The following is a 70,081-nucleotide window of genomic DNA, read 5'->3' on the forward strand; positions in this document are numbered from 1 at the left end:
TATCTCTTGTCTTTTTGAGGCAAATGTGAATATTGCAATTGGCCAGCTTGATTAGCATTTAATGGCCTTTCACCTTCAAAGCCTGGTTGCTTCCTGCCTGGGGGGGAATCCTTTGTTGGGTGGTGTTAGCTGGTCCTGATTGTTTCCTGTCTAGAATTCCCCTCATAACCTATGAGGATGCCTGCCATAGATGTGAGTGAAACATCAGGAGAGAATGTTTCTGGAACATGGCCATACAGCCTGGAAAACTCACAGGAATCCAGAGTGCATCATATTGATGTTTCTACACCTCTTCCTACCCATGATCTCTGGTGCAAGAAGGATTTGGGACTGGGATCCTGTTTCTGATTCTCACACTGGATATTGTTGGCAGGAGGGAGGTGGAATGTCACTATTATGTGCCCCAATTGGCAGGAAAATAGACCTCTTTTGCACACAGCAGCTGCGGGCCAAGAAACAGCTTAGTATGCCTAACTAAGTTAAGTATGCCTAACTAAACAGTTTACCTACTATCTTGACCAGGATTTTTAAATACCATGTTGTAAAGAGGAGGTTAAACTGCTGCCACCAATTGTGAAGGTGCTAGTGGTAAAACACCCACTGCCACCTAATCTATGAGGGAAGCCAGGCAACGATCTATATCAACCTAGGAGCTATCTTATAAAGGGACTGTGAATTACAGAAGGCTTTGTTTCAGTGATAGCGTAGCGTTTACTTTCCTGGCTTGACTTTACTATTGCAGGCTGTTCAGCTTAGAAGAAACTGTATCAGGCAAGGCTTGAGGAAGACAGTAACAAGTTTATTTTAACAGCAGTATAATAAGTTTAACTGTTTCTTCACAAGAGGCACAAATCTTGATGGTTACAATAGTAATGTTTCATGAGTAATCTCAGGCACAGACTTCAAGAAGTTTCTTTAAGCAGATGTAACCCTTCTGGACAACTGCCCTAATATAACAAATAAGCTAAAAGGCTTATTTTAACAGAATTCCCTATAGCACACTGGCTACAGACACATTCCCTGAATCTCCACCCAGAGACCCAGTCCTCTCAGCAGCTCACTGGCATACTGACTAATTCCCTGTTTCTCCCACTAGAGAAATCAGTCCCTTCCTGTAGCTCACCGGCTTACAACTGGCTTTTTAAAACAGCTGCCTCCTGAAGAGGCAGTTGGCTCCGCCCCTGTTGCTATGGCAACTCAGCTAACGCCAAGCCACCATCCCCCACAAAACATAATCTCCCATACTTACCATCCCTAAACCACTGTCCAAACTACACATAACCACAGAAATAAAACTTACACATCGTCACACATGTGTCCTAGTGCTTCTTAGGGCCCTTCCACACAGCCATATAACCCAGAATATCAAGGTAGATACCACAATATCTGCTTTGAACTGGGTTATATGAGTCCACACTGCCATATAATTCAGTTCAACGTGGATCTTATACAGCTGTGTGGAAGGGGCCTTAGTCATTTTGATCCTAGGATAGAGTTACCATATGAAATAAGTGACAAGATTCTTGTCTCATTTGTTAGTATGTAGAAGACAGAATTTCAGCAGGTCTTCGATGAGCAATACCTGCTGAATGTCCCTATTCAATTTTACTGTTAGCGGGACAGGAGCTATGTCCTGTCACCCAGCAACCCCATGCCAGGATGCAGACTATAATAAACACTAGAACACCGCTGGGCAACTATAGCAGATCTGGAGGACAATTTGCTTCCCTAGGACTGCGCAAATAGTCAAAAATGCCAAAAGGTATTAAAACGAAACAAATCTAGAAGTGACCACAAGTCAACTTTTGACTTTGAAAAAACATATCATTTTATGCTAAACTCTGCAGAGAGGCTCTCCAATCTCTTTGAAAGAGTCAACTGTACTTGATCTTATCCAAAAGAGTCAACTGCACTTGTGTCTTTGTATACTTTTACTTTTGATATGGTCAGAGGACTAATGGATAAACAAATCTAACCATCTACCTACCTACCAGAGTCATTTGACCCTTTGAGGAACCATAAATTCAGAAGCACGGGAGTACCTTGAGGGGTACATATGGCTCCAAAGTTGCACCTCATTCCCCTGTGTCTCTAATGCAAATCTGCATGATGCTGAGAAATATAAGAGATTAGTGCCTTATGTCCTTTACAACCCTTATAAAACAGGGACCAGATTTTCCCATCATTCCTCATCATTAGCCATACAAACTATTTCTAATGGGAGTTGTCACCCAACAAAATCCAGAAGAGCACCAAATCTCTACCACTGCCCAAAGTAAACGAACCCAAGGCTGGATCATCTCACTCCCTTGCTTTGGGTCTTTCTGCTGCAGGTTTCTTTGGACTGATGGCTCACCAGTGGGTTTTGATACAAGTGGCTTCCTTGTCTGACAAGGACAGCACAACCTCTTCATCTTCCGGGAGCTGGACCACAGCCTCATCCAGCTATGCTGATGAAGAAGAAGAGGAAGAAGAGGAAGAAGAAGAGGAAGAGGAGGAAGAGGAGAGAGAAGGAGCAGAAAACGAAATACTGCCTGACAATCCTAAACTAATTTCTATCAGGCCTTCTACAGCTAGGCTCTCTTTGGTTGCATAATGAGGATTTACAGTTATCCATGGGTGCTATGAGATTCTAGATCACTGAACTGTATGCATAGGTGGAGATGAGTGAGAGGATCTGTGTGTGAACATGTGTGTGAAAGATGTTGAGTGGGTGGAGCAATTCTCAGAGTGACTCAATTGTCCTTTATTGACAACATTAAAGAATGATTCATGATATCTAATTTCTTGTTTCCATTGCTTTTTTTATTTCTTTCTAAAGCATGAATTTTCAATTATTTTAACCAACCCTCCATTCGTTGGTTCCCCCCCCCCCCCTCAATACTCAAAATAATCAATACTGTCGATTGTTGTAATTGTGCTTGTTGCTAACTGCTGTTTAGTAGACTTTGGCTTGTGGCAACCTATGAATGAGAGACTTCCCAGTCAACCTTTCAACAGTTCAGATCTTGAAGTCTCAGAGCCAGCCATGACTTTCTTGATGGAGTCTATCCATCTGGAATGCAATCCTCTTCTTTTCCAGCTGCCCTATGAAACATTATTGTCTTTTCTAGTGAGTTGGGTCTTCTCATAATATGAACAGCGTACAACAGTCTGTGTCTAGTCATCTTGCTTTCTAGGAAAGAGTTCAGATTTGATTTGTTCGAGGACTTGTTTAAGCTAAAAAATTTCCCGTTTCTAAAGACCATGGATACCAAGGGTCACCTGGTGACTTCCACTAATGTCTAATGTTTCGCATCAGAAATCGGAATCTCACCAATTAGAACAATTATAAACTTTTAAATTAAAAATTATTTTATTGATGTTGTTATAATATAAGAAAGGAGTTAGTAAAGAGAGGTCTAGAAGGTGAAACAGATGATATTTGCTTTCTTAGTGAGTAGATCTGGATAGACTGAAGGTCATCTTCCCTATCCCTGCCCTCTCTTATTTTTATTTTTCCCTCCCCCCCCTTTTTTTTTTAAAGAGAAGGATGTATAAAAAGGAAGTGTGCAGATAAAAGCAATGTTACATGGAAATGGAGTGTGTATAAATATGAGCACCAATGGAAACTATGTGTAAGCAAAATATTGTAAAGCTGAAACAATAAAAAAGCCCTAAATAGTTCTGGCTCAACTTACCTATCTGAACGCATCTTCCCTTTTGAACCATCAAAGACCTGAAGATAATCTGGGGGGAGGTGGCTGCTCTTGTTACCACCTTCGTCATGAGTACATTTGGTGGGTACGACTGACAGGGCGTTCTCGATGGTGGCCCCTCAGTTATGGAACACCCTGCCTATAGATATTAGATTGGCCCTTTCCCTTTTAACATTCCAGAAAAAAGTCAAGACATGGCTTTTTGAGTAAGCATTTGCAAATGCAGAGTAACTTACATAGGACAACGGAATGACTAGACCGGACAACAGTTTTAACAAGGAGACACTATGTATTTATATTTTATTGATCTGGATTAGTTTTTATCACATGTAATGTTTTAATTGTATTTATGATATTGTAAGCATAGAATTTTATCTTGTAAACTGCTTGAGTTGCCTGCGGGCTGAGAAAGGCAGTATACAAATACAGTAAATAAATAAATAAATAAATAAAATTAAAACTGTATATAAAAAAAGAAATGCTTGGGCTGTTTGCCCTTGAAGAGAGTGCCCCTAAGATCAAAGGGTAGTTATTTTTCCAATCAAATTCAAAGTATCCATCTGCATAAGTGATATGCAAAAAGGGTAATATTTTAGATCTGGCCCAATTGTGCCATGTTCCCCCCTCCCTTGGAAATTTGCACTTTCTGAGCAGAAATGTTATTTTCTACACATAAAGTGTGACCTTCTGCAGAGAAAGGCTTCCTTTTCAGAAAATATATCATGTTAGAATACTCTAGAAAATATATCACATTATAAGGAGCAGTTTGATTAAATTATCTCTTCTTTCCTATGATAATGAAATTAACCCGTTTTTAACCTTTGTACTAAGATAAGAAATCTGTTGAACATGTTTGCCCTGGCTTAAAACTCTGCCCTAGAACTACTTAATGCCACAGAAGTAAGTCACTGAAGTTGCAGGAGAACAGTTGTTGTTTCCTCTGGGCTGCCATATTGTACTCAAAACCCCTAAATGATTCCGGCCCAGTTTACTTGTCCAAACATATCTCCCTCTATGATCACCTTGGGGTCTACGATCATCAGGGGAGGTCCTGCTCTCGATCCCACCATGCTTGCAAGTGCGACTGGTGGAGATGAGAGACGGCCTTCTCGGTAGTGGCCACCCATCTGTGGAATGCATTCCCCAGTGAAATCAGGTCAACTCCATCTCTCCTATCTTTCAGAAAAAACACAAGTCTTGGCTCTGGGACCAAGCAGTCAGGCATCTGGCTGAGCAATAACAGTAATGACTTGTGAGAATTGTCAATGAAGAGACCTCGGACTGGAGCTCTGGACTATGATTTGGATTTGTGGACTCAGACTCAGTTGTGTTAATATTTTAAGAGCCATTATTTTTAATGTATTTAAATGTATTTTTTACTGTTGTTGGCGTGTTCATGTTAATTGCTGTGCTGCAATTGTTCTTTGTCAGCATCTAATGGTTGCCAATTAATTGTAACCCACCCTGAGTCCCCCTTCAGGGGTTGAGAAGGATGGGAGATAAATGTTTTAAATAAATAAATAAATAAAATATGACCAACCTGGTTATGCCTTCCCCTAGCCTCCAAACATCTGTGGAGTCATAATCCATATTGAGAGTGCCTTCCAAATGGAGTAGGTCTGGACACCTGTGTGAGCAGAGTGATTTACCCAACCATGAAGATACATGATCTCAGCCACCAGCACTATTCCTTATATCTCCCCATGAACACATCCCATTTTGCTTGGACAACTCTGTTTCTCTACTACCTGAAAGTATATGAGTATATCCCCTTTCCCTTCTCAAACTTGTGTGTGCATGTCATCGTGTCTGTGTACGGAATCTGGTGCCAGATTGTTGAGAGAAATAAAACACACCCACACCAGACCACAGAGGGAACCAAATGTATACTGTTTTGTCAGATGATGTATCCAAGGGAGAGAAGGGTGTGGAAGGCTGTCAGCATGCATTTTATTGAGATTAGCTGTATTTCCTGCATGCCATCCCTATTATTTGAAGAACATTGTAAAGAACTACCAGCTGAATTTATCCTTCTTCTCCTCCCTTCCCTCACTGCTACTTTTCTTCATTCAGAGTGCTGTTTTCTTGTTATATTTTTCATTGGTTAAAGTTTACTGATCAGTTGGCAAGCTCATGCAATAGAATAAAAGGGGAGACCAAAGATCAAGGCAGTGGATGGAAGTGCATGAGACTGGCTGGCAAACACATTCTGAGGTGAGTAGAGACTTTTGGAGGGCCATCAAGAAAAGAGGGTCTGTGTTTTTTAGTAATAAGATTTTCAGGTGCCTGTGGTCCATTGAATACCAAAGGTATCTTCTTTCACTCAAAAATGCCTTCAGTGTTCAAGGAGTTCCCTGGAACATCTAACTTGAAACAAATGCCTTAGAAGCTGGCTTATTAGCTTTAAATATATTTAAAGCTTTTGATAGTGTATCTTGGCCTGCTTTAAAAATGATATTGGAGAAATTTGGATTTGGAGAAAGATATAGAAGTTTAATTGGCAAACTGTATTCAAAAATTGTGGTTCAATAATGGTGAATGATAGCCTAACAGAAAAAAATAAGTATTACCCAATGTATGAGATAGGGATGCCTCCTTTCCTCAATTTTGTTTGCAGTAATATTGGAAATATTAGCTAACATAATTATAGAAGATATTCACATAAAAGGAATAGGAATTAAGGAAAATTGAAGGATAAATTTATTCACAGGTGATATTCTTTTAATGGTTGAAAACCCAATACAACAGTGGGGAAAACTGAAGCTTAAGTTAGTTGCCAAAGTTAACTAGAAATTGGAACAAGTCAGAAATGTTATTATTCAACTATCAGGAAGAAGAGGGTTACAAGCTGGATAGATGCGGGGAATGCGGTGGATGTAGCGTTCCTGGATTTCAGTAAGGCCTTCGACAAGGTCCCCCATGACCTTTTGGCAAACTAACTAGTCCAATGTGGGCTAGGCAAAACTATGGTGAGGTGGATCAGTAATTGGTTAAATGGACGAACCCAGAGGGTGCTCACCAATGCTTTCTCTTCATCCTGGAAAGAAGTGACAAGTGGAGTGCCGCAGGGTTCCGTCCTGGGCCCGGTCCTGTTCAACATCTTTATTAATGACTTAGATGAAGGGCTAGAAGGCATGATCATCAAGTTTTCAGATGACACCAAATTGGGAGGGATAGCCAGAGGACAGGAGCAGGATTCAAAACGATCTTGACAGATTAGAGAGATGGGCCAAAACTAACAAAATGAAGTTCAACAGTGACAAATGTAAGATACTCCACTTTGGCAGGAAAAACAAAATGCAAAGATACAGAATGGGGGACAATACCTGGCTCGAGAGCAGTACGTGTGAAAAAGATCTTGGAGTCCTCATGGACAACAAGTTAAACATGAGCCAACAATGTGATGCGGCAGCAAAAAAAGCCAATGGGATTTTGGCCTGCATCAATAGGAGCAGAGTGTCTAGATCTAGGGAAGTAATGCTACCCCTCTATTCTGCTTTGGTTAGACCACACCTGGAATATTGTGTCCAATATTTTGGGCACCACAATTCAAGAGAGATATTGACAAGCTGGAATGTGTCCAGAGGAGGGCGACTAAAATGACCAAAGGTCTGGAGAGCAAGCCCTATGAGGAGCGGCTTAAGGAGCTGGGCATGTTTAGCCTGAAGAAGAGAAGGCTGAGAGGAGATATGATAGCCATGTATAAATATGTGAAAGGAAACCACAGGGAGGAGGGAGCAAGCTTGTTTTCTGCTTCCCTGGAGACTAGGACACGAAACAGTGGCTTCAAACTACAAGAAAGGAGATTCCATCTGAACAAGAGGAAGAACTTCCTGACTGTGAGAGCCATTCAGCAGTGGAACTCTCTGCCCCGGAGTGTGGTGGAGGCTCCTTCTTTGGAAGCTTTTAAACAGAGGCTGGATGGCCATCTGTCAGGGGTGATTTGAATGCAATATTCCTGCTTGGACTGGATGGGGGATTTGACTGGATGGCCCATGAGGTCTCCTCCAACTCTTTGATTCTATGATTCTATAAGAGGGAAAAAAATAAAGCAGGAGGGAAAATTTGTAGGAATAAACATACTAAAGAATTAGAGAATTTAAGAGATAAATGATTTTACTAAACTAAGAAAGAAAATGAATATAAAACTGTTAGAACATGCTGAACTTAAGCTATCATGGTTTGGTTGGATAGGATTGATTAAAGGCTCCTCCCTAAACTACAAAACCCAGAATTCTGCAGGACGCAAAAACCTGATTTGAAGTGGATTTTTTCTCTAGTGTGATAGGGTCCTATGCTTGGAATTATCTGTTCCTGAATAAAACATATATATATATTTAAAAAAGGAAATATCCTGAATGCCACATCACAATGTCTCTCTCTCTCTCTCTCCCTCTCTCCCTCTCTCTCTCTCTCTCTCTCATATTCTCTCCATCCCTTCCCCTTTCTCAGCATGTCTGAATCAGATATAACATATTTCACTCATAAGGGGATCTTGTTCACCCCTGTGGGAACTTCAGTGGAAATATTGAATTATGTGGAAAATGAATTCCAGTTGTTCGATGATGATATTGTGACTGTCACATATCCAAAGTCAGGTCAGTAATATAGTTGAGCATTTTTGTACTTTATATTTACCGTTTATAGGGGCCTTTTTATAGGATAATGAATGTTGTTTTTATTGGAAATTACAACCTTCTTCAAGCCTCCTCTAGTAATTTGTTAATCTGTGATTCTGTTTGCTTACTGTTTTGTATGTATGTTCTGGTATGTAGCTTCTTTTGCTTGATATTTGTAAGAAAGATGCCCTGTGCCATCTGCATGGAGAAATTATCTCAAACATGTCAGAAACTGGACTAATAAGCTATGTACCTATGCTATGCTTAACGAAGTTGCAAGTAGACAAAATATATTATTTTACTAAAGCCGTCTTCATTTTTGTCTCTTGAGTGCATGATATAAAACTAGTTATTTTATGGGAGAGTAGATATATTTTAGACACTGAAAAATACTTCTAAAACTCTGTTATTGTTGTGCATTGGCATATTCTCTGTTTTCCTACAGATCAGAGACAATAGGTTCAGTCTAACAATTGAAGACATTGCCTTGCTTATTACATTTGGTTGTATACCATATGAGAAGATTCTACTCAAATGGATTTTTGGCTCTTCTCTGAAAGATCAAACTTTTCCAAAAGGCTATGATCTACAAATGGTTATGAATGCTGTACAACTGGAGTGTTATTTTTTTTTCAGGTTATTTTTTTACTCATGGAGATACTAAAATGAACCTATCATTGGGTTCTCTTGGCAATAATTGTTCAGAGGGAGGCTATTAGAGAGAAAACATAACTTGCCATCAGTGGGTTTTGAGGTTAAGTGGGGTTTAAACCTTGGCCTCCCAGAGCCCTAGTCCAACATTTAATCCACTACACCAGTGGTTCTCAACCTTCCTAATGCCATGACCCCTTAATACAGTCCCTAATGTTGTGGTGACCCCCAACCATAACACTGTTTTTGTTGCTACTTCATAACAGTAATTTTACTACTGTTAGAAATCCTAATGTAAATATCAGATATGCAAGATGTATTTTCATTCACTGGACCAAACTGGACACAAATACCCAATGCACCCACATGTAAATGCTAGTGGGGTTGGGGGAGGATTTGGCGTTTGGGATTTATAGTTCACCTATAATCAAAGAGCATTCTGAACTCCACCAGCGACGGATTTGTACCTAATTTGCCACACAGAACTCCCATGACCAACGGAAAACACTGGAAGGGTTTGGTGGGTATTGACCTTGAGTTTGGGAGTTATAGTTCACCTATATCCAGAGAGCACTGTGGACTCACGCAATGGTGGATCTCGACCAAACTTGGCACAAATACTCAATATGCGCAAATGTGAACACTGGTAGAGCCTGGGGAAAATAGACCTTGACTTTTGGGAGTTGTAGTTGCTGGGATTTATAGTTCATTACAATCAAAGAACATTCTGAACTCCACCAACGATAGAATTGGCTCAAACTTCCCACATGGAATCCCCATGACCATCAGAAAATACTGTGTTTTCTGATGGTCTTTGACACCCCTTCGTGACCCCCTCAGGGGTTCCGACCCCCAGGTTGAGAAACACTGCACTACACTATGCTGGCTTTCTTTTCCCACATAATATATCCTGCCACAAAATGATTTCCATGTAGTGAATTTGTGCTTGTGGAGCATTCCACAAGTGCGATAGGAATGACTGTATATACTCAAGTATAAGCCTAGTTTTTCAGCCCTTTTTTAGGTTGAAAAAGTCCTCCTCAGCTTATAATTGAGTCAAGGTTATTTATTATTTTACTCTGTTGTTGTTGTTGTTGCTGCTGCTGTTGTTGTTGTTGTTGTTATATGTATTATTTTACTCTACTTATTCTTACTCTTATTATTACATTTACCATTTTGCTCTATTACTATTATATTATTACATTTACCATTTTGCTCTATTATTGTTATCATTACATTTATTATTTTATGCTATTATCACAGTTATTATTACATTTCCATTATTTTATTTTACTCTATTATTATTATTATTATTATTATTATATTTATTATCCTGAATGCATGGAATCTATTTGTTTTAGTTGACAGATTCCATGTCTATGATCTCTCAGTTATTAAGGAAAGACTAGGTTTTGTCAAATCTTCTGTAGAATAAAATACTGCTTTAAAAATTGAGAACAAAGACCAGCTAGTCCAAGACTCTTCTTGAATCTTAAAAATAACCAAGAAGTCAAGCAGAAGTTGACAAGTAATTCATTAACTAACCATAGTCAAACAGATCTGCAAAATAAGTAGTTATAAATAAAAAGTTTCATTCTAATTAATTATGTGAAAATTGAAGGTAAGTAAGGTTGTTTGGAATTAAGTAGAACGCATTGGGTAAGACGCGCATAGCTTTTGACCACTGGACTCCCCTCAGGTACCAATTGGATGTTGGAGATCTTGGGTTTGATCCAACATGGTGGGGATCCATCATGGGTTCGCAGTACCCCAGTATGGGATCGATGCCCGTGGATTGAGGTCCATGAGTGCCACCAAAAAGCCTTGAAATACCTTCCACCCAGGCTTCTCACTTCTCACCTGCCATTCCAGCTGTTCCCTAAATCTTTTATTCACTCCAAGGCCAAGGTAAGAAAAAAAACCCATCAATGTTCCTTTTGTCTCAAAGCACAAAAAAGAAGTGTCAAATGCTGTACTCACACTGTCTGTTTAAAGTTAGATGATATACTAAACCACAAAGAATCACAAAGGGAACTCCAGAATGATGTTTTGATCATGGTTCTGGTTCAAGGAGATCATGAAGTAGTCAAAAGAAACAACAACAAAAAAGCAGCACAAATTAAACATATTTTATACTTCACAAAATTGAATCACATATCATTCCATGCACCAAATGAACACTGGACATACCTCCTTCCTTAAATGTAACCTTTCTGTTCCTTACAGATTATCTATGTCTTGCGTAACCCTAAAGATGTGCTAGTTTCAAGCTACCACTTTTCCAAGTTCTTTAAAGTATTCGAGGATCCTGGGGCTACAGAAGAATTCTTGGAAAAATTCCTGAGAGGGAATGGTGAGAAAAGAGATAAGCAGGCTGTTTCCATCAGCATCAGTTGCAGTCAAATTCATAACGAGAGGCAGAAGTCAACCCCTGAGGTGCAAGATCCATGGCAGTGACTTTTGTCTGACTCTCATTTTGTCTTTGAACAAATGTAGAATCGACAATTATCAGAATACAACCTTTTCCATTCCTGCTTTTAATGCTCCCCAAAAGTTGCCAGGGGCTCCCGGTAGCGCAGTGGGTTAAAACGCTGAGCTGCTAAACTTGTTGACCGAAAAGTTGCTGGCTCGAATCCAGGGAGCAGACTGATCTCCTGCTGTTAGCCCCAGCTTCTGCCAACCTAGCAGTTTGAAAACATTCAAATGTGAGTAGATCAATAGGTACTGCTCTGGCAGGAAGGTAACGGCACTCCGTGTAGTCATGCTGACCACATTACCTTGGAAGTGTCTATGGACAACACCGACTCTTCAGTTTAGAATAGGAGATGAGCACCAACCCCCAAATGTGGGCATTTCTGGACCTTTACCTACCTTTTAATTTAATGACCCCCCTGGTGACACAGCGAGTTAAACTGTTGGGCTGCTGAACTTTCTGACCAAAAGGTAAGTGGTTCGAATCCAGGGAGCAGAGTGGGCTCCTGGTGTTAGCCCCAGCTTCTGCCAACCAATAATCATCATCATCATCATCATCTTTATTTATACGCTGCCACCATCTCCCCAAGGGGACTTGGGGCCACTTACATGAGGCCAAGCTCAACTATTACAACAATTTAAATATAAAATGTAAAAAAAAATACAACAATGAAATATAATGTATTGTCGAAGGCTTTCATGGCTGGAATCACTCAGTTCTTGTGGGGTTTTTTCGGGATATATGGCCATGTTCTAGAGGCATTTCTCCTGACGCCTGCATCTATGGCAAGCATCCTCAGAGGTGAGGTCTGCTGGAACTGGGGAAAAAGGGATTTATATATATCTGTGGAATGACCAGGGTGAGACAAAGGGCTTTTGTAAGTTGGGCTAGGTGTGAATCTTTCAACTGACCACCTTGATTAGCATACAATGGGCTGACTGTGCCTGGAGCAAACTCTTCTTGAAAGGTGATTAGATGTCCCTGCCTGTTTTTCTCTCTGCTGTTTTTGCTGTTGTAATTTTAGATTTTTTTTAATACTGGTAGCCAGATTTTGTTCATTTTCATGGTTTCTTCCTTTCTGTTGAAATTGTCCACATGTCTGTGTAGTCTGACATGGTGGTTGTGAGAGTGGTCCAGCATTTTTGTGTTCTCAGATAAAATGCTGTGTCCAGGTTGGTTCATCAGGTGCTCTGCTATGGCTGATTTCTCTGGTTGGAGTAGTCTGCAGTGCCTTTCATGTTCCTGGATTCTTGTTTGGGCGCTGCGTTTGGTGGTCCCTATGTAGACTTGTCCACAGCTGCATGGTATATGGTAGACTCCTGCAGAGGTGAGAGGATCCCTCTTGTCCTTTGTTGAACGTAGCATTTGTTGGATTTTCTTGGTGGGTTTGTAGATTGTTTGTATGTTGTGTTTCCTCATCAGCTTCCCTATGCGGTCAGTGGTTCCCTTGATGTATGGCAGGAACACTGGGTGGATCTGGGTGGATCCCGCTCTGGCGGGAAGGTAACGGCACTCCATGCAGTCATGCCAACCACATGACCTTGGAGGTGTCTACAAACAATGCCCGCTCTTTGGCTTAGAAATGGAGATGAGTACCAACCCTCAGAGTTGGACACAACTGGACTTAATGTCAGGGGAAACCCCTAATCTTTTACCTAAAAGTTGCCAAAGTTGCAAACTACTTTGAATACATTTGTGCTCTGCTTTCGATTGGACACTAAAATGGCTTGCAACATTGGCAGTCAGCAGCATATGGTTTCAAAAAGGTAAGATAAAGGAGAAGTTGGGTCTCCAGACAATTTAGAGAAGTCATCTCCACCCTTCAAAGTGCCACAATTTTAAAGAGCCCACAACCCTGACAAGATCAAACATTTTTCTTCTATAAGCAATACCCTCTAATTCTCTCAAGGTTTCCCTCCTCTTTGTAGAGAAAGGGAGTGAAGGGCACTACGAGGCCTGGAAAATTTAGAAGGGCCCCTGGTGTCTGGCAACTTTGGCCTTCTCCAAGCCAACTGTCAATGGGATGAAACTGAATGGTGTTGGGATGCCATCAAGAGATCACCAAAAGATAGCCTATACTTTTAAGGAGAATGGAGAAAAGAAGCCATTGCTGTTATATCTAAGCAGATGTGGCAGCAACTCATCTTCCTTTTGGTTAGGATAAGGATTTGTGTGTGTGTGTGTGTGTGGATAGGTTTGTGGAGAGCCCTCAAGGGAAACAATCAGTGGCCAAGACTCTTCTACTTGGCAAGCAAGAAGAGGTCCTCAGGCTATTGGTTCTCTTCCATTGCACTAGTTGCATAAAGAAATTATAGAATTCCTTTTCCATCCGAGCACTATAATACCTTTTCAAATATTTGCATTCCACCTTCTTTTTACTATCCAGTTGCATATGGTTCCTGGTTTGACCATGTGAGAGGCTGGATGGAGTTGAAAGACAGACCGAACTTCTTCTTGTTCACCTATGAAGACCTACAAAAGGTATGATATGGCCTCTGTGTGTATCAACTCTACTCCTTCCTCCTTTCCTTCAAAAAGGTATTAAAAACACATCTATGCAATTTAGCTTACAGAGAGGAGGACAATGTACAGGGTTAGTCAAAATGCATAGGCCAATAAGCCATTCAATTGAATGGCTTATTGGCCTATGCATTTTGACTAACCCTGTACATCTATTTGCACCTCACTGAGTTGCTAGCAGCCACCCTGGTAACCTGCTGTTTTCAATCACACCCACAACAATTTTAGCCTAATTTTAGAGATTTTAAATGATATTTTAAGGATTTAATATGTTAGTACTTACGTTATGTCTTGTTCATTTATGTTGGTTAATTATTGAGTAGTTCTTGATTTGTTTATTGATTGCTTATATATTATTGTTGGCATTGAATGTTTGCTATTGTGTACTTTGTTGTGAGCCAGGACTGTAGCCGCGGGGAGGGGGTTAGGGGCTCAACCCCCCCCCCAAATTTTCCGGTTAAAACAAACTGGTTTACTCATGAATTTTAACTGGTTAACCAAATCCCCATGCTAAGTCTATGAGATGCAAAAAATTAAGAGTTCCTCCAGAACTGAAAGCACTATCTCAAGCAAATATTGACAATTTATTCACACTGTCATTACTTGCAGCAATAGCTGATGTAGCAAAGCAACCAAGTTGGGGGGGGGGGGGGTGTTGAATGCTCTCATTAAGGAGGCCAGACTTGGTGGAGGTGGTTGACAGGGGCAGAGCTGCAGGCTATTGAAGGCTGCTCTGCCCCCTGCTGTGTTCTTTGATTCAGCATGACCCTAACCCCCCCCCCCATTTTTTTAAAAAAAAATTTCAACCCTCTCTGAAATTTTCAACCTTCCCCAAAAAATTTTCTGGCTGCGGCCCTGTTGTGAGCCACCCTGAGTCCCTTCGGGGAGATAGGGCGGGCTATAAATAAAGTTTCATTTCAGTTTCATTTCATTTTTAGAAATACAGTACATCATTTTGTGACATAGTAATTCAATTTTATTAGTAAAATGGAGGTGAAACCAACCTCTTAAAAGAGAGATATATATATTATATATGTATATATTATATATTATTGTTGGCATTGAATGTTTGCTATTGTGAATTTTGTTGTGAGCCAGGCCTGTGTATGTACATATACACATGCACACATGCATACAAAATGGTGCTCCATGTAGTCATGCTGACCACATGACCTTGGAGGTGTCTACGGACAACGCCGGCTCTTCGGCTTAGAAGTGGAGATGAGCACCAACCCCCAGAGTCGGACACAACTGGACTGTCAGGGGAAAACTTTTACCTTTACCTTACATACAATACTGCAATTTGTAGAGACACAACATAACTCATGAAAACTTTTCATTTATATATTTAAATATATATGATTTATTTTTTATTTAACACGGACTCATTATGTTCATGCAACACACCTACACACTGCAGCTGACGCACTACTGTGTTGTGACACATATTTTGGAATGTTTTGCTCTAAAGCATCAACATCTTTTGACTTTCAAGAATTCAACCAATGTAAAATATCTCTGAGCATATGTAACCTTCCCTCATTTCACTTCTGAGAATCCAATTTAAGGGCTCCTGTAATTAAGTACAGGCAGTCCCCAAGTTACAAACATCTGAATTACAAATGACTCCTGGTTACAAATGGAGGTGATACAATAGGAGAGAAATATATCTCTTGGAATAGAAGTTCACTCCCGGAAGACTTATGGGGCAAAGGTGTCTCCACTGAAACTTAATCACCAATTCGTGTTTCTACAACAAGCCAATTTTTTTCAAAATCCAATTATCACAGGAACTGAAAGTGAACAGGGACACAGACAGCAAAACAAACAACACAGGGATGTTAACCCTTCCCTATGCTATCCAAAACTTGCAGATGTGTGTGTGTCAAACCCCTGGTGGCACAGTGGGTTAAACCGCTGAGCTGCTAAACTTGTTGACCAAAAGGTCACAGGTTCAAATCCAGGGAGCGGTGTGAGCTCCCGCTGTCAGCTACAGCTTCTGCCAACCTAGTAATTTGAAAGCATGCAAATGTGAGTAGATCACATTTGCAGGAAGATAATGGCGCGCTATGCAGTTATGCTGGCCACGTGACCTTGGAGGTGTCTACGGACAACGCCGACTCTTCAGCTTAGAAATGGGATGAGCACAAACCCCCAGAGTCAGACACGACTGGACTCAATGTCAGAGGAAAACCTTTACCTTTACTGTGTATTTGTGTGTGTGTGTGTATGAAGTTACACTCAAGAAAAGTACTGTAAAAACCGGGGTACTAGACGACTTTCTAAACCAAGAAAGTCATCTCAAAAATGGGGGGTCGTCTTAAACGCCGGGTATACCAACATAACAGTGTGTTGGAACGCCATTTGCCACTCCATCAATTGAATCTGCCTTCCTTGCATCCCAGGCAGCACCTCGCCGCCGTTGTAGCCCTCGTTGTTCCCTTGCCTCTCTTGGCGGCGCAGCCTGAGGAGAAGGGAGGGGGCAAGGAGGAGGAGTGCTGGGAATCGAAGCCGGAGGGGTGGGGGGGAGAGGCGGGGGGGAGGCATTCTGGGGAGTCTTTCCTCCCCTCAAAAGGAACAGAGTTCAAAAAGGGACTCCCCAAACTGGGAAACTAACCTCATAGCGGGTCTCCTTCAAGGAGACCGGCAAAAGCGCCTGTGGAGCTTTCCCCCAGAAGAGGTTCCTTGAGGGAGGGAACGAGGCTTGAACAGCCTCGCTAAGCCAATCGCCTTCATTTTTTTTTAAAAAAAAGAAGCAGAACAGGGGGAATTATAAGAAACCACAGCAAAAGAAGGAGAAAGAAAACTGAGAAGAGAGCTTGCAGCAGAAAGGGACGAAAATTAAAGGAATTTAAAGGAACCGAGGAGGAGAGAACTAGAGAGAAAGCAATCCAAGAAGGTCTGTAAAGCACAGATAGTGCTTACTGGAAAGAGAGACAAAGAGTGACAGGAGAGAAAGAAGCAGTAAACCACGGAAGGAATACAAATGCAAAAAAGGAGTTGGGCTTCCTGTGTGTGCCCTGCTTATTGTGTGGCTCCTTTAAGAGAAAAGGGACGCTCCAACCCAGGAAGGAGCTGAAGGAGGCAAACGCAGGCAAAAGGGGAGGAGTCCTGACTCCAGAGGAGGCGGGGAAGTGAAGGAATGCGGAAGAAGGGCAGTCCAAAGCCAAAAAGGATATGGAGGAAGGGAAGGAGACAGAATAGGGAGGCAGTAAGGGCAGAAGTAAGAGGTGGAGAGATAAGCTCTGGAGAGAACTGATGAATTGAAGAAAGGAGAAAAAAGGAAAGAAGGAAGGGAGAAGAGAAAGGGTCTAGAGTCTGAGAGCGATATTGAAGAATAAACATAATAAAAAGAACAATAAAATAATAAACAGCAAGAAATAAAGAAAAATAACAAAATGAGTAAAAAGAATATACAGATGCCCAAAAAAGGAGAGAGGGAGTGAGGAGAAGGAAAGACAATAAAGGAAATCAGCTGCGGAATTTAATTAATGAGACTGCCATGGTCCATCACATACAAAAAGAAGAATCCTCAGGGTGGGACCTTTTACATCCTAATCAAGAAAGAGCAATTACTAGGAGGGTCCTTGGGACAATTACAGACGAAAGAATTAAGGTTAAGAGCTAGCTAGTGGGCAGACACATTAATGTGGACAAATTTACAACTCCTAAAATGAACAAAAACCTCACAATCATAGAATCATGGAGTTGGATGAGACCTCCTGGGCCATCCAGTCCAACCCCTTTCTGCCAAGAAGCAGGAATATTGCATTCAAAGCAACCCTGACAGATGGCCATCCAGCCTCTGTTTAAAAGCCTTCAAAGAAGGAGCCTCCACCACACTCCGGGGCAGAGAGTTCCACTGCTGAACAGCTCTCACAGTCAGGAAGTTCTTCCTCATGTCCAGATGGAATCTCCTTTCTTGCAGTTTGAAGCCATTGTTCCATTGTGTCCCTAGTCTCCAAGGAGGCAGAAAGGAAGCTTGCTCCCTCCTCCTCCCCGTGACTTCCTCTCACATATTTATACATGGCTATCATGTCTCCTCTCAGCCATCTCTTCTTCAGGCTAAACATGCCCAGCTCTTTAAGCCGCTCCTCATGCCAAATATTCCAAAATGTAACTACAAGATCTTTATCCCACACATTGGGGTTCCTTGTGAAGTTCAAGATTTTACATCTAAGATCAGTTATCCATGGGAGCAGTCCTTACTAAGACACAACATGTGACAAAATGACAGGGAGGGTGCATTTGACTGAGAGGAAAATTCTGTCTAATTTAGTTGTCCAGCAGTACCAGAAAAGATCAGATACATCCTACAACTCTTTTTCAATTGTTTTTGTTATCGTTAGAATCTACCGGGCAATGTGGAGAAGCTCTCTCAGATCCTTGGAAAGAACCTGAACAGCCAGCAGATAAACGCTGTGGTAGAAAATGCCTCTTTCCATAAGATGAAGGATAACAACATGTCCAACTTCACTCAGACACCACTTTTCGATCAGAGCACAGGAAAGTTCATGAGGAAAGGTAGATATACAGTTAAAGCTTACTAAACATTGTCAAAGCCTGGGACACAATCCACTTTGTACCTGAATCCTGAAGTATAGTTTGGTAGGTGCTGAGAATCGTATGTGACAGGCATGGTAATGCTTTTGGACTTCTTCCTAACTGCTTGCCCAATGCAATTATGTATTGCAATTCAAAGAGTTGCTGCAACATGAGAAAAAATAAGATATAATACGTGCCCACTTTCCATGCCCCTTAGGTTGTATAATCAATTGGTCTTTGATCTCTTGCATCATGAGGTCATTTGCAGGCAACATGCTTTCCTGACCCATTGTTTGAAGGTCTCTAGTTGAGATGCCGCAGGCCAAGAAAAAGCAGCATTGACAATGGCCCTGGATGATACCCCGATCAAAGGGAAACACCCATAAGTAATCAGTTAACTGCTCCTCTCCTCAATGACTAGTTTTTTCCCCCTCACTTTATTTAATGGTAGGGCTGGTGTAACAAATGAGTCTTAGTTGAGAATTGTATGAGAGAGAGATTACTTTTAAACACCTGTTTATACCACTTTTAATGTTATTTTGATAATATTGTTGTTGTTTGCTGTATATGTTTTGATTTTATTGCTGTATTATGTTGTCCGGGCTTGGCCCCATGTAAGCCGCTCCGAGTTTCCATCGGGGAGATGGTGGCGGGGTAGAAATAAAGATTATTATTATTATTATTATTATTATTATTATTATTATTTAATATGTGCAACCCAGCGCCATAAAACTGTCTTCTGTTCCACAAGATCTTCAGTTTTTTCTTTCCTGGAGTTCCTTTTCTTTAATAAGTAGACACAACTCTCAGTATTTTGAACTGAACTGAAACAACATTTATTAAAGGTTTCTCAAGTTCATACCAGCTTGATGGTTACACATTATATCCTTATTGTCGCTAGACTGAAATCTTCAGAAAACATGAAACTGTTACTGTGAAACTTTTAACGATGTCTTATATTCTCTCTCCTGAATGTTTGTTATTTCTTTTCTTTTAAGACTTAGTTTCCTTCCTCAGTCCCACTTTTATTGCTTCAGGTTTGACACTGAAGTCATAAATAAAACAACCGGGAATCTCTTTCTTCTAGCACCCAGGCTAGATCATACTACAGAGTTAAATTTTCTTCTGACTACCTGTCAGAGACCTAAACTGCTTGGTCTAGCTCCACACAACTAGAACCAACCATCCCTTGGCTTATCTAGACACCAACTGACACTTTTTGAACTGTGTTCTTTTTCTTAGTGGCAGTTAACTCCGCCCCCTCCTCTTCTACTTGGAAGGCTATGTCGCTATGGCAACGCCCTAGCTCAGGCCACCCATCAGCTGGCCTGCACGTACTGTGCTGGTACGGCTGTACCAGGAGCTCCAACTTCCTTTTCTTTCATTGAGTGTTTGCATGTATTCCAAAGTGCAATAAGGTGGCTTCACTTGGTTTGCAATTATAGGGCCAATGACCCATCAATTATCATTATGTTTTTTAGTTCCGCCCCTTTCCCCAGGGTTCAGGGAGGAAAGGGAGCCATTTTAGCTCAGTCTTACAGTTGAAAGCTTAGCTACAGGACGTGAATCAGCTCCACCTGTAAAGAAGCTTCGTTTCTTATGAAATTCCGGGGGGAAACAGTTCCAAAGGATTCCAGCTGGAGAATCTACAAAGCCTTGACTGGTAGGTCTACTCGGGACCCAAAAAGCAGTTTGGAGCCGGGAGTAGAGCCCACACCAGCGAAGTTTAGAAAGTAGATTGCCCAAGGAGGGTTTAAAAAGGGTTTTCCTCTTAAAGAAAAGAAACAGTTCATGAAGCCAGTTGCCTGTCCCTTATGGACAAGATTAAGAAAGCCACCAGCTGATTCATAGCCTTGAAGTATTTGTTTGACTTGTTGAAGATCTGAGAAGTATTTGATTGTTTTGTTGAAGACCTAAGCAATAATAAAGGACCTTATTAAACTTTTCAAGCTTCTAAAGACTTTGTGTAGGAAAATCCTTAGGGCCTCTCAGCTGAGGCACCCCGGCTTCCCACTGGGCACAAAGAGCACGTCCTGTTCAAATGCCAATTGCTATAGGCCCAGCACGTGACAGCACACCTACATTACAATATCAATAAACATATGTAAAACCTTATATCATAATATCAATAAACATATGCAAAACCTACATTCTAATTAGACATTTCGTTACAGCTGGCTATTAGAGGGGCCTTCTTTTCACTGTGTTGATCTAATGTTCTGTGTGTATTAACTCTTCCCTTCTATGATGTTCCAGGGATCTCTGGTGATTGGAAGAACCACCTGACAGTGGCCCAGAATGAATACTTTGACCGTGTGTATCAGGAGAAAATGCAGGACATAAAGACAATCCCACTATGGGAGTGAAGAATACCAGATGTTCTGTATGCAAACATTCTTATCTCTCCAGGGTTTTGGGCATCATGATAGTAAATATAAGAAGCTCATTGAAAAGTTTTTTTTATTGCTGTAGAACAAATTACACCAAGATATCAGCAAATAAAAGGAGGCACTATGTTTTGAATAGTAGAAAAGCCTAAAGGTTAATACTGTGCTATATTCTGAATGGTTAGCCTAAAGGGTTAGCACTGTCCCATGATTTATCATTGATATATCATAGATTGAAACCACTGTTGAAATCCTGCATCAAATATGGGATGTTAAAATCTATACCTTGTCTTCCATCTCTCCTTCCTCGAAACCCACCTTTTTCATCCTGCCCCACTCTTTTTTGATGTGCCATGGGCTGCTGCTGTAGAAAGATGCTGGCTAATGCCTCTGGGTACAAATCAAATGACAACATCGTCCTTTGAAATCTTGCAGAAGATGCCCAACAACCTCTCTAGAGTTGTTTAATTATCACCTTGGATATTCACAGATTAAATAAAACTAAACTCACAACATTTATTCATTTTTGTTGTCAAAGATCATTGTCTCATTCTGCCCACTCCCGTTGTCTTTTCTTCTACACTGCTATGTCATGCAGCTTCAGGATGCAGACTAACTGCATTGAGCTGGATTAGATGAGTCTACACAGCATTCTGAAATGTAGATCTGGCCAGTAATTCAGTTTCACTAGGAAACAAGATTAAACCGACTTCTTATAAAAGAAGTTAAACATGAGCCAGCAATGTGATGTGGTGGCAAAAAAGGCCAATAGGATTTTGGCCTGCATCAAGAGGAGCATAGTGTCTAGATCTAGGGAAGTAATGCTACCCCTCTATTCAGGCCCGTAGCCAGGATTTCGTTTCGGGGGGGGGGGGGGGGCTGAATTTTTTTCAGGGGGCATTTTGGGGGGGGGCTGAGTTTCAGGGGGGGGGGCTGAGTCTGAGTGAAAACCTAGCAAACCTTTTGTATCATTATCCCAATACCCCCATGCATATGGGATATATTGAGTATGATGATCAGATCATGATATGAATAAACATAACAGTTTAAATAATGCACCAGTAAGGCCTTTTTGCGAACCACCATGAGAATTTCGGGGAGGCTGAAGCCCCTCAAGCCCCTCCCCCCATGGCTACATGCCTGGAGCCTCTATTCTGCTTTGGTTAGACCACACTTGGAATATTGAGTCCAATTCTGGGTACCACAATTCAAAAGAGATATTGACAAGCTGGAATGTGTCCAGAGGAGGGCGACTAAAATGATCAAGGGTCTGTAGTTTGAAGCCATTGTTCCGTGTCCTAGTCTCCAGGGAAGCAGAAAACAAGCTTGCTCCCTCCTCCCTGTGGCTTCCTCTCACATATTTCTACATGGCTATCATATCTCTTCTCAGACTTCTCTTCTTCAGGCTAAACATGCCTATGAGGAGCAACTTAAGGAGCTGGACATGTTTAGCCTGAAGAAGAGAAGGCTGAGAGGAGATATGATAGCCATGTATAAATATGTGAGAGGAAGCCACAGGGAGGAGGGAGCAAGACTAGGTTACGGAACAATAACTACAGGAAAGGAGATTCCACCTGAACATGAGGAAGAACTTCCTGACTGTGAGAGCTGTTCAGCAGTGGAACTCTCTACCCCGGAGTGTGGTGGAGACTTCTTCTTTGGAGGTTTTAGTTCTAAACAGGAAAGCTAACATGTACAACATGTTGCTTCTTTGGCAACGGCAATTGAAAATGACTGTAACATTGCATCTGTTTCTGTAGGACAGCTACAACGGGACTTGTTTCGTAGAATCAGAGAGTTGGAAGAGACCTCGTGGGCCCTCCAGTCCAACCCTCCACCAAAATAACATTTAAAACACCTCCAACAGATGGCCATTCCAGCTTGTCAATATCTCTCTTCAACTGGGGTGCCCAGAATGGGACACAGTATTCCAGGTGTGGTCTAACCAAGGCAGAATACAGGGGTAGCATAACTTCCCGGGATCTAGCCCAAAATCCCATTGACTCTAAGATCAAAGGGTAGTTATTTTTCCAATCAAGTTCAAAGTATCCACAGGTGATATGCTGCAAGTCTAATATTTTATATCTGGCCCAATGGTACCATGTTCCCCCCTCCCTTGGAAATTTGCACTTTCTGAGCAGAAATGTTATTTTCTACACATAAAGTGTGACCTTCTGCAGAGAAAGGCTTCTTTTCAGAAAACATATCATATTAGACTACTCCAGAAAATATATCACATTATAAGGATTATTAATAGCATGGAGCTGTTTGATTAAATTATCTCTTTTTTCCCATGAGAATGAAATTAACCAGTTTTTACCTTTGTACTGAGATAAGAAACCTGTTGAGCATGTTGTACCTTAGCTTAAAACTCTGCCCTACAACTACTTAATGCCACAGAAAAGAGCCACTGAAGTTGCATGAGAACAACAGTTGTTGTTTCCTCTGGGCTGCCATATTGTACTCAAAACCCCTAAACAATTCTGGCCCAGTTTACTTGTCTGAACGTATCTCCTTATGACTACTTCGGGGTCTACGATCATCAGGGGAAGTCCTGCTCTCGATCCCACCATGCTTACAAGTGTGACTGACGGAGATGAGAGACAGGGTCTTCTCGGTAGTGGCCACTCATCTTTGGAATACATTCCCCAGTGAAATCAGGTCAACTCCATCTTGCCTCTCCTTCAGAAAAAAACTCAAGTCTTGGCTCTGGGACCAAACATTCAGGCAGCTGGCTGAGCAACAACAGTAATGACTTACTGTATTTAATTTATTTATTTATTTATTTCGAGTGCTTCTACCCCGCCCTTCTCCACCCCCTAGGGGGGACTCAGGGTGGCTTACAAATGGCACAATTCGATGCCCAACAGTTCACAAAAAACAATATACAAAATACAATATAACAACAACAGTTATAACTAGTTAAACAGTCAAATTAATACAATATCAGCATTGTGAGAATTGTCAATAAAGAGACCTTGGACTGGAGCTCTGGACTATGATTTGGATTTGCGGACTCACTCAGTTGTGTTAATATTTTAAGGGCCATTATTTTTAATGTATTTAAATGTATTTTTTTTACTGTTGTTGGCCTGTTTATGTTAATTGCTGTGCTGTAATTGTTCTTTGCCAGCATCTAATGGTTGCTAATTGTAAACCACCCTGAGTCCCCCTTCGGGGGTTGAGAAGGATGGGATATAAATGTTTTAAATAAATAAATAAATAAAATATGACCAACTTGGTTATGCCTTCCCCTAGCCTCCATACATCTGTGGAGTCATAATCCATATTGAGAGTGCCTTCCAAATGTAGGTCTGGACACCTGTATGAGCAGAGTGATTTACCCAACCATGAAGATACATGATCTCAGCCAGCAGCACTATTCCTTCTTTCTCCCCATGAACACATCCCATTTTATCTGGACAACTCTGTATCTCTATCAACTACTGCCTGAAAGTATACGAGTATATCCCCTTTCCCTTCTCAAACTTCTGTGTGTATGTCATGTCTGTGTACTGAATCTGGAGCCAGATTGTTGGGATAAATAATAATAATAAATAAATACATAATAAACTTTATTTATACCCCGCCACCATCTCCCCGGTGGGAACTCAGGGCAGCTTATATGAGGCCAAGCCCAAACAACAAATCACAACAGAGCAAAACCAAAAACGCAAACCGAAAACGCAAACAATAAACAACAACATCGTAATTACCTAAAACATATGAATACATAATAATATAAAATTACAATAAGCACAATCACAGTGACAATCTGCGGGCTACATGTAATGATTAATAGAAAAACTAATTAAAAAGTCGAGTGAGATAAGGAGAAGCAGGTTATTTGTGGAGGATGGTCAATAGAAATAAAACACACCACACCAGACCACAAGTATAGAGGGAACCAAATGTATGCTGTTCTGTCAGCTGATGTATCCAAGGGAGAGATGGGCGTCTAAGGCTGTCAGCATGAATTTTATTGAGAGTAGCTGCATTTCCTGCATGCTATCCATATTATTTGAAGAACATTGTACAGAACTACTACCTGTATTTGTCCTTCTCGTCCCTTCCCTCACTGCTTTGTTGTTATATTTTTCATTGGTTAAAGTTTAATGATCAGTTGGCAAGCTCATGGAATAGAATAAAAGGGGAGACCAAAGATCAAAGCAGTGGATGGAAGTGCATGAGACTGGCTGGCAAACACATTCTGAGGTGAGTAGAGAGTTTTTGAGGGTCTGTAATTTTTAGGAATAAAATTCTCAGGTGCCTGTGGTCCATTGAATTCGCACCAAAGGTATCTTCTTTCATTCAAAAATGCCTTCAGTGTTCAAGGAGTTCCCTGGAACATCTAACCTGAGACAAATGCCTTAGCAGCTGGCTTATTAGCTTTAAATATATTTAAAGCTTTTGATAGTGTATCTTGGCCTGCTTTAAAATGATCTTGGATAAATTTGGATTTGGAGAAAGATATTGAAGTTTAATTGGCAAACTGTATTCAAAAATCGTGCTTCAATAATGCTGAATGATGGCCTAACAGAAAAAAATAAGTATAACCCAAGGTACGAGATAGGGATGCCCCCTTTCCCCAATTTTGTTTGCAGTAATGTTGGAAATATTAGTTAACATAATTATAGAAGATATTCACATAAAAGGAATAGGAATTAAGGGAAATTGTAGAATAAATTTATTCACAGGTGATATTCTTTTAATGGTTGAAAACCCAATGCAACAGTGGGGAAAACTGAAGCTTATTTAACAGAGTTTGGAAGAATAACAGGCCTACAAGTTAACTAGATATTGGAACAAGTCAGAAATGTTATTATTCAACTATCAGGAAGAAGAGGAAAAAATTAAAGCAAGAGGGAAAATATGTAGGACATATATGTAGAACATGCTGAACTTAAAATATCATGGTTTGGTTGGATAGGATTGATAATTGTTTTAATATTTTATTATGCACTGATGTTTTAATTTTAACTGTTGTATTGCTTTTTGTACTTTGTATTGCTGTTAATTGTTTTAGGCATCTAATTGTGCCTCCTCTGTAAGCCGCCCTGAGTCCCCCCCGGGGTGAGAAGGGCGGGGTATAAATAAATGAAATAAATAAAATAATAATAAAGGCTCCTCCCTAAACTACAAAACCCAGAATTCTGCAGGAGACAGAAACCAGATTTGAAGTGGATTATTTCTCTAGTGTGACGAGGCCCTATGCTTGGAATTATGTGTTCCTGAATAAAATATTTTTTAAAAGGAAATATCCTGAATGCTGCATCACAATCTCTCTCTCTCTTTCTCTCTTTCATTCTCTCTCTCTTATTCTCTCCCTCCCTCCCCCTTTCTCAGCATGTCCGAACCAGATATGACATATTTCACTCATAAAGGGATCTTGTTCACCCCTGTGGCAACTTCAGTGGAATTACTGAATTATGTGGAAAATGAATTCCAGTTGTTTGATGACGATGTTGTGACTGTCACATATCCAAAGTCAGGTCAGTAATATAGTTGAGCATTTTTGTACTTTATATTTACCGTGTGTAGGGGCCTCTTTATAGGATACTGCATTTTGTTTTTGTTGGAAATTGCAACCTTCTTCAAGCCTGCTCTAGTAATTTGTTAATCTATTATTCTGTTTGCTTACTGTTTTGTATGTATGTTCTCGTATGAAACTTCTTTTGCTCTATGTTTCCTGAGCGGTTGTGGGAGGGCGGCAAACCACATGATCTGATCTGAGACTGCTCAGACCTCAGACTCCATTTTAGATTCTTCTTAGATTTTGGACTGCTAAGAGCAAACATTTGCTTGATATTTGTAAGGAAAATGCCCTTTCTCAGTTGTGTTAATTTGAGAAATTATCTCAAACATATCAGAAACTGGACTAATAATCTATGTAGCTATGTTATGCTTAATACATGAAGTTGCGAGTAGACAAAATAAGTTATTTTGCTAAAGCCATCTTCATTTTTGTCTCTTGAGTGCATGATATAAAACTAGTTATTTTATGGGAGAGTAGGTATGTTTTGAAGCACTGAAAAACACTTCTGAAACTCTGCTATTGTTGTGCATTGGCATATTCTGTTTTCCTAACAGATCAGAGACAATAGGTTCAATCTAACAACTGAAGACATTGCCTTGCTTATTACATTTGGTTGTGTACCATATGAGAAGATTCTACTCAAATGGATTTTTGTCTCTTCTCTGAAAGATTTAACTTTTCCAAAAGGTTATGATCTCCAAATGGTTATGAATGCCATTTTCCAAAAGTGTCGCTAACTTCAACGGGACGCTCATAATCACATTCAACAACAACAAAATTGATGCCACCTCAATTGATGCTGTACAACTGGAGTGTTATGTTTTTTCAGTTTTTTTTTTTACTCATGGAGATACTAAAATGAACCTATCATTGGGTTCTCTTGACAAGAATTGTTCAGAGGGAGGTTATTAGAGAGAAAGCATGACTTGCCATCAGTGGGTTTTGTGGTTGAGTGAGGTTTAAACCTTGTTCTTCCAGAGCCCTAGTCCAACATTTAATCCACTACACCATGCTGGCTTTCTTTTCCCACATAATATATCCTGCCACAAAATGATTTCCATGTAGTGAATTTGTGCTTGTAGAGCAGTGGTTCTCAACCTGGGGTCCCCAGATGTTTTTGGCCTTCAACTCCCAGAAATCCTAACAGCTGGTAAACTGGCTGGGATTTCTGGGAGTTGTAGGCAAAAAACATCTGGGGACCCCAGGTTGAGAACCACTGTTGTAGAGCATTCTACAAATGCAATAGGAATTACTGTATATACTCAAGTATAAGCCTAGTTTTTCAGCACCTTTTTAGGCTGAAAAAGTCCCCCTCAGTTTACAATTGAGTCAAGGTTATTTATTATTTTACTCTGTTGTTGTAGTAGTTATTATTATTTACACTATTTATTCTTATTATTATTACATTTACCATTTTGCTCTATTATTATTACATTTATTATTTTACTTTACTACTGTTGTTACTATTACATTTATTATTTTACGCTATTATTGTTATTATTACATTTATTATTTTACCTTCTTTAATATTATTGGAAGGATCCGTAAGCACATTTACATTGAAGAAGGTTAGAAGAATGGCTTAATCAGATTTGGACAGGCTTATCTTAAATGACAGTTTTATGTAAATATTCAAAAATCTTTAACCTACCGATGCCTCAATTAATGTAATTGTGCTGGTATCTATTTTATTTTGAAATTTACCAGTAGCTGCTGCATTTCCCACCCTCAACTTTTACTCGAGTCAATCCATTTTCCCAGTTCTTTTGTGGTAATATTAGGTGCCTCAGCTTATATTTGGTTCAGCTTATACTTGAGTATATACGGTAAATAAAATTTTCTAATTAATGAGGGATTGTGAGCGCATTAGAAAGTAAGGAGCAGTGAGACTATGAAGTGAGTAGGAACAGTGAATAAATAAATGTTGAACAACAATTTGAAATGTTGTTTCATCTTGTGACAGAGATAAAGAAATCATTGGCTAATTGTTAGGCTGTCTCATAACAGAATGGATTTTCTGGTAGTCTAGTCAAGTGCTCAAACTGCTACTAATATTCTGGGTTCAGGACAAAAGAAAGAAAGAAACAAAGGGTTGGGGGCAGGGGGAGAAGAAAATAAAAGCAGAAAAAAATAAATTACATTTTCAGACTGCTTAATGAATCATAAACCCCTTTTGACTTTAGAGTGTGTCACCTTTGTTGTTAAAACATGGAGATTTATGACTAATATGATAGATTTTCTGCATTTGTAAATTCAATTCTCCATAATACATGGAATCTATTTGTTTTAGTTGACAGAATCCATGTCTATGATCTCTCTGTCATTAAGGAAAGACTAAGTTCTGTCAAATCATCTGTAGAATACAATACTGCTTTAAAAAATTGAGAACAAAGACCAGCTAGCCCAAGACTCTTCTTGAATCTCAGAAATAACCAAGAAGTCAAACAGAAGTTGACTAGTAGTTCATATCCATAGTCAAACAGATCTGCAAAATAAGTAGTTATAAATAAAAGGTTTCATTCTAATTAATTATGTGAAAATGAAGGTAAGTAAGGTTGTGTGGAATTAAGCAGAACGTGTTGGGTAAGATGCGCATAGCTTTTGACCACTGGACTCCCCTCAGGTACCAACTGGATGCTGGAGATATTGGGTTTGATCCAACATGGTGGGGATCCATCATGGGTTCGCAGTACCCCAGTATGGGATCGATGCCCATGGATTGAGGCTCATGGCTGCCAACAAAAAGCCTTGAAAGACCTTCCACCCAGGCTTCTCGCTTCTCACCTGCCATTCCAGCTGTTCCCTAAATCTTTTATTCACTCCAAGGCCAAGGTAAGAAAAAAAACCCATCAATGTTCCTTTTGTCTCAAAGCACAAAAAGGAAGTGTCAAATTTTGTACTCACACTGTCTGTTTAAAGTTAGATGATATACTAAACCACAAAGAATCGTAAAGGGTACTCCAGAATGATGTTTTGATCATGGTTCTGGTTCCAGGAGATTTCGGCTGAGAAAAGCGGTATAGAAGCAAAGCAAATAAATGAAGTAGTCAAAAGAAACAACAACAAAAAAGCAGCACAAATTAAACATATTTTATACTTCACAAAACTGAATCACATATCATTCCATGCACCAAATGAACACTGGACATACTTCCTCTCTTAAATGTAACCTTTCTGTTCCTTACAGATTATCTATGTCTTGCGTAACCCTAAAGATGTGCTAGTTTCAAGCTACCACTTTTCCAAGTTCTTTAAAGGTTTCCAGGATCCTGGGGCTATGGAAGAATTCTTGGAAAAATTCCTGAGAGGGAATGGTGAGAAAAGAGATAAGCAGGCTGTTTCCATCAGCATCAGTTGCAGTCAAATTCATAATGAGAGGCGGAAGTCAACCCCCAAGGTGCAGGGCCCATGGCAGTGACTTTTGTCTGACTCTCATTTTGACTTTGAACGAATGTAGAATTGACAATTATCAGAACACAACCTTTTCCATTCCTGCTTTTAATGCTCCCCAAAAGTTGTCAGGGGCTCCCGGTAACGCAGTGGGTTACAACGCTGAGCTCCTAAACTTGGGGACCGAAAATTTGCTGATTCGAATCTGGGGAGCAGGCTAATATCCCACTGTTAGCACCAGCTTCTTCCAACCTAGCAGTTGAAAAACATGCAAATGTAAGTACATCAATAGGTACCACTTCTGTGGAAAGGAACAGGGCTCCGTGCAGTCATGCCAACCACATGACCTTGGAGGTGTCTATGGACAACTCTGGCTCTTCGGCTTAGAAAGGGAGATGAGTACCAACCCTCAGATTTGGACACAACTGGACTTAATGTCAGGGGAAAACCTTTACTTTTTTACCTAAAAGCTGCCAAAGTTGCAAACTACTTTGAATACATTTGCGCTCTGCTTTCGATTGGACACTAAAATAACTTGCAACACTGGCAGTCAGCAGCATATGGTTTCAAAAAGGTAAGATAAAGGTGGAGTTGGGTTTAGGGAATTTAGGGAAGTCATCTCCACTCTTCAAAGTGCCACAGTTTTAAACAGCCCACAACCCTGACAGGATCAAACATACAATGAATTAATTTTCTTCTATAAGCAACACTCTCTAATTCTCTCAAGGTTTCCCTCCTCTTTGGAGAGAAAGAGAGTGAAGGGCACTACCAGGCCTGGGAGATTTAGAAGGGCCCCTGGTGTCTGGCAGCTTTGGCCTTCTCCAAACCAACTCTCAATGGGATGAAACGGAATGGTGTTGGGATGACATCAAGAGATCACCAAAGGTCATTGCTGCTATATCTAAGCAGATGTGGCAAGAACTCATCTTCCTTTTGGTTACGATAGGGATTTGGGGGGATGGATATGTTTGTTGAGAGCTCCCAAGGGAAACAATCAGTGGCCAAGACTCCTGTACTTGACAAGCAAGAAGAGGTCCTCAGGCTTTTGATTCTCTTCCATTACACTAGTGGCATAAAGAAATTACAGATTTTCTTTTCCATCCCAGCACTATAATACCTTCTCAAATATTTGCATTCCACCTTCTTTCTTGCTTTCCAGTTGCAAATGGTTCCTGGTTTGACCATGTGAGAGGCTGGATGGAGTTGAAAGACAGACCGAACTTCTTCTTGTTCACCTATGAAGACCTACAGAAGGTATGATATGGCCTCTGGGTATATCAACTCTACTCCTCCCTCCTTTCCTTCGAAAAGCTATTGAAACACATCTATGCAATTTAGCTTACAGAGAGGACTAAGTACATCTGTTTGCATCTTATCGAGTTGCTAGCAGCCACCCTGGTAACCTACTGTTTTCAATCACACCCACAACAATTTTAGCCTAATTTTAGAGATTTTAAATGACATTTTAAGGAGTTAATATTTTAGTACTTAAGTTATGTCTTTTTCATTTATGTTGGTTTATAATTTATTGAGTAGTTCTTGATTTGTTTATTGATTTGCTTATATATTATTGTTGGCATTGAATGTTTGCTGTTGTGTATTTTGTTGTGAGCCACCCTGAGTCCCTTCGGGGAGATAGGGCGAGCTATAAATAAAGTTTCATTTCAGTTTCATTTCATGTTTAGAAATACCGTACATCATTTTGCGACACAGTAATTCAATTTTATTAACAAAATGGAGGTGAAACCAACCTCTTAAAAGAGATATGGATACATAGATATATGCACACACACACACATGCATACAAAATGGTGCTCCATGTAGTCATACTGGCCACATGACCTTGGAGGTATCTACGAACAACACTGACTCTTCGGCTTAGAAGTGGAGATGAGCACCAATCCCCAGAGTCAGACATGACTGGACTGTCCGGGGAAAACTTTCACCTTTACCTTACATACAACACTGCAATTTGTAGACACAACATAACTCATGAAAACTTTTCATTTATATTTTTAAATATATATGATTTATTTCTTATTTCACACGGACTCATTATGTTCATGCAACACACCTACACACTGCAGCTGACACACTACTATGTTGCGTGACCTCCTTCCTGCATGACCGCATCTCTGTGTACGAACCCACATGATCCCTTCGATTATCTGAAGAGGCCCTGCTCATTCTCCAACCTCCATCGCAGGCGCGATTGGTGGGGACGAGGGAGAGGGCTTTCTCGGTGGTGGCCCCTCGACTCTGGAACTCACTCCCCAAGGACATCAGGCATGCCCCAACCCTGGCAGTCTTTAGGAGGAGCCTGAAAACGTGGTTGTTCTAGTGTGCCTTCCCAGAATAAGGAAACTCGCAGCAATATGTCCTCGAAATGCACTTTACTATTGATCTAGGAATGTCTGCACGCCCCATCCCTCTCTGAAAACTCTATCCTAGTTCATATTTCATCTGTTCATGCTCAGCATTATTCTTAAATTTTAATTATTACATTTGGCCCAGCCGTAGGTTTTAAACGTCGTTGTGTTACTGCTATTTTTTATTGTTTATTTTTTGTTATGAGTTTTTATTTATTGTCTGTATTAATTGTTGTTATTGCTTTTATCATTGATGTATTGTGGGCTCGGCCTCATGTAAGCCGCACCGAGTCCCTCAGGAGATGGTAGCGGGGTATAAATAAAGATTATTATTATTACTATTATTATTATTATTATTATTATTATTATTACTATTATATTGTGACACATATTTTGGAATGCTCTGCTCCAAAGCATCAACATCTTTTGACTTTCAAGAATTCAACCAATGTAAAATATCTCTGAGCATATGTAAGCATATGTATCTCTGGGTATATGTAGGCTTCCCTCATTTCGCTTCTGAGAGTCCAATTTAAGGGCTCCTGTAATTAAGTACAGGCAGTCCCCAATTTACAAACATCTCACTTACAAATGACTCCTGGTTACAATGGAGGTGATACAACAGGAGAGAAATACATCTCTTGAAAGGGAAGTTCACTCCCGGAAGAGTTACCATGGGGCAAAAGTGGTGTCTCCACTGAAACTTTATCACCAATCCTTGTTTCCACAACAAGCCCATTTTTTCAAAATCCAATTCTCACAGGAACTGAAAGTGAACAGGGACACAGACAGCAAAACAAACAACACAGGGATGTTAACCCTTCCCTATGCTATCCAAAGCTTGCAGATATGTGTGTGTGTGTGTGTGTGGACCCCTGATGGCACAGTGGGTTAAACCGCTGAGCTGCTAAACTTGTTGACCAAAAGGTCACAGGTTTGAATCTGGGGAGCGCCGTGAGCTCCCGCTGTCAGCTACAGCTTCTGCCAACCTAGTAATTCGAAAACATGCAAATGTGAGTAGATAAATAGGTACCGCTCCAGCAGGAAGGTAATGGCGCTCTATGCTGTCATGCTGGCCACATGACCTTGGAGGTATCTACGGACAACACCAGCTCTTCAGCTTAGAAATGCACCAACCCCATGACTGGACTTAATGTCAGAGGAAAACCTTTACCTTTACTGTGTATTTGTGTGTGTGTGTATGAAGGTACGCTTAAGAAAAGAATCTGTTCCAACTTACATACAAATTCAACTTAAGAACAAATGTATCTTGGGGACTACCTGTCTGTATGTGTTAACAGTCTATCTTTCTTATCCTTGGATGGATTTCTTGGGTTCCTTGTCATGTAGTATATAAAGGCACAGGTGTATGGCAAACGACAGCTGGACAGGGGTAAAGCAGATCCCACCAACTGTCCCTCCAATATAAAGAATTCACTGGCACCTCTATAATGCTTGAGGGGATAACTCTCACTAATTATCTTCCGCTGCCACCATAAACTATAATGTACAGGATCACTCTAGCTGCGCACAATATTGAAAAGGGCTTTTTAAAGACCACCAAGCACTGTGTCTTCTTTAAAGTAAAACTAGTTGAGGTTGAAAAGGGACTGTATCCACAAATGTACACTTGACTCAGGCTTTTTAAGTTTTAAAAATAATCAAGAAAAGTTTATTGTTGAAAATACAGAGGAAGTGAATGCTGTTAAATAAGCTTGGCTGTTACAGAGAAAATGTTCTTGTCTTTTAAAGCGTAATGGTTACAAGTAAATGGTTCTTTCTTTGTTACAACACAGAGATTTTCTTCTCTTTAAAAACAAACAGTACACTTGACAGGATCTGAATCTCTGCCAAGATACAACTGTAGCTTAGCTACCCTCAACTGTGGCCTAGCTAACTACAAATCCAGCTATTTCTCCCTAAATAGCTATACCAGTTTGCTACAGCTTCTTTTGCTGGCAAACCTAAGGCGAAATGCCTTATCTTAACACGAACTCCTAATCCACCTTCCTACACTAATCTCTAACAGACTGACTGAAAAAGCCCTCTTCTTTCCCTCCAAACAGTCTAAACTCCGCCCCCTTTAATAAACCAATCCTGGCTGTTCTAAGGCTGACTCAGGCCTAGGCCACTCCCCCTCTCTGAAATGGTGCTTTCCCTAAACTAAAATGGCTCCTGCTGCCCTCTGCCAGGCCTTCTAAAGCTGCAACTAACTGGCCTGCTTCTCCTAGGCCCTGCCACCCAGGCTGGAAAGGTAAGGGATCTTTACATAGTACATTTAAGGCAATTACTCCTGTTTCTACCAGAAACTCATGCTGCACTAACCCATAACATTTTAATAGTACAAATGCCGAATATTCCAAAATGTAATACTACAAGATGTTTATCCAACACATTGGCGTTCCTTGTGAAGTTCAAAATTTTACATCTGAGATCAGTTATCCATGGGAGCAGTCCTTACTAAGGCACAACATGTGACCAAATGACAGGGAGGGTGCATTTGACTGAGAGGGAAGTTCTGTCAGATTTAGTTGTCCATCAGTACCAGAAAAGATCAGATACATCCTGGCTGCACTTAAGTTGAAGCCCCCCTGTAAAAATTGTCTCTTTTCACCATTTGGCAAGAGATGAATATCCCCATGGAGATGCAGTCTGAGATGTAAGATTACAACTCTTTTTCAATTGTTTTTGCTATCCTTAGAATCTACGGGGCAATGTGGAGAAGCTCTCTCAGATCCTTGGAAAGAACCTGAACAGCCAGCAGATAAACGCTGTGGTAGAAAATGCCTCTTTCCATAAGATGAAGGATAACAACATGTCCAACTTCACTCAGTCACCACTTTTCAATCACAACACAGGAAAGTTCATGAGGAAAGGTAGATATACAGTTAAAGCTTACTAAACATTGTCAAAGCCTGGGACATGATTTATTTATTTATTTATTCCGGACACTTCTACCCCGCCCATCTCAACCCCCGAGGGGGGACTCAGGGCGGCTTACACCGGCACAATTCGATGCCAACAATTCAACAGATAAATTACATAACAGCAATAACCACAGTAGTTAAAACAATCAATTAAAACAATAACAATTAAAAGCCAATCTAGTGGCCAACGTTCACCGAGTTCTGATATCCGTAAGTCCATTCAGCATTACCATAGTCCTTTTCAATTTCTGGTCATCATTATCTTGTCAGTCTGCCAGATTACCCAAGGCCTGGTCCCATATCCATGTTTTCAGCTTCCTTCTGAAGGAGAGGAGGGATGTTGATGACCTAATTTTCCCGGGGAGTGAATTCCACAGGCGAGGGGCCACCACCAAGAAGGCCCTGTCCCTCGTCCCCACCAGCCTCACTTGTGATAGAGGCAGGGTTGAGAGCAGGGCCTCCCCTGAAGATCTTAAACTCTGAGGTGGGACATAGAAGGAGATACGTTCGGACAGGTACCACTTTGTACCTGAAGCCTGAAGTATAGTTTTGTGGGTGCCGAGAATACTATGTGACAGGCATGGTACTGCTTTTGGACTTCTTTCAAACTGCTTGCCTAATGCAATTACGTATTACAATTCAAAGATTTGTTGCAACATGAGAAAAAATAAGATATAATACGTGCCCACTTTCCATGCCCCCTAGGTTGTATAATCTATTGGTCTTTGATCTCTTGCATCATGAGGTCATTTGCAGGCAACGTGCTTTCCTGACCTCATTGTTTGAAGGTATCTAGTTGAGATGCTGTAGGTCAAGAAAAGAAAGCAACATTGACAATTTATTTATTTATTTATTTACTTTGCTTGTATACCGCAGTTTCTCAGCCTGACAGGCGACTCAACGCGGTTTACAACAAGGGTAAAACAATACACGATATACAATTTAAAATCATCAGAGCGTGATACACAATATTAACACTACAATAACAATCCAATGCATCTCATGACTAAAGTCGTGATCCAGTTTCGTCGTCCATATTACCATTCCTGTAATCGTCACCTTCATTGCACTGATTAACCAGATGCCTGTTCGAACATCCAGGTTTTTAATCTTCTTCGGAACACCATCAGCGAGGGGGCTGATCTTACCTCCATGGGAAGGGCGTTCCACAGTCGAGGGGCCACCACAGAAAAGGCCCTGTCTCTCGTCCCCGCCAGCCGCACCTGTGAAGCAGGCGGGATAGAGAGCAGGGCCTCCCCAGAAGATCTTTCTGTCCTGGTGGGCTGATAGGCCGAGATACGTTCGGATAGGTAGGTTGGGCCAGAACCGTTTAGGGCTTTAAAGGCCAACGCCAGCACTTTGAATTGAGCCTGGTAGCAAATCGGCAGCCAGTGGAGCTGGTGCAGCAGAGGAGTTGTATGCTCCCTGCGCTCCGCTCCTGTTAGTATCATGGCTGCCGACCGTTGAATTAATTGGAGCTTCCGAGCCGTCTTCAAAGGCAACCCCACGTAGAGGGCGTTGCAGTAGTCTAAACGTAGACAATGGCCCTGGATGATATCCCAGTCAAAGGGAAAGACCCATAAGTGATCAGTTAACAGCTCCTCTCCTCAATGACCACCTTATAGTTTTTCCCCTCACTTTACTTAATGGTATGGCCAGTGTATCAGATGAGGCTTGGTTGAGGATTGTATGAGAGAGAGATGACTTTTAAACACCTGTTTATACCACTCTTAATGTTATTTTGATAATGTTGTTGTTATTTGCTGTATATGTTTTGATTTTATTGCTGTATTATGTTGTCCAGGCTTGGCCCCATGTAAGCCGCTCCGAGTTCCCATCGGGGAGATGGTGGCGGGGTAGAAATAAAGATTATTATTATTATTATTATTTAATATGTGCAACCCAGTACCATAAAACCATCTTCAGTTTCACAAGATCTTCAGTCTTCTCTTTCCTGGAGTTCCTTTTCTATAATAAGTAGACACAACTCTCAGTATTTTGAACTGAACAGAAACAACATTTATTTAAAGGTTTCTCAAGTTCATACCAGCTTGATGGTTACACATTATATCCTTATTGTCGCTACACTGAAATCTTCACAAAACATGAAACTGTTACTGTGAAACTTTTAACCATGTCTTATATTCTCTCTCCTGAATGTTATTTCTTTTCTTTTAAGACTTCATTTCCTTCCTCAGTCCCACTTTTATTGCTTGAGGTTTGACACTGAAGTCATAAATAAAACAACTAGAAATCTCTTTCTTCTAGCACCCAGGCTAGAAATCTACTACACAGTTAAATACTCCTATTCTTATTTACTCAACACTGAAGATTAAACACTTGGCTCACTACCTAGAGCCACCTTTTTCTTCTGACTACCTGTCAGAGACCTAAACTGCTCGGTCTAGCTCCACACAACTAGAACCAACCATCCCTTGGCTTATATCATAATATCAATAAACATATGCAAAACCTACATTCTAATTAGACATTTTGTTATGGCTGGCTATTAGAGGGGCCTTCTTTTCACTGTGTTGATTTGACGTTCTATGTGTATTAACTCTTCCCTTCTATGGTGTTCTAGGGATCTCTGGTGACTGGAAGAATCACCTGACGGTGGCCCAGAATGAATACTTTGACCGTGTGTATCAGGAGAAAATGCAGGACATAAAAACTACCCTACAATGGGAGTGAAGAATGCCAGATGCTCTGTATGCAAAGAGTCCTATCTCTCCGAGGTTTTGGACATAATTATAGTAAATATAAGAAACCTACTGAATTTTTTTTTGTAGTAGAAGAATTACTCCAAGATGTCAACAAACAGAAGGAGGCACTATACTTTGAATAGTAGAAAAGCCTAAAGTTTAATGCTGTGCTATATTCTGAATGTGTAGCCTAAAGGGTTTTGGCTTTCAGTCTGCTGAGGTTAAATAGCTTGCCATCTGTCCGATAGATGATTTCCACTCTGGTGGGAAGCTTCCCATTAACAAGATGAAATATCATAGCGATAAAGATGGAAAATGAAGTTGGGGCAATAACACATCCCTGTTTGACACCTGATTCCACCTTAAATTGGTCACTTTGGGAGCCATTGCTGTCCAATACTGCTGCCATCATGTCAAAACCAAGGTTACAACAACATCTGTTATAGAACTCCAGTATGCAGATGACAACGTCATCTGTGTGCATTCAGAAGAAGACCTACAAGCCACTCTAAACACCTTCGCAGAAGCATACAAGAAGCTTGGTCTGTCATTAAACATCGAGAAAACCAAAGTGCTCTTCCAGCAATCACCAGCCAATCCCTTTCAAATACCAGAAATACAGTTTAATGGTGTAAAATTAAAAAATGTTGACCATTTCCACTACCTTGGCAGCCACCTCTTCACAAAAGTCAACATTGACACTGAAATTCAACACCGCCTGAGCTCTGCGAGTGCAGCATTTTTCCAAATGAAGCACAGAGTGTTTGAGGACCGGGACATCTGTAGGGATACCAAGGTGCTTGTTTATAAAGCTATTGCCCTCCCAACCCTGCTACACGCCTGCGAGACATGGACAGTCTACAGATGTCACATGCAACTCCTGGAACGATTCCATCAGTGCTGCCTCCGGAAAATCCTGCAAATCTCTTGGGAATACAAGCAAACAAATGTCAGCATGCTGGAAGAAGCAAAGACCACCAGCATTGAAGCGATGGTCCTCCGCCATCAACTCCACTTGGACTGGCCATGTTGTCTGGATGCCTGACCACCATCTCCCAAAGCAGTTGCTCTATTATGAACTCAAGAATGGAAAACGGAATGTTGAAGGGCAGGAAAAGAGATTTAAAGATAGGCTCAAAGCCAACCTTAAAGACTCTGGCATAAACACTGAGAACTGGGAAGCCCTGGCCCTTGAGCACTCCAGTTGGAGGTCAGCTGTGACCAGCAATGCTGTAGAATTTGAAGAGGCATGAATGGAGGGCAAAAGAGAGAAACATGCCAAGAGGAAGGCGCATCAATCCAACCCTGACCGGGACCGCCTTCCACCTGCAAACCAATGCCCTCACTGCAGGAGAAGATGCAGATCAAGAATAGGGCTCCACAGTTACCTATGGACCCACTGCCAGAACACCGAACTTGGAGGACCATCATCCTTGGACTACGAGGGATCGCCTAAGTAAGTAAGCCTAAAGGGTTAGCACGGTTCCATCATTTATCAGTGATATATCATAGATTGAAACTACTGTTGAAATCCTGCATCAAAAGATGGGATGTGAAAATCTACACCTTGTCTTCCATCTCTCCTTCCTCAAAACCCAGTTTTTTCATCCTGCCCCACTGTTCCTTGATGTGCCATGGGCTGCTGCTGTAGAAAGATGCTGGCTGATGCCTCTGGGTACAAATCAAATGACAATATCATCCATTGAAATCATGCAGAAGATGCCCAGCAACCTCTCTAGAGCTGTTTAATTATCACCTTGGATATTCACAGATTAAATAAAATTGAAATCACAACATTTATTTCATTTTTGTTGTTAAAGATCATTGTCTCATTCTGCCCAGTCCCATTGTCTTTTCTTCTACACTGCTATGTCATGCAGCTTCAGGATGCAGACTAACTGCATTGAGCTGGATTAGATGAGTCTATACTGCCATATAATGTAGTTCAATGCAATTAATCTGCATTCTGAAATGTAGATCTGGCCAGTAATTCAGTTTCACTAGGAAACAAGATTAAACCGACTTCTTATAAAAGATGCATAAAAAGGTAAAAGAATAAAGCACTGTGAACCCAAATGACTATGCCAAAGGGATTCCTAAGACCATCAGAAATATGTGTTTTCTGATGGTCTTTGGCGACCCCTCTGAAACCCACCTCGCAACCCCCACAGGGTCCCTACCCCCAGGTTGAGAAACACTGCTTTAGTGGGAAATAGCTTTTCCCCACAAAAATCACACCTATGTGGCCAGGATAGTGGAAGAATTTGTGTTAAAAATGCTGCGGCATAACAACTAGAAAAGTGTGAGATGACAGGAGGGCGACTTAGGCACAGGAAATACAGTAGAGAAAGGGGGGTTTGCACATTCAGCTGAGGCAGATTAAAGAGAGAATGAACATATAGCCCAGAGAGAGAGAGAGATAAGCTCAGTTTTGGTAGCTCTTCCTGTCTCAATTCTTTGAAACCAACGGCTCTGGGCCAGCAAACCTCAGACCAGCAGCAAACATCACACTCTTTGGTTCCCAGCAGCCTCTTTCCAAAGCGGTCTTTCTGCCAGAAGATTCAGGTAAGGATGGCAATACCTTGTGGGCTCATGAAGGCTTCCTTAAGTTTTAAAAAATGGATTTTGAAATAGAGAATTTGAAGATACTGAGGAGTTTTATTAGTATTCTCACCCGCTCCCATAAGCATTACCTATATCTTCATAATTGCAGACCTCATGTTCAGCTGTTGCCTGGCCGGAACGTGAGGCAAAAGAAGCCTCTTGGGTCAAATCCATACTGTAGAATTAATGCAGTTCGGCCACTTTATCTGTCACAGTTCAGTGCTATAACATACTGGGTATTGTAGTTTGGTGAGGCTCAAGCATTTTTTGACAAATAAGGTTAAAGACCTTGTTAAACTACATTTCTCTCTCTTTAAATAATCTCTATTGTCTTATGTGAAAATAGAATACAACAATATTCAACAATCAAAGTACAAATATTGTTTCCCCAATCCCATCCCCATCCCGTTCCCACCCATGAACCGCCACACACGACTCCCAACACCGCACCAAATGGAACTAAGGTAAAGGTAAAGGTTTCCCCTTGACATTAAGTTTAGTGGTGTCTGACTCGGCGGGGGGGGGGGGGGCAGTTGCTCATCTCAATTTCTAAGCCAAAGTGCCGGCATTGTCCATAGACTCCTCCAAGGTCATGTGGCTGCCATGACTTCATGGAGCACCGTTACCTTCCTGCTGAAGTGGTACCTATTGATCTACTTACATTTTGCATGTTTTCGAACTGTTAGGTTGGCAGAAGCTGGGGCTAACAGTGAGAGCTCACCTCACTCCCCAGAATTGAACCGCTGAGCTTTTGGTCAGCAAGTTTAGCAGCTCAGCAGTTTAACCCAATGTGCCCCCGGGGGCACCACTAGTGCCCACGGAACTAGTATATAACTAAAATATGTCCTTATCATTACACTAATAGATTCCACGTGTGGCTATTTCAAAATATCTTTTTGTCTTCTTTTTTAAATACCCAAAGACAAGTCTCCATTTTCTAGCAAACTCTTCATTGTTTCCTCCCCTTATGCCTTTGGAGAGTTTGGCCATTTGGATATACTTGACTAATTTTCTTCTCCAATCCTTGATGAGTACTTTTTCCCCCCTTCCAAGATTTTCCTATTGTAATTCTCCCACAGAACTATATTGGCAAATTTCTACATCTTCTTTAGAGATACTAAAAAAACAAAAACAAAACCCAATAGGCACATTTCTGGGTTTTTATTAACCTTTTATGGAAATCATTTTATTAGTTTCTTTAGTCACCTTTTTCCAAATAATTTTAGTGCCTAACAGGTTCACCAAACATGGAGGAAGGTGCCTTTCTGCATTTTGCATCTCCAGTATTCCCCAGCTGAGTTTCATCAATTTTAGCCATTAATTTTAAAATTAATTTAATTAAAATTATTTTAAAAATTAATTTTAGCCATTAATTTAGAGTTATATAACTTCTATAGAACATTTTGTACATATTTTCTCAAATTCTTACATTTATTTCATGTCAAAAACATTGCATAAATAAGTATAAAATTGATAAGATAGAGGGAACACAAGCGGCTAAATAATTTTAGACTAAAAATGGGCAAAAGCAACTGCATTGTCTGTAGCTTTAAATAACCCTTTCTCTGTGCATAAGTCAAAGCATACAGGTGCAGAGTTGTTTGTTCTGCTCCACAGTCACACAAGGTGGAGGAAATGGACCCAGCTATTGATAATTTAAATCCTTTCCCCCCTTAAGTATTCCCAATTGTCCAAATCTATATCTTTCCCTAAATCTATAGCCCAGGAAATCACCATTGTTTTTATTTGATTACCTTCCATATCTCAGTGCCATGATTGCATAACATTAAGACATGGCAGTTCAAGTGATGTCAAAGTGCATTAATTCTACAATGTAGATGCATCCTTAGATCAGACAAAAGATTAGGAAGCAATCTGTTTCAGTGGAGCCTATGCGTCCACTGATGTTGTACTCTTACTTGCATCTCTTGTGGACATTGCTTGAATCTATCACAAGATTTTAATGACTAGCATATGTCTCTGTTTATCACTTTAGTAATAAAAGTAGTGCCTATTGGGCATATAGGAGCCATTCCCGAATGTCTTCTGTAGCTCATTTTATTTATTTATTTATTTATTTATTTACTCTATTAGTGAAAAGGCCATTATATATTAGTAGTAGTCATTGTCATATGCATTCACTTTTTGCAGTACTAATGAGGAAACTGATCCTTGACTAGATGAAACATTCACACCTAGCTCCAACAGACAAGAGTTCTTTGTCCCACCCTGGTCAAGCTTAATCCAGACAAGACAGAGGTCCTCCCGGTCAGTCGTGAGGCCGACCGGGGTATTGGGTGGCAACCTGTGCTTGACAGGTCCGTAGCTTGGGGGCCCTCCTGGACTCAACGCTGTCACTTGATGCTCAGGTGTCAACAGTGGCCGGGAGGGCCTTTGCACAACTTAAACCCATGCGCCAGCTGCGACCATACCTCATGAAGCCTGACTTGGCCAGCGTGGTCCATGCCTTGGTTACATCCAGATTGGACTATTGCAATGTGCTCTACATGGGGCTGCCCTTGAAGATGGCCCGGAAGCTCCAACTGGTACAACAGGTGGCAGCCAGGCTCCTTACTGGAGCAAACTATAGGGAGCATACAATGCCCCTTTTAAAACAGCTTCACTGGCTGCCAATAAGTTGCTGAGCCAAATTCAAAGTGCAGGTTATGACCTATATAGCCCTAAACGGTTCGGGCCTCGCCTACCTTCGCAATCGCATCTCCCTCTATGAACTGGCGCGAACTTTAAGATCTTCCGGGGAGGCCTTTATTTCGCTCCCACCACCATCGCAAGCACAGTTTGTGGAGACGAGAAAGAAGGCCTTCTCGGTGGTGGCCCCTCGCCTCTGGAACACCCTTCCTGGGGAAATTAGACAGGTCCCATCCCTCCCCTCCTTTCGTAAGAGCCTGAAGACCTGGTGGTTTAAACAAACCTTTGAGAATGACTAGTTCTAGCTCTGCCCCAGATACTGTTGAAATGAGCCATATCTTCTTCTACCAATTACCCAGGTCACTCTCTTCTGTTAGGCCCTGGAAATGTACAGCCATAGACTAATTTCCTGGGCCCTCTAAAATCGCAGTAGCCTGGCCTGGCCTTTTAAACTGCCTCGATAAGACATGATTATTTAAAATATTTGTGCTATTGTGGTTTTAATACTTATACTGTTTTATTAATTGTATGTTTATGCCTTTTTTCTTGTATGGATTGATTATGTTATTTGGAAACCGTTCTGTGTCCCCTTGGGGAGATAGAGTGGTATATAAATAAAGTTTTGTTGTTGTTGTTGTAATAACTTAATTTTTGTATCCCACCTCCATCTCCCCAAAGGGACTCGGCGCAGCTAACATGGAGACAAGCCTGATCAACACTGTCAAAAAACACACACTAAAATTCATAAAACAAGCTGGAATGTGGTCAGAGGCAGGCAACTAAAATTATCAAGGGTCTGGAGAACAAGTCCTATGAGGAGCGGGTTAAAGAGCTGGGCATGTTACCCTTCAGAAGAGAAGACTGAGAGGAGACATGATGAGGGTCATGTATGTGAGGGGAAGTCATAGGGAGGAGGGAGCAAGCTTGTTTTCTGCTGCCCTGCAGACGGGGGTGCAGAACAATGGCTTCGAACTACAGGCAAGGAGATTCCACCTGAATATGAAGAACTTCCTGACTATGAGAGGTGTTCAGCAGCGGAACTCTCTGCCCCGAAGTGCGGTGGAGGCTCCTTCTTTGGAGGCTTTTAAGCAGAGGCTGGATGGCCATCTGTTGGGGGTGCTTTGAATGTGATTTTCCTGTTTCTTGGCGAGGGGTTGGACTGGATGGCCCATGAGGTCTCTTCCAACTCTTATGATTCAATGAAACAATTCCCTATGTAGCTGTCCCACAGATACAGATGCAATTTTGCAGTCATTTTGCATTGCCATTTGCCAAAGAGGCAACATGTTTTTCCTGTTTAGAACTAAAGTATGGCTTGCCTCCTCTGCAGATGACATCAATTTCAAAAAAGAGCTCTGGCTATTTATTTAGTTTTCATCTGTAATTTTCATCCCGCTTTCTTAAATCACCACAAAAAACAGCACAGTTAGCAGGGGAAGGTCTTAGATCTCAGCAATGACATTAGAGATCTGTTAGCCAGTTTCTTTCTAGGATTTGCAAAGGCTGGAAAGGATAGCTGACTGCCTTATGGTTGTAAAATAATATGCTCATGAGCAATCTTAAGGCACATATAAATACGTCATTCACAGGATCTCAGTGAGACCCCAGAGGTGTAAAAAGTCTCCAGGAAGTGGCTTGAAATGGAAGATGAGGTTGACTCTGAAAAGGCTGCTATAAATGCCACATTCATCTCTACAGAACAAGTCATGACAGTTATTGTATTTGTATCTCACCCTTCTAGTCATTTTTAGACTCTCATGTGGAGAACCTCAGGCTGAAATAGTTCAGATTGGGGGAGGCCATTATCTCTTGACCCTCCTCTTCTGTTGCAGCTTCTGAACCATTTTCATCACATGCTTACTTTTTTCATAGCAGCAGGCACTGTATTGCCTGGGGCACTGTGGAAAATGGAAGGAGTCAGGAGACATACTTAGAATCATAGAATCATGAAGTTGGAAGAGACCTCATGGGCCATCCTGTCCAACCCCGTTCCCATGCAGGAAAAGCACAAACAAAGTACCCCTGACAGATGACCACCCAGCCTCTGTTTAAAAGCCTCCAAAGAAGGAGCCTCCACCACAACCCGGGGCAGAGATTTCCACTGCTGAATGGCTCTCACAGTCCGGAAGCTCTCCCTAATGTTCAGATGGAATCTCCTTTCTTGTAGTTTGAAGCCATTATTCCACGTCCTAGTCTCCAGGGCAGCAGAAAACAAGCTTGCTCCCTCCTCCCAATGACTTCCTCTCACATACTTATACATGGTCCTCATCATGTCTCCTCTCAGCCTTCTCTTCTTCAGGCTAAACATGCCCAGCTCTTTAAGCCTCTCCTCATAGGGCTTGTTCTCCAGACCCTTGATCATTTTAGTCGCCCTCCTCTGGACACATTCCAGCTTGTCAATGTCTCTCTTCAATTGTGGTGTTCAGAATTGGACACAGTATTCCAGGTGTGGTCTAACCACGGCAGAATAGAGAGGTAGCATGACTTCTCTGGATCTAGATACTAGACTCCTATTGATGCAGCCCAAAATCCCATTGGCTTTTTTTTTTTTTTTGCATGCCGCATCACATTGTTGGCTCATATTTGACATGTTGTCCACGAGGACTTCAAGATCTTTTTCACACGTACTGCTCTCGAGCCACGCATCCCATTCTGTATCTTTGCACTTCATTTTTTCTGCCTAAGTGGAGTATCTTGCATTTGTCCCTGTTGAACTTCATTTTGTTAGTTTTGGCCAATCTCTCTAATCTGTTAAGACCATTTTGAATTCTTTGAAATACTTCAATTTTGAAATACTTCAATTTTCCTAAAAAAAATAATAATGTGTCAATAGATTAACACCAGATTTTTTTTTTTTTAGGTATATATGAACTTCAAGGTGATTCCTGGGGAGAATCATACTAATTTCTTTAGAGGCAGTCACATATATTCGCACCAAGTTTGGAAAGCATGTTGGGAATGATCTAATTTAAAATGCAGGCTATGAAATTTACTTTAGGGAGTCCCACAAATTATCCCAGTGAAGCTGGACAATTTTGCCCCCTAGTAATAAAATTCCAAATCATTCCTTTTCTGAACGTGAAGGAGATTTGGTGGTACATATGCAGTTCTATGCATGTGTACCACCAAAAGGGCCTCTGGTGGCGCAGCAGGTTAAACCACTGAGCTGCTGAACTTACTAACTGAAAGGTTGGTGGTTCAAATTTGGGGAGTGGGGTGAACTCCTGCTATTAGTTCCAGCTTCTGCCAATCTAGCAGTTCAAAAAACATGCAAATGTGAGTATATATTTAGGTACTGCCTTGGCGGGAAGGTAACGGCACTTCATGCTGTCATGCTGGCAACATGATTTTGGAGTTGTCTATAGACAATGGCGGCTCTTCGGCTTAGAAATGGAGATGAGCACCACCCCTCAGAGTCGGACACGATGAGACTTAATGTCAGGGGAAAGCTTCACCTTTATCTATGCACTTCTAATTGCAACCTGACATTTACTTATTGGTACTTCTCTTTGTTTTCATTATACTTTGCGGACTTTCCACCCAGGTATTAAAACCCTTTCTCATGGCTTTCCTCTCATGTCGTTCCAGGCCAGAACCCAGCCCAAAGATACCTGAGACGCTCACCTTGACCTTTTCAAGGATGCTGGCTTGCAGAGTCTTCAGCATGGTGCTGACAACCACTAGCTTGGCCCTCCTGTTGTTGGCATTGATCACAGATTACTGGCTAGTGGCCAATGATTCAAAAGATACTGTGCACAGTGGGCTCTGGAAATGGTGCAGAGATGGAAACTGCTTTACTCCAAATGTGACTTTTGGTAAGGAGACGATGGACAAGATTCTAAATGTTATCGAAGATTCCCAGGATGGATTGAGCGGAATCTTGCAAGTGGCCCCCCTTCCCTCTCCAATCACTAGTCCTTTAAAAAAAACCCACTAGTCTATGTGAATACACTAGCCTTGGCTTGAAAAAAAATCTGACTTTCTGTTTAGAATGTTGAGCCACTATGTGCTTAATCTTACTTGGGAAAGGAATCTGAGTGCAGTACGATCTCTGTAGCTATAGAACCCATATCCACAGTTTCATTTATCCATGTCTGATAAAATATGTAAAATCTAGGCATTTTTAGGTTCTTAAGCCAAAAGTCCTTCATTTTGAAAGGATTTGACATTATGCATTGTGTTGGGTTGTTGTAGGTTTTTTGGCCTGAATAATAATAATAATAATAATAATAATAATAATAATAATAATAATCTTTATTTATACCCTGCTACCATCTCCCCAGGGGACTCGGAGTGGCTTACATGAGGCCAAGCCCAACAACACATCAATAAAACAAGAAAGCAATAAACAAAAACAATACAATTAATATAACTCACATATAAACAATAACACACAAAGATTTAAAAACCTATGGCTGGGCCAAATGTAATAGTTTAAAATTAAAAAATAAATGCTGGGCATGAACAAAGGTAGGATATATCTGGTAAGAGGGTTTTAAAAGAAGTGAAGGGAGCGCAATCCAACGAATAGTTAAAGTGCTTCTCCTGACATTTTGCTGGGAATTATTTCCTTATTCTGAGAAGGCACACTGGAGCAGCCATGTTTTCAGGCTCCTCCTAAAGACTGCCAATGTGGGGACATGCCTGATATCTTTAGGAAGTGAGTTCCAGAGTCGGGGGGCCACCACCAAGAAGGCCCCCTCCCTTGTCCCCACCAATCGTGCCTGCAAGGGAGGTGGAAGCGAGAGCAGGGCCTCTCCAGATGATCGAAGAGATTGCGTGGGTTCGTACACAGAAATGCGGTCATGCAGGTAGGCGGGTCCCAAACCGTTTAGGGCTGTATAGCCATGTTCTAGAAGCATTCACTCCTGACGTTTCACCTGCATCTATGGCAGACATCCTCAGAGGTTGTGAGGTCCACATTGTTTCACATTAAAAGGTCATACAGATCTAGGTAGATAGATCAAGTTTTGCGAAAGGTACGTTCAAGCTTCTCTTTGTAGACCTACCTCTTCCCTGCTGTTGCTGCTATCCATTTGTTTATACTATCATTCCACAAATCTCTCATTGATTTTATGTCCCTGTCATCTCCTTTACAGACTATATTCTAGCCACACGGGCATTCTTGATCATGGCCTGTCTGATGTCCCTGGCTGCGGTCATTGTTCACATTGCCTTCTTCGCACCCTGTGATTGTGGAATTTTGGACAAGCCCTTCTTTGCATTGGTGGCTGCCTTCACAGCTGGTAGGTGTATCCATCCAAAAGAAGAAGTCTTGTGTAATGGTGGGAGGAAGGGATTTAAGAACTCATGTCTCCTACACTCTGGAGGACAGCCTTTTGTTTGAACGGTTACCAAATCCCCCTTTGGGCTGCTTATTAGCCTCATCCTACTTCTTGGGGTTGTTGTGACAGTAGCTGATGTGGGTTAATCAGCTTGCATTTCTGGAAGGAAGGGAGTAATAAAGATGGATTTAAAAAAGAAAAACACATGTGCACGTTGCAAAAATAAATTGCCTTCAAATGACCAGGGAAGCTCATAGTGACATTAACCCCATATTTGAGCCCTTTGTCGGGCTTTTTTTAACAGCAGGATATAAAACATTGCAGATTTGCTACATGGCAATGAGAACAGTTATAGGATTGAAAGCAGTACAGGACCATTTTGATTTTACCATTTTATATAAGATACACCATTTATATAATGGGACCAGCACACACAGATGTTTACACACTCAAGTGGTGAAGCATTGCACTATTTCCTGATGTCCAGTTGCTTGATACAAAATAATGCTATGGCCCCATTTAGTCTCTACTAGTAAGTATCCTAAAGCAGTGGTCCCCAAGCTTTTTTTGACCAGGGACCACTTTGACCAGGGCCCACACTCTAACATTAGTACCAAAAGGGTTACAAATCAATTTTTGGTCAACTTTAGATTTGGTTTGGCAATTTGGGGTGCTGAATCAGAAAATTGCATTCAATAGACCACACCAGCTCTAGTTTCTGATACAGAACACATGCCATCCAGTAGTTGCCATATGCTCACCCACAGAAAATAATATTTAATAATCTAGAGCTGATGTGGTCTATCCAAGGGGTTGGAGATGGTCAGCGACAGGGAAGGAGTGGCAGGCGGCGCGAAACAAGTGGAAATAAAATAAATAAAGAGGAAGTGAGGCCCGCAGACCAAATTTTTATCTTCTCAGCCCACTGGTGATCCATGATTCACAGGTTAAAACCACTGCCCCAAAGGGCACCTCTTTTCTTCTTAGGCGATCCCTCGTTGGACGAGTAAGATGGTCTTCCATCATGGGTTTCCTTGTGGGTCCGCATGTGGCTGTGGAGCCCTATTCTTGCTCTGCATCTTCTTCCGCAGTGAGGGCATTGGTTTCCAGGTGGAAGGCGGTCCCGGTCGGGGTTGGCTTGACGCGCCTTCCTCCTGGCACGTTTCTCTCTTTCACCCTCCACTCGTGCCTCCTCGAATTCTGCAGCACTGCTGGTCACAGCTGACCTCCAGCTGGAGCGCTCAAGGGCCAGGGCCTCCCAGTTCTCAGTGTCTATGCCAGAGTTTTTAAGGTTGGCTTTGAGCCCATCTTTAAATCTCTTTTCCTGTCCACCAACGTTCCGTTTTCCGTTCTTAAGTTCGGAGTAGAGCAACTGCTTTGGGAGACGGTGGTCAGGCATCCGGACAACGTGGCCTGTCCAGCGGAGTTGATGTTGGAGGACCATTGCTTCAATGCTGGTGGTCTTTGCTTCCTCCAGCACGCTGACGTTTGTCCGCTTGTCTTCCCAGGAGATTTGCAGGATTTTCCGGAGGCAGCGCTGATGGAATCGTTCCAGGAGCTGCATGTGACGTCTGTAGACAGTCCACGTCTCACAGGCATATAGCAGGGTTGGGAGGACAATAGCTTTATAGACAAGCACCTTAGTATCCCTACGGATGTCCCGGTCCTCAAACACTCTCTGCTTCATACGGGAAAATGCTGCACTTGCAGAGCTCAGGCGGTGTTGTATTTCGGCATCGATGTTGACTTTGGTGGAGAGGTGGCTGCCAAGGTAGCGGAAATGGTCGACGTTTTCTAATGTTACACCATTAAGCTGTATCTCTGGCATTGGAGAGGGGGCGGCTGGTGACTGCTGGAACAGCACTTTGGTTTTCTCGATGTTCAGTGACAGGCCAAGCTTTGTGTATGCTTCTGCAAAGGTGTTGAGAGTGGCTTGTAGATCTTCTTCTGTATGCGCACAGACGACATTGTCATCAGCATACTGGAGTTCTATAACAGATGTTGTTGTGACCTTGGTTTTGGCTTTCAGTCTGCTGAGGTTAAATAGCTTGCCGTCTGTCCGATAGATGATTTCCACTCCGGTGGGAAGCTTCCCATCAACAAGGTGTAGTATCATGGCGATGAAGATGGAGAATAAAGTTGGGGCAATAACACATCCCTGTTTGACACCCGATTCCACCTTAAATGGGTCACTTTGGGAGCCATTGCTATCCAAGACTGTTGCCATCATGTCATCGTGGAGGAGCCGCAGGATGTTCACAAATTTGCTTGGGCACCCGATTTTGTGGAGGATGGTCCAGAGAGCGCTGCGATTCACTGTGTCGAATGCCTTTGCAAGGTCGATGAATGCCATGTACAGAGGTTGGTTTTGTTCCCTGCATTTTTCTTGGAGCTGTCGTGCAGTGAAGATCATGTCCACAGTTCCTCTGGAGGGGCGGAAGCCGTTCTGGGATTCTGGGAGGGTGTCTTCTGAGAGGGGCAGAAGGCGGTTTGCAAGGATTCTTGCGAGGATTTTCCCAGCAGAGGTTAGAAGGGAGATACCTCGATAGTTTCCGCAGTCTGTTCTTTCCCCTTTTTTGAAGAGGGTGATGATGGTGGCATCCTTGAAGTCTGCTGGGATTTTCTCGGTCACCCACACTTTTTCTATGAGCTGGTGGAGTTGGTGTGCCAGAGCAGGTCCTCCCTCTTTAAAGATTTCAGCAGGGATCCCATCCGGTCCGCTGGCTTTGTTGTTCTTTTGTTGGCTGATGGCATTGCTGACTTCTTCCAAACTAGGCAGTGCTGCAAGCTCATCCCTGGTTTGTTGTTGCGGGATTTGTGAGAGGACCTCTTCGGCCACACTGGAGCTGCGGTTTAGGAGGCTTTGGTAGTGTTCTTTCCAACGTAGTGCAATTGACTTTTGGTCCTTCAGGAGTTTGGTTCCATCTGATGAGCGTAGAGGCTGTATGCCATGGTTTCTTGGCCCATAGATGACCTTTGTGGCTTTGAAAAATCCTTGAGCATTATGGGTATCTGCCAGGTGTTGGATTTCTTCGGCCTTCTTTGTCCACCAGATGTTCTTGAGTTCTCTTGTCCTTCTTTGGACCTCAGCTTTTGCACTGGCGTAGATCTTTTTCTTAGCAGCACAGTTGATGTCTCTCTGCCATGTTTGGAAGGCTTTCCTTTTCTTGTCGATTAGCTGTTGGATCTCGATGTCATTTTCGTCAAACCAGTCTTGATGTTTCTTGGCTTGGTATCCAATAGTTTCTTCGCAGGCTTGGATGATGGAGGTCTTCAGTTTGTTCCAATGTTCCTCAACATTTTCGGGGTGTACTGTGGGTAGATGGTCCTTGAGTGCTGTTTGGAGATGGGCTCGCCTGGAGGGCTCCTGAAGGGCTTGGGTGTTCATTTTGCGCCTTGTCTTTCTTCCTTGGAGTCTGCGCTTGGGGGCGATCTTGATAGCCATCGTGGATCGGATTAGCCTGTGGTCGGTCCAGCAGTCGTCAGCACCTGTCATGGCTCTTGTGAGGAGTACGTCACGGCGGTCTCTGGCACGTGTGATTACATAGTCTAAGAGGTGCCAGTGCTTTGACCGGGGGTGCTTCCATGATGTCTTGAGCTTGTTTTTCTGGCGGAAGAGCGTGTTGGTGATGACAAGGTTGTGCTCCGCACATTTGGTGAGAAGCAGGATGCCATTCGAGTTGCTGTTTCCAACCCCGTCTTTTCCTATGGTGCCTGGCCACAGGTCGAAGTCTCGCCCGACTCTTGCATTGAAGTCCCCCAGGAGAATGATTTTGTCCTCCTTAGGTATCCCCGATAGGACAGTGTCCAGCTGATAGTAGAACTTCTCCTTGATGTCTTCATCAGCGTCTAGTGTTGGTGCATAGGCACTTATGATGGTTGCCCGTTGGTTTTTGGCAAGATCAATTCGGAGGGTGGAGAGTCGTTCGTTGATGCCAGTGGGTGCTTCGGTCAGATGTTTCACCAGATCATTCCTGATAGCAAAGCCAACTCCGTGCATTCTTTGGTCTTCTTCGGGCAGTCCCTTCCAGAAGAAGGTGTAGCCTCCTTTTTCTTCCTTCAGCTGTCCCTCTCCTGCTCTCCGGGTCTCCTGAAGGGCTGCTATGTCGATGTTGAAGCGTCCCAGCTCCCTTGCGATGATGGCAGTTCTGCGTTCGGGGCGTTCACTGTCACTGTTGTCCATCAGTGTCCGTACGTTCCACGTACCGAAGTTCATTTTTCTTTTTTGGCCGCAGGATGGTGACCCCACTGGACGCGGCAGTCCAGTCAGGGATAAGTGAGGCAGACTATGTTTAGGGCACCTTTTCTAGCCCCCTCCCCGTGTGGGGTGAGCAGAGTGGGTCCTAAAAAGGGCTGCTCAGTCGCGGATACAGCTGCCGAACTACTCAACTGCCTCGGACCTTGAGGTAGAACGACTGAGTCCGTACCCACCGCCCGTGTGCCAGTCTGTGACTAGGGGCTTCCAGATTTCACAGTCCTGCCCCCGTCGCCACTCGCTGATCGCCATGGGACTTTGGTTGCTTGGTTTTTATTTTCTTTGGAAGACGCCTGTGCGTGGGTTTTTTTAATGTGTGGAGGTCAGTGCACAACTGAACAACACACAGTCTTCACAGATGAGGTTCCACTGGTGATGTAGTTTAACACAATGACCATGGCTTCTCAGTCTGTTGCAGCCTTCTTCCGCCTTCGCAGCCGTTGTAACATGTGCCATGTTATCCTCCGCCTGCTCTGCCGTTGAGGTCTTTGGGTCTTCGGACTGTGCTTGGTCTGGGACCTCCCCCGCGGCCACTCCTGGGAGTGCACGACTCCAGTTGTTGTGCCCACAGGTTCATCGGAACACGCAAGCCCCCTCACCACGACAAGGTGACAGTCCGTCGAGGGGGCACCAGAACCGGTCTGATCTTGCAATTTAAGGAGAGGCATTGCCAAAGAATACTAGGTACTGTAGGCTATGTGTCCAACAAAGGGACTGGTATTCTTTGCCTATCAAAATCCGTTGAAGTGAACAGATTCAGCATAATCTACCACAATTTAAAAGAGATATTAACAAGCTGGAATGTGTCTAGAGGAGGGCAACTAAAATGATCGAAGGTCTGGAGACCATGTGCTGTGAGGAGTGGCTTAAAGAGTTGGATCTGTTTAGCCTGCAGAAGAGAAGGTTGCGAGGAGACATGATAGCCATGTTTAAATATCTGAAAGGATGTCATAAGGAAGAGGGAGCAGGCTTGCTTTCTGTTGCTCTGGAGACCAGAACTCAGAGCAATGGGCTACAAAAAATTACAAAAAGAAGATCCACCAGAAAATTAGGAAGAACTTCCTGACTGTAAGAGCTGTGGAACTCTCTGCCTTGGAGTATGGTGGAGGTAGGCATGTAGCCGGGGGAGGGGGGCTTGAGGGGCTTCAGCCCCCCTCCCTCGAAATTGTCATGGTGGTTCATGAAAAGGCCTTACTGGTGCATTATTTAAACTGTTATGTTTATTCATATCATGATCTGATCACCATACTTAATATATCCCATATGCATGGGGGTAATGATACAAAAGGTTTGCTAGGGTAGACCCTCTTTCACTCAGACTCAGCCCCCCCCCCAAAACTCAGTCCCCCCCGAAACCCTCCCCTGAAAAAAAAACCTCAGCCCCCCTCCCCCCCCCCCCCCCCCCGAATCGAAATCCTGGCTACGGGCCTGGGTGGATGTCCTTTCTTGGAGGCTTCTAAACAGAGGCTGGATAGTCATCTGTCAGGGGTACTCTGATTGTGCTTTTCCTGCATAGGAAGGGGGTTGGACTAGATGGCTCACGTGGTCTCTTCCATCTCTATGATTCTGTGATTCCAAGTCAACAGGTAACTTGAAGGCACATATATATTCAGTGTTGACCCACCAAATAAATCCTTCAGTGCTAAGAAAACATGTAGGTGAATCCCAGTTATTCAATCAGTCTAATCTAGTTAGGGAAAGTCAGGATGATGTAGTGGTTTGAGCATTGGATTGCAACTCTGGGGAACGATGGTTCAATTTCCTATTTTTTTTTCATGTAAGGAGCAACTTGAGAAACTGCAAGTTGCTTCTGGCATTAGAGAATTGGCCGTCTGCAAGGACGTTGCCCAAGGGTGTTTTGGTGTTTTACCATCCTTGTGGGAGGCTTCTCTCATATCTCCAGATGAGGAGCTGGAGCTGACAGAGGGAGTTCATCCAGTCTTCAGTCCTGCTGGAACAAGGATTTAACCCATTGTGTCACCGGGGGCTCCTAAATAATTTCCTACTGCGCCATGAAAACCCACAGTGTGACTTTGGCTAAGTCACACTTGGCCTCTGAGGAAGGCAAAGGCAAATCCTCTGTGAACAAAACTTCCACAAATCAAATTGTAATGCCCTTTCAAACATAACTAGAGAATTCCTTGTTGCACATCAAAATGAGAAATAACCTATTCCAACTCATTATTTGACTTCTGCAATGTCACTTTGTTTTTTGCTGTGTGACACATTATTTAAAAGCAACTATTCTTTCCATGCTTTGCAAAAACACTGGTAAGAATCAGAATTACGTCAGCTCCATAAGCATCCTTTCTGTTGCTTTATAGGACTGTTCACTCTCATAGCCGTCACTGTATTCACTGCTGAATCTTGGGACAAGAATGAGGACCAGCAAATCCAGCTCACATTTGAATGGTCTTTCTACCTTGCCTGGGGAGCATTTCCCATGCTACTGCTGGCTGGTGAGTCTACTAAAGGAAAGCAGAGAAAAGCTAAAATCACTAGTTTGAAATTGGTTGAGTTGGGTATGTATGTATGTATGTATGTATGTATGTATTTAGAATATTTATAGTCTGCTCTTCAGCCAAAAGATCTCCCACAGTGGCAGAAAAATTGTTATATTGACAATTTCCTGTCCTTACATTTATGAGGGTTGAATGAAAGGTAATTTTTTTGTCGTGTCAGGAGCGACTTGAGAAACTGCAAGTCACTTCTGGTGTGAGAGAATTGGCTGTCTGCAAGGACTTTGCCCAGGGGACGCCTGGATGATTTGATGTTTTTTATCATCCTTGTGAGAGGCTTCTCTCATCTCCCCACATGAGGAGGCTGGAGTTGATAGAGGGAGCTCATCCGCCTCTCCCCGGACTCGAACCTGTGACCTATCAGTCTTCAGTCCTGTCAGCACAGGGTTTTAACCTACTGCACCACTGGGGGCTCCAATGAAAAGTAATGCCTCCACCTTTGTAACTCCTCAACAGATGGTAGTACTGGTATGCAGCAGGTACTGGCTTGTTCAGTAGACTCTCCTCTACAGTTCCATTTTGGTGGGAAGCCTTAGTATTGAATGGTTGTGTTGTTAAAGTGCAAAGTATGGAACCCTGCGCAGACGGTCGGTCAATGTGACTTAAGCAACATACAGTCATTGAATTCTTGACAGGAGAATTCAATGTCACCCCAAATCAGCATTTCATAAGAACGTATGGGTCAAATTATTGCTTTGCTCGGCTACTGGAAAATCTGTGCACAATGAGTTGCGGAAACAGAGTGTCGACTTCTTCCATGACAACTTCAGAAAACTTGTTCATCGTTGGCAGAAATCTATCCAATTGTCTGGTGATTATGTGGAAAAGTTAAAGAGTACATCCTAAGGATTATTTCTCTGTTTGATTTATTAAAATATTGCTATCCAAACCCAAGTAACGAAGATGGAGGCATTACTTTTCATTTAACCTTCGTACAATCCCAAAGGATACAAAAAACAAGACAAAAAGGATGGCAGTGAGAAGGGATTAAATCCAGCAAGTGCTGGTTGCTCTTCTCTCATTGAGAAGTCACTTTGTTGCCAATAGATATGGAGGAAGGGCCTCTCATTGGGAGCAAAGCACAATGGCACTATACCTGGCTGCTCTTCTCTCCCCGAGAGACTTCCTCAGTGCCAATTGGTATTTGCTGGAATTAAATGAATGCAGAGCACTTGATGTCCACTTCATTGTTGTAATTTCATACTTTTCCACCTGAGGAATATTTAATTCTGGATAACTTGATGTCCATTGAATTCTGTGATTTTCATATTTTTTCACCTGAGGAAGACTTAATATAGTCGAAACCGGTCTGGGATTGGCAATCCTCTTCAAGGAAGCAGAAGTTCCACATAACAGTTTCATTAGAGAACTAGCTGTACCCACCACGCTTTGCTATGGCCAACCTTCCCTCCTTCTCTCTCTCCTCCTTTCTTTCTCTCCTTCCTTCCTTCCCTTTTTAATTTCATTATCTCCTTCCTTCTCTTCCTCTTCTCTTCCCCCCTTTTCTTTCCCTTCCTCTTTCTCCCTTTTCTCCCTTCTCTACCTATTTTTGAACTGCAACTCCAGCAGTCCTCCTGATCAATCAATGTACTACTGTTTGTAGTGGTTTTGTGTCTCTGATTCAGGGAATCCATTTTCTGTCTAGTTATTGACTTCATACAGAAAGCAGCTAGAATTGTACTGATGCTCTGTTCTTGGTGGTATAAATATACACAAGCCAACATGCATATAACAAGACCTCTTAACAGCCATTGGGAGCAAAGCACAATGGGAATGTCTGGCTGCTCTTCTCTCCTTTAGAAACCACGTCAGAGTCAGGTGGTGCAAAGGGAGGGCCTCTAAGCACCTGCTGGGAGCAAGGCACAATGGTATTTTGCCTGGATGTTCCTCTGTCTCTCAGAGGCCACAAAAACAGCTGTTGGTATATTATATATTCCCTAGCATTTTCTTCTTAAGCAACGCAGGATTTTAATAATTAAAATGTTTTCGTGGACAGCTTTAGCTGTTTGAGCTCACCCTTCTTCCTTCTGTCTCTCATCCTCTTTCCTTCCAGGTATACTCAGCCTTGTTGTCCTCCTGTGCTCTTCGCGTTCCGGCTACGACAATATTTGAACACTTGGATCTCAAAATACAATGGCAACTCTGCAGTGAAACCACAGTGAAAATCACTGGTTTCCATGGCAATTCGTCTTGATAAAACTTTAGAATATTCACCCCACTTTATCCCTGTGTCAAGGACCAGAAGTCTCTGGATGTCATAAAGAGATGAGCTCTGGACCACTTTAGGTTTTTTGAGCTTGTATATAAAGTCCTAAGGCACTGAAACCTATGCATTTCTATCTTCTGAAAGAGAATTAAGCACTTTGGACAGCTCTTTCAATGGTGAGATTCATCACCTTATTGTTAGTGGCTGCCACTGGCCCAAAATAGAGAAAACCAGGGTCATTTCCATGCCAATCAAATCCCTGCTTATCCTTTGTTTCTGCTCCATTTCCAAACCATCTGCACTGTCTTCTACACAGCAATAATTTTCCAGCTGTCTCATTTTCTTTTGTATTGGTTTGTTGGCCAAAGCCTTAACCATGGAACTCCTGCATAGTGAATAGAATATGTTAATTTTTCCGAACTTGGAAACAATAGATGTTTTCTATTCTATTCTGAAATATGTATCAGTTTAGAGCTTGGGTCCTCAGATGTTGGTCAACTAGCTCCCAGAAACTGCAGATAGCCTGACCAATGGTCACGTATTTTGATGGGCTACTGTGTCTTTAAGTCATAGAATCATAGAGTTGGAAGATACCTCATGAGCCATCCAGTCCAACCCTATTCTGCCAAGAAGCAGGAAAATTGCATTCAAAGCACCCCCGACAGATGGCCATCTAGCCTCTGTTTAAAAGCCTCCAAAGAAGAAGCCTCCACCACACTCTGGGGCAGAGAGTTCCACTGCTGAACAGCTCTCACAGTCAGGAAGTTCTTCCTCATGTTCAGGTGGAATCTCCTTTTCTGTGGTTTGAAGCCATTGTTCCGCATCCTAGTCCCCAGGACAGCAGAAAACAAGTTTGCTCCCTCCTCCCTATGACTCCCAGAGTGTGGTGGAGGCTCCTTCTTTGGAAGCTTTTAAACAGAGGCTGGATGGCCATCTGTCAGGGGTGATTTGAATGCAATATTCCTGCTTCTTGGCAGGGGGTTGGACTGGATGGCCCATGAGGTCTCTTCCAACTCTTTGATTCTATGATTCTATGACTTCCCCTCACATATTTATACTTGGCCATCATTTCTCTTCTCCACCTTTTCTTCTGAATGCAAACATGCCCAGCTCTTTAAGCCGCTCCTCATAGGGCTTGTTCTCCAGACCCTTGATCATGTAAAGAATCAAGTAAATAATTCCTGTTTCTCCTCCTTTAAATTCTTTCAAAATAAAAAATGACACAGTGGAAATATTACATGTAATAAGTATATGTGTTAAACTAATGTAATAATCTGTGGTTAGGATAGGCCTGTGTCTGTTTCCTGTGCATTGCTATTTTTTAATGCTATTTTGATATTCAGAGGTGTTTCTATGTGACCTTATCCAAAATGCACAGTTTATGTGACGAACCAATCTGGAGCTATTGGAAATGTTCACATCTTTGCATATTCTGAGTTGGTCTAATAAAGATACTTTAATGCAGGATTTGGAGATTTAATTTCGCAAATTATAATTTTATTATCGAATTTGAAATGCCACCCTTTAATCCCTAAGTAAATTTACTTGGAAATTATCTTTACTGAGTTGAGATTCCTAGTAAATGTGTCTATATGGCTTCTGATAGTGGAGGTTTCATTGCAATTCTAATCTATTGATTTATCACTTTGAAAATGAGTACTTTATATGGACATTTGTATAAGGCCGCTTTGTATGGAAAATGGAAAATATATGTGTAAGAACTCCAAGGGATTCCAGAATGCTGGAGTTACTATGGGAATGGTGGATTCTCTTATGTCATCAGTAAAGTCTTCAGGGTCACACCAACATTCAAAAAGGAGGCCTTGGGGAGAAATCCAGTCCAGTCCTTCCATAGAAGTAGAAGTAGAAGAGAATGGTTCGTGGTTTTAACTGCCTTCCTTGCATCAATGCTGTGGACCACCTTTTTTCTGTTATTTCTAATTGGCACCCAGTTGTGTGGGTCAAGGACCTAAAAACCATTAGGCAGCTCCGTCTGGGTGGCATCGTGCTCTCTTGCCTGGCAACTTGTCTGGTGATGATAGCAATCTGCACAGAATACTGGGTCAAACGATTCGTCCGAGGGATTTTTGTGTTCCGGGGGCTGTGGAAGGACTGCCAGCTGGGAAAATGTACCGCTCTGGTCAAAATGCCATGTAAGAATCATGAAATTCTCTGAACATACAAAAAGAAGTCACTGTAATTTGCTTTTGGGAGCCCCTTACTAATGTATGATTCTGTATAGATTCAAGGCCATCTGTTGGGAGGGTTTGGACGGTGCCTTTCTATATGGGTTGGTCTGGATGACCTTTGGGGACCCCTTCCTAAAGTATTATTCTAAACAGATTCAAGGCCATCCGTTGCTTGGATGGTGTTTTGCTTTAAGAGTTGGACTAGATGGCCTTTGGGGGCCCCTTCCTAATGTATCTTTTTTTGTCATGTCAGGAGTGACTTGAGAAACTGCAAGTCACTTCTGGTGTGAGAGAATTGGTAATCTGCAAGGACGTTAGCCAAGGGACGCCTGGATGTTTTGCTGTTTTTACTATCCTTGTGGGAGGCTTCTCTCATCTCCCCGCATGAGGAGCTGACAGAGGGAGCTCATCCGCGCTCTCCCCAAATCCAAACCTGTGACCTGTCAGTCTTCAGTCCTGCTGACACCCACTGTGCCACCAGGGGCTCCTTCCTAATGTATGAGACTACACAGATTCAAAGCCATCTGTTGGGAGGGTTCGGATGGTGCCTTCCTTTATGATAATAATGTATTTATTTGACCAGTCATAGGACCATTTCAAAATACAACACGAATAAAAGACAAGGCAAAAAGGAGAGGATATCAGCTGACCTTCTATTTACAAGTCAGAATCTTATTTTCCTGGTTCTTCTTTCAGGAAACGTGCTCGAAGAAGTCACTAAATACCGCATTTAATACTGAGAAAGATAACTTGATAGCGCTCTAGTTCTTGTGGTGGGAAAAAGTGGTTCTGCAGTTTGCAAAGTTGTGCAGTCTGAATGGGGAATAAAGCTAGTTGTGGAAGGACCCTATTGGCTAGAGCCTATGAGGTGACTAATACATCTGTGGATCTCTGTGCCAGTCTCTGGATCAGTATTGGGATTATTTTTATCTTACAAATTTTTATCTTACAAATATTAAACCACACATAACTAAAAGAGTTAATTAGGTAGCCATTCTGGCCTCACTAGGGGTGGAGTTCTGAATGCCTCTTTCCTCCCTTGACTTTTAAGTCCTCTTGTGTCAGACTCTGGGTCGGTTTCTGCATGAGACTTTTGCTCCATCTCGTGGCCAACATCTAACATTTCAGCCTTTCAAAAGTAGCCTTTGGTGTTTGTTGGCAGCACATTCATATTGTTAGTGCTTTTAAGCATTCCAGTTCTAAAGTAACAACACATATTTTACTATAGAATTGCTGGGATTTATAGTTCACCTACAATCAAAGAGCATTCTGAACTCCATCAACAATGGAGTTGAACCAAACTTGGTGCACAGAACTCCCTGACCAACAGAGAACACTAGAAGGGTTTGGTTGGCATTGATCTTGGGTTTTGGAGTTGTAGTTCGCCAACATCCAGAGAGCACTGTGTAGTCAAACAATGATGGATCTGGACCAAACTTGGCACGAATACTCAATATGCCCAAATATAAACACAGATGGAGTCTGGGGGAAATAGACCTTGACATTTGGGAGTTTTAATTACTGGGATTTATAGTTCCCCTACAATCAAAGAGCATTCTGAACCCCACCAACGACAGGATTGGGGCAAACTTCCCACACAGAACCTTCATGAGCAACAGAAAATACTGTGTTTTCTGGTGGTCTTTGGTGACCCTTCTGACACCCACCTGGTGACACGCCCCCCCCCCCCCCAGGGTCTTGACTTCCCAAGTTGAGAAATGCGGCCTTAAAGCCATTCAGTCCAACTCCCTTCACCAGGGCAAGAAAACATAATCAAATCCCTCCTGACAAAGGGCCATCCAGCCATTCACACACACACACACACACACACACACACATGTATATGACAGATGCAGTATCAAAGATTTGAAAGGGACTCCTAAAGAAGGACAATGATATGTTGCATGTTCCAGAGTAGGCAAACCAGACAATTTCCGCATCAACACTGGCAAAGGAACAGCAAGAAATACTGTTTACCAACAAGCAGAAAGAAATTACATATATTAGAAACCAACACTTTCTCATTACTTTATTTTCCAGATCACCAGACTGGGCCACAGAAACGCCTGGCAGGGGACCGCTAGTGTAAATATAAGAAAATTTACATGCAAATATCTTAATATAAATATAAGAAAATTTGCATATGCACATATGAGGTCCAGTACACAATGCAGGGATTTTTTTTAAAAAAACTTCCATTTTTCTTCCCCCAATTGCTAATTCAATCTCTGTTTAAGATTATAAAGTGTAAAAGAGTTTCAGAGAGTTCTAATTGCTTAGCATTTGTGCTTCCCTTGAACCATCTGTGTGTCCGTTTGACAGCCCGATCAGCTGGAGCACTCTATACAGGGGGGAAGGAAGGAAAGCACGTGTTTTTCATGACTGCAGGGATATAGTCGTGCAAAGATGCACATTTTTCAGCCAGAATCAGGTTACAAGCGCACCTTTTTAACACGTGCTTTTAAGCTCTCAATTCGATTCCTCCCACACTTTGGCTAAACGTCATTTAGCCACCCCTCCTCCCCTTTTAACCCATGTGTAGAAGGGTACTCAGATAGCACTCAACTCCTTGCTAGCATGCATACTCTCCAACTGTCCCAGTTTGGCAAGAACAGCCATGATGAATTCTCTGTCATTCCATCTTTTCAGCTTTTTAAAATATGTCCTGATCCTCTTTCCTCTTTCCATTTTTAGCCCTTTACACAGCTGTATAAAATCCAGCTGGATTATATGGCAGTGTAGACTCATGTAGGAGCCCCCAGTGGCGCAGTGGGGTAAACCGCTGAGCTGCTAAACATACTAACCGAAAGGTCGCAGGTTCGAATCCGTGGAGCAGCATGAGCTCCCTCTGTTAGCCCCAGCTTCTGCCAACCTAGCAGTTTGAAAACATGCAAATGTGAGTAGATCAATAGGTACCACTCTGGTGGGAAGGTAATAGCGCTCCATGCAGTCATGCTGGCCACATGACCTTGGAGGTGTCTATGGACAACGCCAGCTCTTCGGCTTAGAAATTGAGATGAGCACCAACACCCAGAGTCGGACACAAGTGGACTTGAAGTCAGGGGAAAACCTTTAACTTTACCTTAGACACATATAATCCGGTTCAAAGGAGATAATGTGGATTATCTTCTTTGAAATTCAGGATTATATAGCAGTGTAAAAAGGGCTTTAATCTGTTTTCAGAAAAAAATACTCTTTATCTGGCTTTGGGGAATCTTTTTTTTTTTCATAACTAATTCTATATTCTGGCTGGTTTCTGCATGAGACTTTTGCTCCATCTCGTGGCCAACATCTAACATTTCAGCCTTTCAAAAGTAGCCTTTGGTGTTTGTTGACAGCACATTCATATTGTTAGTGCTTTTAAGCATTCCAGTTCTAAAGTAACAACACATATTTTACTATAGAATTGCTGGGATTTATAGTTCACCTACAATCAAAGAGCATTCTGAACTCCATCAACAATGGAGTTGAACCAAACTTGGTGCACAGAACTCCCTGACCAACAGAGAACACTAGAAGGGTTTGGTGGGCATTGATCTTGGGTTTTGGAGTTGTAGTTCGCCAACATCCAGAGAGCACTGTGTAGTCAAACAATGATGGATCTGGACCAAACTTGGCACGAATACTCAATATGCCCAAATATAAACACAGATGGAGTCTGGGGGAAATAGACCTTGACATCTGGGAGTTTTAATTACTGGGATTTATAGTTCCCCTACAATCAAAGAGCATTCTGAACCCCACCAACGACAGAATTGGGGCAAACTTCCCACACAGAACCCTCATGAGCAACAGAAAATACTGTGTTTTCTGGTGGTCTTTGGTGACCCTTCTGACACCCACCTGGTGACACCCCCCCCCCCCAGGGTCTTGACTTCCCAAGTTGAGAAATGCGGCCTTAAAGCCATCCAGTCCAACTCCCTTCACCAGGGCAAGAAAACATAATCAAATCCCTCCTGACAAAGGGCCATCCAGCCATTCGCACACACACACACACATACACACACACACACACACATGTATATGACAGATGCAGTATAAAAGATTTGAAAGGGACTCCTAAAGAAGGACAATGATATGTTGCATGTTCCAGAGCAGGCAAACCAGACAATTTCCGCATCAACACTGGCAAAGGAACAGCAAGAAATACTGTTTACCAACAAGCAGAAAGAAATTACATATATTAGAAACCAACACTTTCTCATTACTTTATTTTCCAGATCACCAGACTGGGCCACAGCAACGCCTGGCAGGGGACCGCTAGTGTAAATATAAGAAAATTTACATGCAAATATCTTAATATAAATATAAGAAAATTTGCATATGCACATATGAGGTCCAGTACACAATGCAGGGATTTTTTAAAAAAAAAACTTCCACTTTTCTTCCCCCAATTGCTAATTCAATCTTTGTTTAAGATTATAAAGTGTAAAAGAGTTTCAGAGAGTTCTAATTGCTTAGCATTTGTGCTTCCCTTGAACCACCTGTGTATCCGTTTCACAGCTGGAGCACTCTATACAGGGGGGAAGGAAGGAAAGCACGTGTTTTTCATGACTGCAGGGATATAGCCGTGCAAAGATGCACATTTTTCAGCCAGAATCAGGTTACAAGCGCACCTTTTTAACACGTGCTTTTTAGCTCTGAATTTGATTCCTCCCACACTTTGGCTAAACGCCATTTAGCCACCCCTCCTCCCCTTTTAACCCATGTGTAGAAGGGTACTCAGATAGCACTCCTTGCTAGCATGCATACTCTCCAACTGTCCCAGTTTGGCAAGAACAGCCATGATGAATTCTCTGTCATTCCATCTTTTCAGCTTTTTAAAATATGCCCTGATCCTCTTTCCTCTTTCCATTTTTAGGCCTTTACACAGTTGTATAAAATCCACATTATCTGCTTTGAACTGGATTATATGGCAGTGTAGACTCATATAGGAGCCCCCAGTGGCGCAGTGGGGTAAACCACTGAGCTGCTAAACATACTAACCGAAAGGTCGCAGGTTCGAATCCGGGGAGCAGCATGAGCTCCCACTGTTAGCCCCAGCTTCTGCCAACCTAGCAGTTTGAAAGCATGCAAATGTGAGTAGATCAATAGGTACCACTCTGGCGGGAAGGTAACAGCGCTCCATGCAGTCATGCTGGCCACATAACCTTGGAGGTGTCTATGGACAACGCCAGCTCTTCGGCTTAGAAATTGAGATGAGCACCAACCCCTAGAGTCGGACACAAGTGGACTTAAAGTCAGGGGAAAACCTTTAACTTTACCTTAGACTCATATAATCCGGTTCAAAGGAGATAATGTGGATTATCTTCTTTGAAATTCAGGATTATATAGCAGTGTAAAAGGGGCTTTAATCTGTTTTCAGAAAAAATACTCTTTATCTGGCTTTGGGGAATCTTTTTCTTCTTCTCATAACTAATTCTATATTCTGGCTGGTTTCTGCATGAGACTTTTGCTCCATCTCGTGGCCAACATCTAACATTTCAGCCTTTCAAAAGTAGCCTTTGATGTTTGTTGGCAGCACATTCATATTGTTAGTGCTTTTAAGCATTCCAGTTCTAAAGTAACAACACATATTTTACTATAGAATTGCTGGGATTTATAGTTCACCTACAATCAAAGAGCATTCTGAACTCCATCAACAATGGAGTTGAACCAAACTTGGTGCACAGAACTCCCTGACCAACAGAGAACACTAGAAGGGTTTGGTGGGCATTGATCTTGGGTTTTGGAGTTGTAGTTCGCCAACATCCAGAGAGCACTGTGTAGTCAAACAATGATGGATCTGACCAAACTTGGCACGAATACTCAATATGCCCAAATATAAACACAGATGGAGTCTGGGGGAAATAGACCTTGACATCTGGGAGTTTTAATTACTGGGATTTATAGTTCCCCTACAATCAAAGAGCATTCTGAACCCCACCAACGACAGAATTGGGGCAAACTTCCCACACAGAACCCTCATGAGCAACAGAAAATACTGTGTTTTCTGGTGGTCTTTGGTGACCCTTCTGAAACCCACCTGGTGACACCCCCCCCCCAGGGTCTTGACTTCCCAAGTTGAGAAATGCGGCCTTAAAGCCATCCAGTCCAACTCCCTTCACCAGGGCAAGAAAACATAATCAAATCCCTCCTGACAAAGGGCCATCCAGCCATTCGCACACACACACACACATACACACACACACACACACATGTATATGACAGATGCAGTATAAAAGATTTGAAAGGGACTCCTAAAGAAGGACAATGATATGTTGCATGTTCCAGAGCAGGCAAACCAGACAATTTCCGCATCAACACTGGCAAAGGAACAGCAAGAAATACTGTTTACCAACAAGCAGAAAGAAATTACATATATTAGAAACCAACACTTTCTCATTACTTTATTTTCCAGATCACCAGACTGGGCCACAGCAACGCCTGGCAGGGGACCGCTAGTGTAAATATAAGAAAATTTACATGCAAATATCTTAATATAAATATAAGAAAATTTGCATATGCACATATGAGGTCCAGTACACAATGCAGGGATTTTTTAAAAAAAAAACTTCCACTTTTCTTCCCCCAATTGCTAATTCAATCTTTGTTTAAGATTATAAAGTGTAAAAGAGTTTCAGAGAGTTCTAATTGCTTAGCATTTGTGCTTCCCTTGAACCACCTGTGTATCCGTTTCACAGCTGGAGCACTCTATACAGGGGGGAAGGAAGGAAAGCACGTGTTTTTCATGACTGCAGGGATATAGCCGTGCAAAGATGCACATTTTTCAGCCAGAATCAGGTTACAAGCGCACCTTTTTAACACGTGCTTTTTAGCTCTGAATTTGATTCCTCCCACACTTTGGCTAAACGCCATTTAGCCACCCCTCCTCCCCTTTTAACCCATGTGTAGAAGGGTACTCAGATAGCACTCCTTGCTAGCATGCATACTCTCCAACTGTCCCAGTTTGGCAAGAACAGCCATGATGAATTCTCTGTCATTCCATCTTTTCAGCTTTTTAAAATATGCCCTGATCCTCTTTCCTCTTTCCATTTTTAGGCCTTTACACAGTTGTATAAAATCCACATTATCTGCTTTGAACTGGATTATATGGCAGTGTAGACTCATATAGGAGCCCCCAGTGGCGCAGTGGGGTAAACCACTGAGCTGCTAAACATACTAACCGAAAGGTCGCAGGTTCGAATCCGGGGAGCAGCATGAGCTCCCACTGTTAGCCCCAGCTTCTGCCAACCTAGCAGTTTGAAAGCATGCAAATGTGAGTAGATCAATAGGTACCACTCTGGCGGGAAGGTAACAGCGCTCCATGCAGTCATGCTGGCCACATAACCTTGGAGGTGTCTATGGACAACGCCAGCTCTTCGGCTTAGAAATTGAGATGAGCACCAACCCCTAGAGTCGGACACAAGTGGACTTAAAGTCAGGGGAAAACCTTTAACTTTACCTTAGACTCATATAATCCGGTTCAAAGGAGATAATGTGGATTATCTTCTTTGAAATTCAGGATTATATAGCAGTGTAAAAGGGGCTTTAATCTGTTTTCAGAAAAAATACTCTTTATCTGGCTTTGGGGAATCTTTTTCTTCTTCTCATAACTAATTCTATATTCTGGCTGGTTTCTGCATGAGACTTTTGCTCCATCTCGTGGCCAACATCTAACATTTCAGCCTTTCAAAAGTAGCCTTTGATGTTTGTTGGCAGCACATTCATATTGTTAGTGCTTTTAAGCATTCCAGTTCTAAAGTAACAACACATATTTTACTATAGAATTGCTGGGATTTGTAGTTCACCTACAATCAAAGAGCATTCTGAACTCCATCAACAATGGAATTGAACCAAACTTGGTGCACAGAACTCCCTGACCAACAGAAAACACTAGAAGGGTTTGGTGGGCATTGATCTTGGGTTTTGGAGTTGCAGTTCGCCAACATCCAGAGAGCACTGTGTAGTCAAACAATGATGAATCTGGACCAAACTTGGCACGAATACTCAATATGCCCAAATATAAACACAGATGGAGTCTGGGGGGAATAGACCTTGACATTTGGGAGTTTTAGTTACTGGGATTTATAGTTCCTCTACAATCAAAGAGCATTCTGAACCCCACCAACGACAGGATTGGAGCAAACTTCCCACACAGAACGGACAATGCCGGCTCTTCAGCTTAGAAATGGAGATGAGCACCAACCCCCAGAGTCGGACACCAATGGACTTAAAGTCAGGGGAAAACCTTTAAGTTTACCTTAGACTCATATAATCCAATTCAAAGCAGATAATGTGGATTAACCTCTTGAAAAATAAGGATTATATAGCAGTGTAAAAGTGGCTTTAATCTGTTTTCAGAAAAAAAAACTCTTTATCTGGCTAACTAATTCTATATTGGGTTGTTGTAGGTTTTTTTGGGCTATTGTGGACAATTTCAACAGAAAGGAGGAAACCATGAAAATGAACAAAATCTGGCTACCAGTATTAAAAAACTCTAAAATTACAACAGCAAAACAACAGAGAGGAAAGAATCTGGGACATCTAATCACTGCCAGGCCATCAAATGCTAATCAAGGTGGTCAGCTGAAACATTCACACCTAGCTCCAGTAGACAAGAGTTCTTTGTCCCACCCTGGTCATTCCACAGATATATAAACTTTTTTTCCTAGTTCCAACAGAACTCACTACCTCTGAGGATGCTTGCCATAGATGCAGGCGAAACGTCAGGAGAGAATGCCTCTAGAACATGGCCATATAGCCCGAAAAAACCTAAAACAACCCAGTGATTCTGTCCATGAAAGCCTTCGACAATACTTTAATTCTATATTCTGGCTGGTTTCTGCGTGAGACTTTTGCTCCATCTTGTGGCCAACATCTAACATTTCAGCCTTTCAAAAACAGCCTTTGATGTTTGTTAGCAGCACATTCATACTGGTTAGTGCTTTTAAGCATTCTAGTTCTAAAGTAACAACACATATTTTTACTAAAGGATCCATTAAAGCCCTATGACTCAAAGGGACTTTTAGGATATCACATTTCAAAGACTACGGAAAGCAAATGATGGGGGAAATATAAAATTATGAGAAACAGATAGAAGGGAGCAAGGGGGAAAGGGAGAAAATGTGGGCATTTTCCAACACTTTCAGCCTCGGAAAAAGACAAGGGATACTTTCCCTGAATGAATCATGCCATGATAGGGTTACCTTGGGGTTGCCATGACTTTTAAATGACTCAAAGGCAAACTACAATAGCAAATGCTTGTTGCTATACTCGGAGCAACAAATAGCCAAGGCCCACACTTTGCTCACGAAGAGATGCAACAACCAAGTTCAGGTTGTTTCCTTTTTTCCTTTCAGACTATATTGTCGTCTCTATATTTTTCATGCTGATCTCTGCTGCAACTTGCTATGGGTCTGTAATCTTTGGAACACTGTGCCTCACAGCCTTGCCGCCATCAAAGAAAATAAAATGGACCACCCTTACCATCACTCTATGTTTCATGTCTGGTAAGTGGAATCGTCTTCCGATTTCTCCCCACAACTGTTTCCCAAAGTTTCCTCAAAGAATATTGTTTTCCTAGCTTTAGGACAGCTTCAAAGGAAGTGTGTGTGTGTATATGGGAGGGTACAAAAAATTTAAAGCAAATACTGTACTTTAGTGCAACAGGTTTTCAGAAATCCAGTTTGTAAGGACTCCATTGCTGCTCATACAAAACAATCACACTGGCTTATTAAATAGGATCTCAATGGCCTGAAAATCCCCATTCAACAGGAGTAATCTGAATGAGTGGGTATCTTCACAGTCCCATCTTGAATGAGTCCTCACTGGACAAGATTGCATCTTAGCACCAGCACATTACAATTGTCAGAGTTTGGCAGTGCACAGCAGAAGGATTGCTAGAGCAGCAGACACTGTGTTGCAAAATAAGGACTCTGCAGGCTTTGAGTTACAAAAGAAACTAGGTTTACTAAGCACATTCAATAGACACGTCTTACTATAGCAAGCTACAATACAGGAATTAGTCAAAACGAAAGTCTCTTCACATCTGCTTATCTCTTCTCTTCTTGCTGAGACTGGCTACTCCCTTCTGTTCCCAGCAAGAGCAAACCTTATCTTACTTCTCAAGGTTACTTAATCACAGCCTCATGGTATGAACATTCTGCACAACATTTCTAATACACAATGGAATCCATCTTGGAAATACATAGAAGCACATTTAAAACACATACATAACTAAATTAATCCTGACAATGTCCTTACCAACTGCCTGACAACATTTTGTTGCAAGTCTCACTTGAGTCAGAGTTTGGAAATGTTTCTGTTTTGAACTCAGTTCTCAGAATCCTCCATCCAACATGACCAGTGGTAAAGCTCATTGAAGGTTTCTGAGTTCGAGTCCTGACTCTGAACAGAGACATGCACATTGTTATGGGTTTGCACTGCTGTTGCACCTCTGGAAGAGTTGGGTATTATGCCAAAACTACAGGGAGATGAGTAAAAGATCGTTGTTGCATAAATTAGGCCCCTTCTACACAGCTGAGTAAAATCCCACATTATCTGCTTTGAACT

General features: G+C 42.0%; 3 protein-coding genes across 4 annotated transcripts; all 3 read left to right on the forward strand.

Moving 5' to 3' along the window:
- Positions 1–5,614: 5,614 nt before the first annotated feature.
- Positions 5,615–21,412, forward strand: LOC132780261 (sulfotransferase 2A1-like). Its single transcript, XM_060783872.2, has 7 exons — positions 5,615–5,912; positions 8,151–8,296; positions 10,668–10,876; positions 11,195–11,321; positions 13,828–13,922; positions 18,311–18,485; positions 20,763–21,412. The coding sequence occupies exons 1-7, from the start codon at positions 5,884–5,886 to the stop codon at positions 20,870–20,872; spliced, it is 891 nt and encodes a 296-aa protein (XP_060639855.2). The 5' UTR covers positions 5,615–5,883; the 3' UTR covers positions 20,873–21,412.
- Positions 21,413–24,790: 3,378 nt separating this feature from the next.
- LOC137094690 (sulfotransferase 2A1-like) lies at positions 24,791–39,625 on the forward strand. The gene is made up of 7 exons (XM_067461614.1): positions 24,791–25,108; positions 26,240–26,385; positions 29,053–29,261; positions 29,617–29,743; positions 30,979–31,073; positions 34,890–35,064; positions 37,700–39,625. The coding sequence occupies exons 1-7, from the start codon at positions 25,080–25,082 to the stop codon at positions 37,807–37,809; spliced, it is 891 nt and encodes a 296-aa protein (XP_067317715.1). The 5' UTR covers positions 24,791–25,079; the 3' UTR covers positions 37,810–39,625.
- Positions 37,739–58,802, forward strand: LOC132780262 (protein NKG7). Of its 2 annotated transcripts, none has more exons than XM_060783873.2 (5): positions 37,739–37,826; positions 46,662–46,888; positions 48,173–48,319; positions 54,938–55,072; positions 57,186–58,802. In XM_060783873.2, the coding sequence occupies exons 1-5, from the start codon at positions 37,813–37,815 to the stop codon at positions 57,242–57,244; spliced, it is 582 nt and encodes a 193-aa protein (XP_060639856.2). In that variant the 5' UTR covers positions 37,739–37,812; the 3' UTR covers positions 57,245–58,802. The 2 variants fall into 2 exon arrangements, with proteins under 2 accessions (XP_060639856.2, XP_060639857.2); XM_060783874.2 differs by lacking the exon at positions 37,739–37,826 and adding an exon at positions 39,719–40,385.
- Positions 58,803–70,081: the final 11,279 nt, after the last annotated feature.

Source organism: Anolis sagrei, chromosome Y (genome assembly GCF_037176765.1).
Source record: "Anolis sagrei isolate rAnoSag1 chromosome Y, rAnoSag1.mat, whole genome shotgun sequence".
Taxonomy (NCBI): domain Eukaryota; kingdom Metazoa; phylum Chordata; class Lepidosauria; order Squamata; family Dactyloidae; genus Anolis; species Anolis sagrei.

What these genes read in the sequence shown, in the direction of transcription:
- LOC132780261 (XM_060783872.2), top strand. Translation starts at nt 5,884, where the DNA reads ATGAGACTGGCTGGCAAACACATTCTGAG. An exon ending in GCTGGCAAACACATTCTGAG is followed by an intron (nt 5,913 to 8,150) that starts GTGAGTAGAGAC and finishes CCCCTTTCTCAG; the next exon opens with CATGTCTGAATCAGATATAA. An exon ending in TTATTCACTCCAAGGCCAAG is followed by an intron (nt 10,877 to 11,194) that starts GTAAGAAAAAAA and finishes TGTTCCTTACAG; the next exon opens with ATTATCTATGTCTTGCGTAA.
- LOC137094690 (XM_067461614.1), top strand. Translation starts at nt 25,080, where the DNA reads ATGAGACTGGCTGGCAAACACATTCTGAG. An exon ending in TGTCACATATCCAAAGTCAG is followed by an intron (nt 26,386 to 29,052) that starts GTCAGTAATATA and finishes GACTCCCCTCAG; the next exon opens with GTACCAACTGGATGCTGGAG. An exon ending in AGGAAAGTTCATGAGGAAAG is followed by an intron (nt 35,065 to 37,699) that starts GTAGATATACAG and finishes ATGGTGTTCTAG; the next exon opens with GGATCTCTGGTGACTGGAAG.
- LOC132780262 (XM_060783873.2), top strand. An exon ending in GGTGGCTGCCTTCACAGCTG is followed by an intron (nt 48,320 to 54,937) that starts GTAGGTGTATCC and finishes GTTGCTTTATAG; the next exon opens with GACTGTTCACTCTCATAGCC. An exon ending in TCCCATGCTACTGCTGGCTG is followed by an intron (nt 55,073 to 57,185) that starts GTGAGTCTACTA and finishes CTTTCCTTCCAG; the next exon opens with GTATACTCAGCCTTGTTGTC.